This window comes from Miscanthus floridulus, chromosome 9, assembly GCF_019320115.1.
Source record: "Miscanthus floridulus cultivar M001 chromosome 9, ASM1932011v1, whole genome shotgun sequence".
In the NCBI taxonomy this organism is placed as follows: domain Eukaryota; kingdom Viridiplantae; phylum Streptophyta; class Magnoliopsida; order Poales; family Poaceae; genus Miscanthus; species Miscanthus floridulus.
This window is the reverse complement of record NC_089588.1, coordinates 22542070-22612445: the sequence shown is the minus strand read 5'-3', so window position 1 is coordinate 22612445 and position 70376 is coordinate 22542070. Positions and strand designations below refer to the sequence as shown.

The window sequence follows — 70376 nt, the reverse complement described above, 5'->3', positions numbered from 1 at the left end:
ACCAGAGATTTTACTAAATAGGCCAAAAGGTTTAGAAAATTTGGAAAGGATGACAAAAGCATCGAAGGAGACTGTGTATGGTGTTGAAAAGGGTTGTTCGACACATTGGACAGTGCTACGTTTCGTGCTTGAGCTGCTCATCCTGAAGACTAAGTACGGCTGGTCAGACTGTAGTTTCAATGATATATTGCATCTCCTATTATGGGTGCTGCCACAACCAAACTCAGTTCCCGCCAACACATACCAAGCGAATAAGGTCATAAGTCCATTGACAGTGGAGGTTGAAAAAATCCATGCATGCCCCAACCACTGTATACTTTTTCGTGGCGAAACGTTCAAGTCACTGGATAAATGTCCTCGGTGTGGGGCCAGCCGGTACAAGAACAATGACCTTTACGGTGGGGACGAACCCTCCACGGGGAAAAAAAGGAATAAGAAGGGTACAAAAAAGGTGGTACAAGAATCTCAGTCCCCAGAGGACACTCCATTAGGCAATGATGCAAAGCAGAGAAGAATTCCTACCCTGGTAATGTGGTACCTGCCAATGATCGACCGCTTGAGACGTATCTTCCTAAACCCTAAAGAAGCCGCACTCTACTATATGGCTACCATACAACTTCGAGTAAGCTCAACTCTATACTTAAAGCTTTGTTCGATATATTTTTTTCGATGCAAAAGAGCTTATCTAGTTCTATGATTAAATCCATGCAGCAACTGGATTTGTATAGCCGTTGATGTCAGGAGGAGCATGGCATAGGTCTTTGATTCATTAGATAAGGACACGGTGACATACAAAGACTTTATATCGATTCTCAAGACGTATACATATCGACAATCCTCATTAGCTTATATATTTGTATACATACTTGTAACGTTCACTTTTGGATACTAACAAGTTGTATTTGCTAAAATAATTCAAACAGGGCATTTAGGTTCTATGTCACTAATCATCATGGAAGGCATGATCCAGCAAGGAAGGAAAAGCTGGCTATAAAAACACTATGTGCGGTAAGTGTATCTTACTTCTTCAGTACTCCGTTACATGGTTGTCAAAAGCATTACTTAACATTTTTATATGCAAAACACATAGTGCCCCAAGCAGAAGCCTGTGAGTGTACATTGTGGATACTATATATGTTCTATGATGAGTAACACCGGTGCCTACAAGAGACACCCCTTAAGGGTAAGTTTGAACCTCTTCACCCGTAGTATAAAAACTTCGTAAATGGTATGAAATACTAAACCGAAACTTATTCTCTTGTAGTGGAGAGAAGAGAAAGGAATGAAAAGAGACCCATACAAGGATGATCAACTCTTAGAGCTCGTCGGCGACCTTTGCAACTTCATATTGGACCAGATTGTACACGTCAGAGGCGCCTACCATGACCGAGAGTCTGAGTTAGGTACAAATCCTCAGCACCAACACCTTCGTGAGACTGAAAGGCTAGCTCTAGGACGTTGATAACAATGTGTATGTAATTTGTATATTTAATGATGGATTGTATATATTCTTGTGAATTGGACTTATAATTGTAGTTTATATAATACTCTTGTGCTTGTAGTCGCGGTCGCGGGGCGTTTGGCAACGCGAACGCTGGTCACGGGGCGTTCGGCAACGCGAACGCGGTTCGGAACTTTGGTCGCGGGGCGTTCGGCGACGCGAACGCGGTTCGGAATGTTGGTCGCGGGGCGTTCGGCAACGCGAACGCGGTTCGGAACGTTGGTCGTGGGACGTTCGGCAACGCGATTTTGAATTATAAATTTGAATTTTTTTTGCGGAAAAACATACTGTAGGGGCGCTTCTAGATTGAACCGCCCCTACAAATACCTATTTGTAGGGGCGGTTGTACTACAGCCGCCCCTACAAATTGATTTGTAGGGGCGGCTGCCACCCCTACAAATCGATTTGTAAGGGTGGCCTGAGAACCGCCCCTACAAATGCATGATTTGTAGAGACCCTTGCGTAGGGGCGGCTGGGCAAACCGTCCCTACAAAGGGTTACCAGCCGCCCCTAGAAATGCTTTTTGTAGTAGTGGTTCACTCGAGAAAACCTCGGCGCTGTCATCTGTTGCCGCCCTCGCCGCCGCTCGTGGGTCGTGGCGGACCATGCCTTGTTCACCGCCGTGCTTCGCGCCGTTGGGTATCACGACTCCAGTGCAGAACCTTCTTGCTCTTGTTCATCGCTTAGACTCTGCCATCCGCAAACACGAAGGTTCCGTAAGTCATGGCCGCCGAGGAGCTTGACCATGGCTGCGGCTCCGCTACTCTACAGGTTCATCATGTGATTGGGGCTCTTATGTATTTGGTGTTGTAGATTAATCCAAGAATACCAAGACAAGGATTGAAGGAAGAACATCTAAGGATGGTTGTGCGGTCTGGCACCAGTTGGTGCTTCTTCAGGTTCAAAGGAGTGTCCTTCTTTAGGTTCAGAGATGAGATTAGGATTGTCAAGTGAGGTTATTATGAGTAAATATATGAGATCGTAAAATGATATCGTGACTAAATATTTGACGATGTACACTGAATTGTCAAAATAAATGACTGAATGTGACAAAATGACTCAATGCATGTGAGAATAAAAAATGATGTACAGATTGTTTTTATGAATCATCATAACTATTTTTTAGCTGGCAAAATACATTCAGATATAAGATTGCTCAACAGTGAGTGATGTCAATTTGGGTCATAAATTTGTGTGGCAAAAGATACTGAGCAAGTAAAATGCACTTAAAAGAGAATGAGGTAAGAAACTAGGCGGCAAACATTCCCAGAAACAAAAACATTTGATTTGGTGGTGGTAAACTGAGCAACTAAAATCTATGTGATCTCATGGAAAAAAAGGAATACTCATGGAGTTACACATTTTGTTTCATTTTATCTATGCAGAATCCGTTTTTGATGCAAGCTAGTTGATATTTCCTTCATTCAGTTCCAACACAGAAAGAGAGAGAGAGAGAGACAGAGTAAAGAGTAGCGCACTTGTTCATCAATAAGTGGCAACCGAGCGCGACTGCGCGAGCATCAGACGAACCTGTGGCTGCAAGCTGTGGAGCGTGAGCACAAGAAAATCTCGCGCCAAAAAATACGACAGCGACGCCAAAATGCGTCGAGCAAACCTGTGGCCGCGAGCTGTCGAGAGGGCTCATTTGTGGGGCCGTATGTGTGGGCCGGACAGTGTGACGGCAAGAGTGTTGGCCCGCCGGCTCACCGGCGCACTCTTGCATTCACCCTAGGCTAGAGGTTGAGGAGAAGTTGAGAACAGAGCACACATATGCAGCATAAGCACCAGCGCTGCCCGGTCGAACTCTGCTTCTAAATGTGGCGAACTGAACTACTCTATTCCATTGCCTTTGGTTAAAATATATACAACTCTACTGTACCTTGTGAGGTACACGGGTGGTTGGTAAGTACTCCAACCCCCAACTACTCCTATCTAATCCAACACAGACATAACCTATTGCCATACTGCTACAGTGACTAGATGGGACAACATGGCTGACTTCTTTTGTCCACACGTGAGTGAGAGAGAGGGCCAGTGGCAGGTTACAGTTTACAATTCTTTCCATAATCCTGCTGCCTGAGGTAGGAACCTTCACCATGCAAATCATCTCCTTCAGCTCCGAGAATCGAAGACTGCCGAGTGGCTTGGTGAGGACGTCTGCGAGTTGTCGACCAGTTTCGACGAACTCGATGACGATCTGTCCAACATCGACGTAGTCCCTGAGAAAATGAAACTTGATATCGATGTGTTTGCTCCGGTCGTGAAGGACCGGATTCTTCGCGAGGGTGATGGCGGACTGGTTGTCCACCATCGCGGACGAGCTTCCCCGTCGGTCAGCTCGCCCAGCAGCCGGTGCAGCCAAACAGCTTGGCACACCGCTGTGACCGCCGCTACGTACTCTGCCTCGCACGTAGACAGTGCCACCACCTTCTGCTTCAACAACAGCCATAAAATTGGGTTCGACCCGACGAATACGAGCAAGTCAGAGGTGTTCTGCTGTCCGTCGATGTCGCCCGCCATGTCTGCATCGCTGAAGACCGTGAGCCGTAGCCCACTTCCGCCGCCAGTCTTGGGGAAGAAGATCACCTGATCCACCATCCCCTTGACATAGTGCAGCAGCGCTTCACCGTGGCCCAATGATCCTCTTAGGGATCCTCCATGAAACGACTGACGTAGCAAACGGCGAACGCAATGTCCGGCCTCATGTGGACTAGGTAGCGCAGCCCGCCGACGATGCTCTGGTAGAGTGTCAGCTTCAACCGCTCCTCCATCGGAATCGCGCATGGCTTGCAGTTAGCCATGCCGCTCCGCTCCAACAGTTTTGTCGCGTATGCGCTTTGACCGAGCGTGAGCGCCTCCTTCCCCTGTTTCACCTCGATGCCGAGATAGTAGGAGAGCACGCCGAGATCGCTCATTCAAAAACGAGCCGTCACCTCACGCTTGAAGCTGTCGATGTCTTCCACACGCGCACCAGTGATGATTAGGTCGTCCACATACACGCCGACGACGAGTTCCTCCTTCCCCTATCGCCGCGTGTAGAGTACGTGCTCTGTTGCGCACCACGTTAACCCAAGCACGCCTAGCATGGCGTCAACCTTGGCGTTCCACGCTCGCGTGGCCTATCGCAGCTCATAGAGCGCCTTACGCAGTCGGAGCACCTTGTGCTCTGCTCCCTTGATGGCGAAGCCCAGAGCTTGCCTGACGAAGACCGTCTCTGCCAGCTCGCTATTTAGGAAGGCCGATTTTACGTTCAGATGATGGACACACCAGTCCTTCGCCGCTGCCAGAGCTAGCAGCAGTCGGATGGACTCCATGCACCCCACCGACACAAAGACTTCCTCGAAGTCGATGCCCTCGTGCTGGACAAAGCCACAGTCGACGAGGCAAGCCTTGTGCTTGACGATGACACTGCGCTCGTCCTGCTTCACCTTGTACACCCACTTTAGCCCGATCGGACGGCATCCTAGAGGTGGATCGACGAGCTCCCAAGTCTCGTTCTCCTCGATCGCCTTCATCACCTCCAACATCGCCCGTCGCCAATTGGCATCGCGCTCAGCAGCGCGAACATGGGTGGCTCCTCTACACTGACAAGAAGCAGCTATGGACCATTGTGCAGCTGACTCGCCAGGCCTGAGGACCCTATGTTGCTGATGGTGTTGTCCAGCCTATGGAACCGCACCTCCTCGCCGTCGTGGAAAGCATCCACGAACTCGTTGATGTGCTCGAAGGAGAGGAGAATTCAATCGGTGTCGTTGAAGGAGTCTGTTGTTCCGCCTGAGTAGTTGGCACTGCTGCTGGACCGCTCGGCACCACTTCTGGAGTGGTCGGATCTACAACTGGAGTGCTCGGCACCACTCCTGGAGTGCTCGGCACCCATCTTGGACTATTCGACACCCCTCCTGGAGTGTCCAGCACCACTCCTAGAGTGCTCAACTCCACTCCTAGACTAGTCGGAGCCCCTGCCATAGTGATCTGCTCTACTGCTGGAGTGGTTGGCACCTCCTCTCTAGCGTATCCACCACCGTGGATGACCAAGTGCTCGATGACAAAGGTGTTGCTGAAGCCACTAGCTTCCCCCATGCCCGGACCATCCTAGTCCTAGGCCACCTTCTCGTCGAACACGATGTCGCGCGAGACAACCACCTTGCCTCCACGTGGGTCGTAGAGCCAAAACGCCTTGGTGCCCTCCTCATAGCCCAGGAGCACCATCGGCGTGCTCCTGTCTTCCACCTTGGTGAGAATCGGCTTCGTCTTCTGGACGTGGCCGATGCAACCGAACGTCCTGAGGAAGGACACGTTCGGCTTGTGCCTGTACCAAGCTTCGAACAACATCATGCCCTTTAGGGCATTCGTGGGCGCGCAATTGAAGATGAACACCGCTGTGGTCACCGCCTCAGCCCAGAACTTTGCCGGCATGCTCTTAGCCTTCATCATGGATCGAGCCATGCCAACCACCGTCTGGTTCCACTACTCCACCACGCCATTCTGTTATGGCGAGTACGGCGCTGTGTGGTGTCACACCACACCCTGATCCGTGCAGTACGCAGCGAACTCCACCGAAGTGAATTCGGCGCCGCGATCTGTTCTCAGCACGCGCAACTTCTTTTCGGACTCTGCCTCCGCCCGTGCCTGGAACCTCTTGATCGCGTCCACTGCCTCATCCTTGCTCGTCAGGAGTTGCAGCCACATGTAGCGACTGCAATCATCCATGAGCAAAAGAAAGTACCGTCGACCGCCGTGCATGGCCGGCGTGATTGGCTCGTAGAGGTCGCCATGGATGAGCTTGAGGGCATTCGTTGCGCAATACTTGGCCACCTTTGGGAACGACAGCCTCCTCGGCTTCCCTGTTAGGCAGCTGTCACACAGATCACCTACGTGCTCAATGTGGGGCAGCCCTCGAACCACCTTCTCCAGCTGACAGAGCGTGTCGAAGCTAAGATGTCCGAACTAGGCATGCCACAACCACAGCTACATGGTGTGTCGCGCCGCCAGGCACACCAGCTGCTCCACCTTCAAATCGAGCAGGTACAATCAATTATGAGAGCGTTTTACCTTGACGAGAAGACGCTGCTCCCAATCGCGGATCTTCAAGTTCCCACTCTTGATCAGCACCTCGCACCTGCGCTCGTCTAGCTGCCCAATGCTGACGATGCTCGAGCACAGCTGCGGGATATAGTACACATCCGGCAGCGCGCGGTGCTCGTCGTTCTGACACCGGAAGAAGATGGTGCCACGGCCTCGAACCTCCACCTTTGAGCCATCCCCAAAACACACCGACCCCGTCACGCCGCCATCGAGTTTGGAGAAAGCCGCCTTGGAGCCGGTCATGTGGTTGCTAGCGCCGGAGTCCAGGTACCACCTCTGCTCCACCTCGCCGCCCACTCAACCGAGATGGATTTGGGCACGCGGCTCATCGAGGTCGATGGCCTGCGATGCACTCTCCTGCTCCGCAGCCACCACCTCCTCTGCTTTCTCCTCTGTCCCAGCGTCGTGCAGCGCACAGAATATCGCCATTAGGAGAGTTGGCTCGTCATCATCCACCTGAGCTAGGTGAGCTTCAGCCTTCTTCTCCTTCTTCTGGTTCGAGCACTTCTTGGCCTAGTGGTCAGTCTTCCCGCAGCAGCGGCAAGTGTCCCTACCTAGGGGCTTGTCGTCCTTCTTCTTCTATGGGGCCTTGCCGTGGCGCTTCCCATCACTGTCGCGACTGGAGGAGGCTTCCTTGGACCGCTTCTCCCGCATCTAAGCAGTCCACTCCTCCTCGGTCATCAGTAGCTTGCCGCCGATCGATGTCGCAGTCTCCCCTGTGCGGTCGTCTACCGCCCGCAAATGCCCTTACAGATCCTCAATCGTGAGGGTTGACAGATCCAGCATCGTCTCGATGGAGAGAGCGATCTAGGTGTATTTGGGCGGCACGACGCGTAGGTACTTGGAGACTGCCTCCTCCTTGTTGATGACGACGTCGTGCGCCGCCAGCTGGCTGATGAGGGACTGCAGTCTAAGGGTGAAGTCCTCCACCGCCTCCCCGTCGCGGAACGCTAGGTCATCGTACTCCCGCCGTAGCTGTTGCGCCTTCGCCTTCTTTGCGCGGTAGGACCCGACCCGCATGGCCTTGAGGGTGTTCCCAGCTTCCTTGGCAGAGTCCTTCGACCCCAATGGTCCCGGTACTCCGGAGGCACGGCGGCTAGGATTGCCTCCAGCGCCGAGCAGTCCTCCTCTTCATCCTCGGTGCCCTGGTCAACCGCTTTCCATAGCCATCGGGCTCTGAGCTTGACCTTTATAGTCACCGACCACACGCCATAGTTGGTGCAAGTGAGGACCGGCCAGTTGGCTCCGCCAACGTCCCGCACGGCCCTCTGGATGACCACCTCGCGACGCACCGGCGACCGGGACTGCTGTGATGACTTCTCGCCACCGCCCTGACTGCCGTCGCCCTCCATCGTCGCAGGCAAACACCCATCTCGGTTTTGATACCACCTGTTGGCCCGAGATCTCTCGCACGAGTGAGCAATCGGCTCACCGGCGCACTCTCGCACTCAAACTAGGCTAGAGGTTGAGGAGGAGTTGAGAACAGAGCACACACATAGCACAAGCACCAGCACTGGCCAGTCGAACTCCGCTTCTGAATGTGGCGAACTGAACTACCCTACTCTATTGCCTTTGGTTAGAATATATACTAACTATGTTGTACCTTGCCAGGTACACGGATGGTTGGCAAGTACTCCAACCCCAACTACTCCTATCTAATTCTAGTACACAGACATGATCTATTATCATGCTGCTACAGTATTTAGATGGGAAGGCTGACTTCTGCTGTCCACCCATGAGTGAGAGAGAGGGGTAGCGGCAGGTTACAGTTTACAAAGAGGCAGAGTACAAGCCGTGCGATCATCAGTGGACGGCGATCGGTGTCCGACTGCACTCTACCATCGTGCAGGCTGAAGTTAGAGCATCTCGCTCCCCCTACCCTTAATGGAATGATTCCTTCTGCCGAGAGATCGAGCGCATGCCGACGCCGCCTCTCGGCCTGTTCGCTGGTTGGTTTCTGGGCTGGTTTGGACTGACTGGTGCTGGTTTATTGTGAGATAAAAATACTGTTGGCTGACTGGTTTGGGCTGGCTGAAACCAACAAGCGAACAGGCTGTCTATATGGAGTACTAAGGGCAAGCGAGCTACTAGCAGTTGGTCCCTGTCTTGCATATCTCTGCTGCCAGCTACTAGCAGTTAGTCCCTGTCTTGCATATCTCTGCTGCCAGTGCCAGATGGAGAGCATCTGCATGCCCCTGCGACAAAGCAAAGCACCTTGCTTTTGCTGCATCCAGGCCGCCACGCCCCCATCTGGCGCCTACTTAATCGTCTCCATTGTCATTTTTCCGTGTCTCCTCCTCCTGGCCGGTGTGCCACCGCTTCAGCCTTCGATAGTTCGATTACTCTCTATAAGCAAGCTGGGAGTTTCATCGATCATCATCAGTTCGTCATCATGAGGCTGCCGTGGCCGTGGCGGCGGAAGCTGGCGCCGCAGCATGGTGAGGTGCCGGTGGCGGTGGGCACCCACCTCCACGTCGCGGCCGGTGACGACGACGACGACGGCGCCGAGTCCACGGCGTCGTCGGAGCACAGCCACCTCACGCTGCCGTTGGAGGAGGAGCTGGTCCACGTCGACGACGAGGCTGATTCAGGGGACGGGGTCCGCGCTCACTACGAGGTGGCCGGGTCCGGTTCGGAGGAGCAGCCGCCGAGCGGCAGCGAGAGCGATGGCGAGCCGGGGGACGCCGGGCACCGGTCGAGAGCGGCCCGGAGACACCACAGCCCGAGAGGGAGGAGGAGGAGGCGATCTGCCCGTGTGCCGCCGTTCACCGCCGCGGCGGTCGTGCTGCTCGTGCTCGCGGCGCTCGTCGCGTGGAAGAGGCGGCAGCGCGCCGGCAGCTAGGATGGCGCGCAGTTGCGGTAAGCCGGTAACGTTCGTGGCAGTATATGTGTTGTGTGGCAGCCGGCCGTACGGTCGAGCAGTGTGTACGTGGGCCCGGGTGTGTAAAGGTTAGCGGTGAACTCTTTTACTATACTTTTTTTACAGAGGTGTGCATCTGAAACCTAGAAATCAATTTGTAGCATCTAAAAATACGTGTTCTCGGGGGGGGGGGGGGGGGGGGGGGGGGGGGGGGGGGGGGGGGGGGGGGAGTTGCTGCTGAAAAAGAATACAATTTTGACTTTTTAGATTATACTTTTTTAACTAAACATACCTATATACGGACACAATTTAATCTTTCTATCTTCTACTTTTTTTTCTCGATCACGCAAAAGGTTTATACATCTTTATACTTGGTAGAGAAAAAGTTTAATACAACACGCCTTAGCGGTGTCCGTGTCAAAAGAGATTGTATATGGTTGCTCAGACCCTCACTAGTTAATATTCAAGATCCCTTTTTTCGCTTTCGTCGCCGCGAGAAATCTCTCTAAACACACGTGGAACGGAAGATGTCTATCTTCTATGTGTTTAACGGAGATGAACTATCTCCATCTAAATTTCATTATCACTGATTCAGGAGTTACAAAGCAAAAAAGGTGAAAGAGAGCACAAGCACACTAATACCAACCTTTGTGTATTTTTGTATATAGGGAATGTACAGCCTGTTCGGCTGGGGCCGAAACGATCGTATACGATCATGGATTATTACTGCTGGCTGGTTTGGTGTGAGAAAAAAAATATTGTTCTAGCTGAAAATTTACGATCGTTTACGACCAAGCGAACAGGCCGGTAATGTATCATGTATGGACATGTGGACAAAGGGTGGAGAAGAGAAAGTTGGCGGTGTGGATTCATATACGGCTATACTAGTTGAATTTTTCATGGAGAGCCAAAGATTCTCGGATTGTTATTCACACGAATACGGGTTGTAGCAAATAGTTCTGGCTGTGCTAATGATTGATTCATTGGACAAATCTCCAAATCTCTCGTGCGAGCAGGGCATGTTCAAACATGTTACAGAGTATGGTTTCAAGGCGAATTAAAACATTGTTCAATAAATCTCAGAGCAATAAACATCTATTCCATCCGTCGCAAAATATATGTCGTTTTCGTTTTCTGATAAATAACTTTGACAAAATATATATTAAAAAATATTAATATTTATGGTACATAATTAATATCATTGAAAAGATCTTTGAATCTAGTTTTTTAATAAATTTATTTAGAGATATAAATGTTATACACATTTTCTACAAATCAAGTCAAACATGCGGCACGGAAACCAAAAGTGACAGTTAATTTGGGACAGAGGGAGTAGTTGACTAACTACGCAACAAGCAGTATGTTCCATTACAACTAACAGACACATCTTTCTAGTAAATCAAAACATTGTGAAACTATTGTTTAAGGAAAGTTGTAGTTTATCAGCCTATTCGTTGGTTGGTTTCTGGACTTATAAGTCTGACTGGTGTTGGTTTGTTGTGAGAGAAAAATACTATACCATGGCTGATAAGCTCTGCCTGAAACCCACATGTGAACAGGGCCTATATCACATTTTGGGTTATGGGCGACAACAGCTCAGAATTGGAGGGGAAAATATTCAGCTAGCAACGGTGGATCTATTTTGGCCAAGTGAGTGGTGGAGACGCCTAATCCTCACCGGCAGCGGCATCATTTTCTCGTCCCCTGCTCGATCGGATCCTTCAAGCTTTGCGCTTGACCTTCCCTTCACGTGCAGCAACTGACAGTAACTTATGCGGAGAAAAAATACCAAATACTTCAGAAGGAGAATCTATTTTTCCGATGAATAGTAGAGGAGTCGTAGCGGCTTTTGAGCCCGAAGTCAGGACTGCGAAAAAATGCTCCTCCTTAAGTGGTCCCGCTCAGTTCCTGTGAAAATCAATGCGTTCGAAACAGGCCATAAGATTTGGTGCTCTCTGTTTTCATGTAACGAAAATTACTGGATAATTGACGGGCTCTATGTTGCTGCAGCACATGTATGCACACGTATGCGATTCAAGCTCCTAGAACGAATACTCTGCAGCAGCTGTAGGCTGCAGCACACGGCCCAAGTCATACTTTAGGGCGCGTTTAATTCTGACGGGATTCGGCATTTGCACAGTGTTTGATGTGACGGCAAACAATGTAGCAATTTTGTTTGTATTTATGAATTATTGTCCAAACATTGACTAATTAGGCTCAAAAGATTCGTCTCGCAAAGTTTAACCAAACTGTGCAATTAGTTTTTGATTTCATCTACATTTAGTAGTTCATACATGTATCACAAATTTGATGAACCTTCTTTTTACATAGCGACAAAGTTGAGAGTTTGGTGAAAACTAAACATGCGAGAATCTATCGTAGCGGCTTTTGAGCCAGAAGTCAGGACTGCAAAAAAAAATGCTCCTCCTTAAGTGCTCCTCGGGTGGTGGGCGATGACGGGTGCAAAACTGGCTCTTGTAGTTTCCTTCCCAACGCAGCCTGTCTCGTTCTCGTCTCGTCCCATCCATATAGGCCCACGGTGGCCAGGTTCATCGCAAATGTTACCATATCCATCCATCCAAGTGTTAGAAAAAAGCCGTTTGATCGCCAATTGTCTAGCATCCTTGCAGAAATGGAAGGAAATCTCGGTCCTCGGGAGCCTGACTGAGGGGCTGATTTTGTATATGTCAGGCTAAGTGCTGCCATAGCTCCCAGTTTGCGTGGATGCGGGAACCAATGCCCTGTTTGGAACGCTGTTTGTGCGTTTTTAACGTGAAAAATAAACTGACTCTTGTGAAATTCCCGCTCAGTTCCAGTGAAATTCAATTACTGGATAATTGGCGGGCTTGGCAGCGATGTGTTCCTGTCTATGCCACTCCAGGGCCCACTTATTTTGCACCTAGCAAGCCCAAACCCCGACCCGAGTCGACCGCCGGGCCGAAACCGAGCCACCAATGCTCCGCCGCCGACCGCGCCTCCCCGCAGCCCCCTCGCCGCCGTCGGCCGTGCTCCGGCGAGCCTTCTGCTCGGAAGCCGCCCTCGAGGCCATCCGCTCGCACTCCGACCTGGCGGGCCCCGCCAGCCTCGCGCTCTACAACTACCCCACCTTCGCTGGCGCCTATGCCGCGCTCGCCGCCCACCTCTTCCACCAACGCGTCCGCCGCCGCCTCCTCGTCCTCCCCTTCTCCTCCGTCGTACCCTTCAGGTTGGTCCCGGCTCGTAGCTCGCCATTTCGCATTTCACTGGCTCCTAGCAACTGTTGTAATCCGCGTGTGCGATTGTTTCTGTCATGACGGCTTTTGTTGATGAAATGGACTGATGGATTAGAGCCGAAGACTTCAATTATGCGGGGTTCCAGACGTGCTATCTCTTGGACTTCATTGGGCCCAAGAAGTTTGCTTTCGAGCTCGCCCGATTCGTCCCCAGGTGCGTTTCTGAAGAGAATGAGTTACAGTAAAAATGGATCACTGGATGATGCTTTTTGAATTGAGTAGTCGATGGAACACTGATAGCTAGTTAATTACTACTGCCGACAATGTTCAAAAGATGATTTGGAATATTGCTAATTAATTAGTTAAAGTTTACTGGTGCGAACAATGTTAAAAAAGAAGTTGCTTTTGTATGGAAGAATCAAAAGAAAGGAACATATCTACTGTTAGCTTACAAGCTTTGCATAGTGATGAATTGATGATAGCAATTTATGAAGTAAGCTGTCTACAATCTTACAACACTTGTAGTTGCTAATGACTCCATATGGCTCATACTCATGTACAAAGTATAATTGTCCAATGGTTACACATCCCTTACTTTTTGGCTGATGTATTTGTTTCATTACAACAAATACTATGTTGTCAGATCTTGTTTAAGCGCGACATGGTAGAGGGGTATAACCTCATGACATGCTGATTGATGCAGTGTGATAGCATTTGATCACCGGCAAAGTACGCTAGCAAGAATCCCCATGTTGGGTCAGTGCCCAAGCAATGTGGAGCTTCATATTGACATGTCAAAAGGCAGTGCCCGATCTGTATTTGATTATTTCTCTAAGGAGCTAGCAGGAACAAAATCTGATTCTGTGAGTAGAGAAAAAAGCTTCATTTATGTTCATTATCTTGTATGATTAGAAGAAAAATGAGGATGTTCTGTTTCCACACAGAGAACGTGTGAAAACTTGTTGGACCAAGAAGATGAGGAGCGAGTTTCAAATGTTCTTGAATACATAGAGGATGCAGACTTGCGACGGTATCAGCTGCCTAACACCAAGGAATTTCAAACAGCACTTAGGGATGAACGCGCAAAGTTGAACTGTGTCACAAATCCTCATGTTTTTGGACAGGTTTAGCACTAACTTCTGCCATCAAGCTTGTTGTTTGTCAGACCCTGATCTTTTGCCATGACATGGTCAATGATTGCATTGTTGTATTGGTACCCCACACAGCTACTACAACTTGATGTTGGCGATCTGCTTACTAGGGATAAGTCACATGCTCATGAACGCCTGCAGGCGGCAGGAGAGTTCATACAGAAGCCTTTCAGGATTCAGCTTGGAAGAGGGTCGTATGGTGAATGCTTGGTATGTGAACAACACGCTGTTGCATTTTATACTGATTTCATCACTTGTGTTTGCCTACCTTCGATAGCTTCATGCTGCATAACGTACGCAGCACAGCTCTTTTGATTACTGAAGGCAAAACTGCATTGCTTTAGCAAAGGCAGGTACTTCTTGCATCCATGAGTGCTCTTGCTTTAGTGATACTATATGCTACTAGCTAGTGGAGATAGGCATGTTTTGTGCAAATTTGAATGCTTGTGCTTAGCCTTATGGTATCGATACCTTCTTCCACGCTCCAAGAGCACAGTATAAGATTTTATGTTGTAGTAGCTCATGTGTGGGGCCAGTTTTTTGAACTGGACTTTTGATGCAAATTGACGGAATGGTTTTATGCTTATTTTTAACCACATGTGTTCTTGGATTGTTGTGTACCTGACCTTGAACTTGGCTGGATGCTTGAGTATGACCAGCTCTAGAGACTGGCTCTATATGGCCTATATAATGTTATTTTTGGGGAAAATATTATACAATTAGCTTTAAAAATGTCTCATTTGCTGTACTAAATGTTTTTTTCCTTTTTCATACTATAAGGCAATCAGAGCAGATGGACACAAAGAATTGAGCCATGAAATAGGTTTGGAGCTAAGTCAGAGGAGTGCTGCTGCTGGATTAAGGTTTGAGCTCTATTCAGGCTTAACAGAACACATCCATGCCTATTTTGTGTTGCTTTGGTAATTTATTGAAGAACATTTCCCTTTTCATCAAAGGCCGATTGGAGCAGTTGTCTTCATGCAACGGGGTGTCCTAAAGGTTTGCTTGAGGACTACTGACAGTACAGTTAATACATCAGAGGTTGCAAAGGTATGCCACCGTTGTAATTATATTCTTCAAATCTGCGTGGCCTTATAGTTGGATTTGATTGTACATCTCTTGCTGCATTGTATAAATGTAGGCATATGGTGGAGGTGGAAAACAAAGTTCGAGTTCATTCACTCTAAGAATGGATGAGTTCAACATCTGGACTTCGGTGAACTCATGAATTGAACTGAAAGTCGAATAGTGTTCATACTGCAGGAACAGGCACCCAGCTCAGCTGGACATGGATGTCCTCAGTGGTGAAGATGTGAAAATGAGGTTATATTTTGGTGCTCCAGTATGAGAGCAAGAAAAGCAAAAGCTAAGACTAACCTGGCATGTTGCTATGAGCTTACAGGAGAACAATCTCTTCAATAGGAATGACTGGAGAACAATTTGGAGGTATAATGCTTATGGTTGAAGCTTTTCAAGAGAAGACATGATGCGTTTGAATGAAATGTACTTGAGAAGTCATCTCAAGAGTGCATTTTTTGTTCCTTCCAATCTTTCTGCAGTAGACATATGTGCTTTAGTTTTACAGAGATGATAAGGGGACAGAAGATTTGTCATACACCAAGGGGCCAATTATAGCTTACACTTATGTAGCTCAGCTTGGATATAACTTGGTTTTTATCCAAATTAAGACGTTGCTCAGCAGGTGACGGAAATTGTTGCTTCAACGAGGACGAAATATCAAGCTCCAGCGGCAGAATGGATATGCTTCTATTAGAACAATTACAAGATACATACAGGGGGGGCTGACAAACTGTAATCCACAAATTGTAATCCTGCTCCTTAATAATACATAGATCTTGCTCTGGGGTTAAAAAAATTGCATCTCCAATTGTTCCTCATTAGAACATCTATGTAACACAACCACAAAATGTTTAGCTTTACGAGCTTTGCGGTGTTCAGACAAGAACATCTCACTGCGTTAACATCTATCCGTGCTCGGGAAGCACTAATGAATCAAATCCCACGATACGCCCGACCCTCTTCTCTGACCCTTTCCTGGCTCCTTCCAGTGTGTCAGACTGTCAGGATGGCGTCATGGCCTTAGGACTTGAGCTAGGCAGCATACGAAGGCATCACGACAATTAGTTTGCTGCATTTGAGGAGCACAGCAACAGAAACAGCGAAGCAAAACCATAGTGATTGCTGATGCAGCCATTTGAAGTTTGAACTGAGGAAGATGACAGTGTCCAGGGAGCTGACCTTGGAATCAAGCAACACATTCACCCTCTGGCTCTCTTGAGAAGATACCTGAGAGAGAAGAACCCTAGAACAAAGGTTTGCCAAAACCACCCTGTAGCATTCCTTGGATCAACCTTTTTGGCCAAGAACCAGGCATACACAGCTTCACCAAGATGAAATGCAACTGCTGTCACAAAGACCAACCGGATCACCAGCATTGATCCAAACACAAACAAATGGATGTCAAACACCCATTTCAACGGGCCAACTGGTGGAAGATAAGCAGAAGAAAATACAGCCAGCATCCCAATTATTACAGCCAACCAAGTAAATATGGTCGGGCCATCCAGTTCCATTCTCTTCCGCTCCTGCCAATATGAAATAGTTGCAGCCAAGCCTTCCCGGGGGCTCACCATAGGTACATAGCCAAGTTCTTGTCTAGCTTTCAAGAACGAAAAGTAGTGTGTAACACCAACCTGTCACAATCAGCAAGCAAAATCAGATGTATTATTTACATGGCATTATTGCACTTGCATCTTACCATTACATTCATATTTAAGGCCTCGTTTAGCTGGCGAAATTTTTGGCGAAATGGTACTGTAGCACTTTCGTTGTTATTTGACAATTAGTGTCCAATCATAGTCTAATTAGGCTTAAAAGATTCGTCTCGTGAATTTCGTCTAAACTGTGTAATTAGTTTTATTTTTTATTTATATTTAATGCTTCATGCATGCGTCCAAAGATTCGATGTGACGGAGAATCTTGAAAATTTTTGCAAAATGAAGTGCAACTAAACAGGCACTAACTATACTGGGTTAGGTAAACTGGCAACACAAAAAAGACCAAATTGAACATGACAAAGAGGCTGACCTTATACACTTCAGCAGGAAGAATTAGAGGCTGCGAAATCCATTTACTATCAAGCCATGGATAGAACATAGTAGATATGAATAAAAATATTCTTGAAATGGCAAGGGCGACAGAGGTATCCAGCGTCAGTTGAGGAGCAGCATAACCCAAACTTTGAAATAGGGGGCTGATGATAAATTCAAAAGTATTGCATGGTGATCCTGTGAAACAGTCATAGCTCAATAAGGAAATGTATAATTGCATATATAATCACTGTGCTCTATATCAGACATTTCAAGACAACAATTTTTCATGGGATACTTCCCTTAAGTAAGGAGAAAAAGTCCAAATGGTAGGCTTGTTCAAAGGTTCAGTATTCAGTTGTGAAAACATAAGTTGTAGAACATTGTGTACTTGTATTGCAAACAATTCTGTTATTCAAGTAATGGAATCCTGGGTTACCTCATTATGGAAAAAGTGAATTGTGTATAATCTTATGTTAAGTGTCAAAATTTAAACCTTTAGTGTTTAGAACGAGTGAAAAAAGGAAGTCACTATATAATTACATTTTTTGATCTATGTAGTACCACTAACAATCGCATTATTGCAGAAATTGAGAGAAGGATGTCTTCTCTACCAAGATTAGGCTTACATTTTTACAAATTCAAGTAACAAAAAGATTACAGTATGAAAAGACAGAAAAGTAAAGCACAAAGATGGCACCTCCATGAATGCCATTTAGTAACATCATAAAGGTTAACGACAATTACCATCGCAGATGAAATATGCCTGACCAGCAGCTACAGGGGTTCCCTTCCTGTCAGGAATGTCATCTAAAAGTCCCATGCTTGCCAATATCAGAGCAAGAACTAGATTATCGATATAGACCCAATCTGTCTTCACATCTGGGGCCCCAATCTTGAAGAATGCTAATCCCAACTTTGCAAGGGACAGGATTCTTGGAAGGTGACGCTCTTCACCTGGCCCATATATAGCAGCAGGGCGAATCGCACATGTATAAAGACGTGTACTTTTATCACTTCTGCAAGATTTCACCAAATCAGTAAGACAGGCTATTATCAAATGCCACTCTTGACTTACAAAATGAAATGATATGTATTTGTTGTTTAAGAAGGAGTGATTATGCATGACAACATTATGATTTTCAGAAATCTAAGGAATTGTGCAAAGAGTAACATTAGCTTAAACTATTTATTTCTAATTGTCCATTTGGATGTCAACACAATATTCAACAAAGTAAGCACAGTTGTCATATTTTTTCAATTGTGCATCAACAAAGAACATTAAAAATTACAATGATATGGAAGTACTTTGATGGTGAATCCATTAATACAAATTAACTATTTCCATGCTACAAATCTATATACATGTGTACACTTGGTATAGTTTTAAAACCTTGGCTCATGTATTCCAGGACATCTATTTTCAAAAGGAGGTAAAAGTTAGCTCACTATGTACATGGCACTGAAGCCTAGAAAAGGGTAAACTTACTTAGCTGGCCGTCCATTACTCTTCAGTACCAACTGTTCAGCAACTGATTTGCTGCGCCCATAAGCATCGACATGGTCTTCGATAGGAAAATAAGGCAGCGCCTCATTCCCATTGGCGATCGGCTTCCCTCCAAACACCACATTGTAAGTGCTTACATAAACAAGCCTTCTGACACCATGTTCATGGCAAGCGTCGAGCACGTTGCAGGTCCCGTTTATATTGACCTGATCGCATCTCCCTGCCTGCACCATCTCCTTCCCTGACATGCCGTATGAAGCAAGGTGGAAAACACAGTCCACTCCGCGGAAAGCCCTCCCCACTTCATCCTTGTTTCTAATGTCCCCTGTGAAACAAGGGACTTATTAAGTACTCCCTCCATACTGGTAATTCAAGTCGTTTTAGACAGCGACACGGTCTCCAAAGCATAACTTTGACTTCTTATTTTTATAAAACTATTTATTGGAAAGTGATATATGTATATTTTTATGAAGTACTTTTCAAGACAAGTCTATTCATATGGTTTTCACATTTCCAAACTCAACAACTTAAAAGATTATTTAAATTCCCCATGTTTGACCCAAGCCTTGTCCAAAAGGACTTGAATTACCAGTATGGAGAGAGTAACTGATGATTCATTCCACAAACCATATTGGCCACTCAACAGTCAACAATAGTTGCTCAAAACAGTGAGTAATCAGTTCCATCAAACACAGATAATGTGAAGCTAACTGGGTGATTGCCGGCAAGACATGGTGGTTGGTATTGGTAGTGCCACTGTAACTATGTCCAGAAACAACTGTGCAAGAGCCTACCAACTTAGATTGATACACAGAGATTAAGCAAGTTGTACGGTCACAGTAATCTGAATCTCCCAGGAGTGGACACGCTTATTCGCATTTTGATTCAGAAGCCGAACTACAACATCCAGGGAATAATAGCACTCTAAAGGGTCTTGTACGACCAATCCAATTCTGCGACTGGTGACTCAGTAATAAACTAATAATTAATAAACCACACGAAGTAAAGCCTTTCTTCCACAGCGACAGCAAAGTAAAACCGTGGTGACTGACTGGTGACGCCGCAGGCCCGCAGCGATCTGAACGGAAGACGGCGAGAACGGGGGAGGGGGCTGACCTTGGATGAGGCGGACGCCGGCGTCGAGGAGCTGCGGGGACCAGGCGGAGACGGCGCGGAGGTCGAGGGAGCGGACCTCGCGGGCGCCGCGGCGGAGCAGCTCGAGGCAGAGGGCGGCGCCGACGAAGCCCTGCCCGCCCGTCACCGCGAACGGCAGTCCCTCGATCCCCTCGTTCGCGCTCAGATGCATCCTCCCGGCTCCGGATCCCTCTCCCTCTCTGTCTCGGCTGGGGCGCGGGCGGAGAAAACAGAGCCCGGGAGTACAAGTACAGGTCGCCGCCACCGGCAACCGACGAGCGACGACGACTTGTTGCCGGTGGTACAGTCGAGTGACTGAGTGAGGCCAACAGTCCAACAAGTCTGTTGACGCTTTGACTCTGCAATAATGTACTCCATTGGCTCAATGTCTCAGTCCTTTTTTTTTTGGAACAGAAACATGCAGCATTGTTTAAACGCTCATTGACAGAAGAAAACAAAGTGACATAAAGTACTACTGATAATTCACTGAAACATGATTTAAGCTCACAGCCGAAACACCAAGTGCTCCTGCTCAAAACAAATCCTCCTCCTTGCTAATCCCTTCGCCCACGAAAGAATACAATTATGAAAACGTGCCGGTTAAACTAGCTCGACTTTGACCAAGTTTGTAGTAAATAGTATTAGTATTAATGTCTCTAAATACATTTATTATAAAAATATATTATATAACTAATCTAATGATACTAATTTTGTTTTATGAGTGTTAATACTTTTTTATATAATTTTAGTTAAAGTTTAAACTCTTTGACTCCTTAAAATATAAGAATTACACTCTTTTATGGATGGAAGGAGTACTTACAAGATCCTCTTAGCCAAAAAACCATCTGTCGTTTGTAGCTTCATCCATTTAATCTCTGCTATTGGCTATTGCAGATGTCTGCAGGCAAGGTCCTTACACCCTTGGCAATTGGCAGGCAAACGTGCTTCAACCTTGGCCCCATTTTCATTGTTCTTTCAGCAACACGGCAGAGGACAAAGGCATCCTTACATATCATTTCATCATCTAGTTCGCTTGAATTTGTTTGGTTATAAGCTGTACTTTTTCAGCCAACGAATAATATTTTTCTCTAACACTAAATCAACCAACAGCACTTTTAGTCATGGTTTATCAGCCAAACCAATCCAAACGAACACATGGAGGCCGGCCAAATCCGAAGTCTTCTTTGTTCCTGACTACAGTTCGCTTGTTCAACTCTATGGCTCGGTCGTTCACAGTTGGTTTCCAGTAACCAGCGAGTGCTGCCCTGTTTGAAATGCCACTTGTCCTTGATTGGAAGTTTCCTGTCAGTGTCAATCACAAAGAGAAAGGAGCTGACAGAATTCTACCATGATTCTGACTTCTCATGTACTGATTAACAGCGATATATGCTAAAACTTAGCTGAATTGACTAAAAAAACACTGTTATGGCTGGCTAAATTGTTGCGAGAGAAAAACACTGTTCCGGCTAAAAAACACAAGCTGAATAATACGGATTATAAGGTAAGCCGAACGGAGCTGTAGCCTAGCTTAGATATCATCGGACCAGTGATTTAGCTGGTTATAACTTCTTTTTTTCTCGAACTTACCATGAGGTACGTATTTTATTAAGAGGAGGCAGAGTTTGTTAAAAAACAAAGGCGGTAATCCAAGGGTTACCACGCACACACACAATAAACGCCCGAAGTAAAGGTTCTAGACTATGGAAATACAAGATCTGGCGACGCTGGTAGCAACAACCGCAAGTGCCTGAACCCAGCCATGTCCCAGACTCTGCACTCCTCCGCAATGCTCTGAATGAACTCTGCCGACTGTTGAAGGTCCTCTCATTTCTTTCTTTAGCTGGTTATAACTTGATTGCTATCCAAATTTAAACCTTTTCTCAATAAGTGAGGGCATTGTGCAATGAAAATGGTTACCAATTCTGCTTTTGGTGTAAAAAAATAGCTGCATCTCCAAATAGTTCCACATTACGGAACATCTATGTATATGTAATAGAAGAACCACAAAATATAGATGGATTTTCAGGCACCAACAAAATTTCTGATCAGATGAGAACATCTCGCTGCATTAGCATCTATCCTTGTGAAAACAAGGTTTAACGTACGCTGAGTAATGAATATAATCCTCTTTTCCTGGCGTACATTAAACCTTGCTTAACATACGTAAAAAATGAATACAATCCTCTTCCTCACCAAAAAAAAAAAAAGAGAAAAAAAACAATGCTCTTCACATACCAGTTCTTCCTTATACTAAGCATATTCAGATCAGATGAACACTCATCTTATTCCTATGCTGCGCTCATTACACCTCTGAACAGCTATTCTACATATCTATTCTACTTATTCATTAATGCTTTAGAAGAGATTCCGTCAGACCTAAGCCTTTTGGCCATTCCATAAAGATGATATGCGTTCAAAGAACCCCCTTTTGTTGCTGACATTACCTTGGCCCCCTGACGAGGAAGGAGCATCAACAGCATTCACCTTATCAGCTTCCATCGAGCTGACTTGTCGTTCTGTTTGCATAACAGGATCAACAGCCACATCATTCCTTTGGTCTACAACATCCCCAGCCCAAGTAACATCAGCTTCCACATGATTGGAAGGTGGCTCCAGCCGTTGAGTAAATCCAGGAGCCTTCCTGTGGTCTCTAGATGACTGATCTGATGGGGATGATGGGACTTCCGCTTCAAGAGTTCTCTTTTCTGTACATGATGATGGCTCCTCACTTTCACCTTCCTTGTGGCATTCTTCTTGAATGCTACTTCGATCAGAATCCCATCTCTTGAAAACCCCAACCACAGCAGAACCTCTATCACCTGGTAGAGGATCTAGAAATTTTACAACATCAGGCATGGCTAGGAGAAGGGCAGAGAAATTTTTGAAGCCAAATGCACTTGCATCAATAGAAACATTAATCCTTTTAAGCTCTTTTCTTAGTTCTGAAACACTGATCCCTTGAGGATAAAAGCGCAGCACTCTCCTAATTCCAACCACGGCAGATTTGGGAACCTTAGGTTCCTTGTCCTTGGTTTTCCTTGGTAAAGCCATGGGATTCTTTGGTTTCAGGAGAAAGTCACAACCAGGTTCACTGTATCGACCATACCAAGAAGAGGATAAACCATCAGGTGGATGATTTAAATATTTGGGTTTGAGATCCACCCCTTTAGCTAGATCCTCCCATGGCCACAGATATGTTGCTGCACTGCGTAACATCTTGGAGCCAGAATCAGGGCAAGAAAGCAATACGTTATAATTGCTCATCCGAAGACGATGCAGGATGTTTGCAAAGTCTTTATCCCCGGATAGAAGGAAGAAATGAGATGGGGGAGGGTTCTGAGCAATCCAAGAGATAAGATCAGACATGAATGATCGGTCGCAACCATCCTTTCCACCTAAAAAACAAAACTGTATTGTTAGTATGATCAGACAACATTGCAAAGTTGAAATCAAAATTCAAAAAACAAAGTAAAAGGGTGTTATTCCATGGCAAGTTGGCAACAAATTTAAAAATTTAAGTGTATCAACTATCTCCAGAAATGGTAAAGAATTTAACAGATGAATTGAATTGATGTTTATGGAGTCCTATTTAACTTGAAATGGCTACAGCAGGACCAAAGTAATAAGTCACTAATGATATTCACATCCTAATATTTGATAATCACGAATAAGGTTAGCTGAAGGCAAACTGCTTCCTTACACTAGTGACACTTATGTGCTAGTCTTTGCACTGCTCCCTTGAGCTACTATACAAACATTGGCTCAACACCCAAATGAACAAACCTTAGAGAGAAGTAGAATTGAATATCAATCCACATTCCAAGAAGGTCACATACTTCTTACAGCAAGTTTAAGAGTAGTCTGAACACTAATCTGAACCAAGCCCCCTCTTATTCAGATAAATTGTGCCAATATCTACTGAATATCGAAAATATTCCTCATGATTCCAAGATCGCATCCGATATTCGAGTACTGTTTGAACCATAGATGTTGTAAACTTGTTGCGGTCCTAAAACTACATATAATATAATCTAATCAACCAGAAGCAACAAACCGACCAATCGTTTCTCACTCCAGTGATATTCGGAGTCTACAGCGAAAATTGCTATGGGACAAAGCGAGGAAATGGGGGAGAGTAGTGGCGGGAGTAGACTGAGGACGCAACTGGAAGGGACGTGCGACAAGGCGACGCCGGTGTCGGCGAGCGCCTCCTGCTCGGCGGGCGGGATGCAGCCGACGTCGCCGAAGGCGGTGATCTCGACGGGCCCGCGGATGCCGGCGCGCCGCAGCGCCTCCGTGACGCGCGGGGCGAGGTGGCGCGGGCTGGCGCCGCGAGGGAGGCGGCACATCTGGAAGTCCCACCACACCGTCACCTTCACCGCCTTGGACTCCTCCCACTCGTCCTCCAGCTGCTGGTGGTTGTAGTGGCGCTGCGCGCCGACACCGCACCCGGGAGGGGATGCGTGGGAGGTCGGCCGCGGAGGAGGGTGCCGTGGTTGGCGGGTCGTACGCAGAGGAGAAGGTGGCGGGCGCGCGAGGCGAACATGGCGGCGGCGCGAGCTCGCCGTGGCGGGGGCTTTAGCAGGCCGAAGGATAAAACCCTCGTGGGCTGAGCCTGGGCCGGACACACCATAAGATAGTGGATGCAGGATGCTGGATCGCAAGGCAGGTACTGAAGCAAGCAAACAAGTCCATTCTATCCTTAAACTATTGTTGAAGTCTCTTTTTTTTCTTCCTGTTCAAACTCTAAAATTAGACTCGTCGCAAAAAAACAAAAAAATCTAAAATTAAACATCTTATATATCCTCTAAACTCTCAAAAACATTTGAGTTATAGAAAATTCTTTATTTGACACTAGTAAAAAATTATTCTTTCTTATTTAGACACTAAAAATTTCAAACTTTTTTAGTATTTGGGATGACCCATGGTTACCGCGCGACATTACCAGGCAACCGATCACTCCAAGGGGCAGGAACCTTATCACTACGGTGGATGAGCTAATAGACCCGGGTACTGAACATTGCGATGTTCCTCTGCTAGAGCAATATTTCTGGGAGGAGGATGTTCAGACCATTCGGTCCATACCAATACACCCGGATATGGATGGCGTCGTTGGGTCACTTTGATGATAAAGGCTTATTCTCAGTCAAGTGAGCGTACAGGGTGCAGCGAGCTTGTGAAATCAGAAAGCGCCGGAGCATTGGCGTGGCTGGTACAGGAGGGAGCAATGGGGAGATAACTTTTGGAAAAAAAGCTGTGGAAACTGGACTACCCACCGAAAGTCAAGTATTTCCTGTGGAGAATGAGCCATAACACCCTTGCTGTGAAGAAGGTGTTGCAACGTAGGCCTTGTTCAGTTGGCGAAATTTTTGGCGAAATGGTACTGTAGCACTTTCGTTGTTATTTGACAATTAGTGTCCAATCATAGTCTAATTAGGCTTAAAAGATTCGTCTCGTGAATTTCGTCTAAACTGTGTAATTATTTTTATTTTTTATTTATATTTAATGCTTAATACATGTGTCTAAAGATTCGATGTGACGGGGAATTTTGAAAAATTTTGCAAAATTTTGGGAACTAAACACTACCGTAGGGTGGTGAAGATCGAAACAGTGTGCAGCATTTGCAACAGGCTCTATGACGATGGTGGGCACCTGTTCTTCAAATGCAAGGAAGTTAAAGTTGCAGGGATCAGATGCAAACTGATGGAAGCTGCTTCAGCACGAGAAGTAGTGGAGATGATACTGAGTTTGCGAGGAAAGGAGCAACTCACTATCGTCTTGCTGTAATGGATGTGGTGGGGCGAGAGGAACAAGAGAAGGGCGTGCTGTTGTCAGAAAACCGTCAGAGATGCATATGGATGAAACCACCAGAGGGAAAATTGAAGCTTAACTCTGATGGTGCGTTCAGCAAGGATAGGAAGGATGGTGGTTGGGGCTTTTGCGATCAGAGACGACCAAGGCCGAGTGATCAAGGCTGGTGCTGGTGGAGAAGATTTTTTGCTGGATGCCTTCCACGCCGAACTCCTGGCTTGCTCTGCGGGTTTGCAGGAAGCTGCTCGGATGGGGATATCTCACTTGTGCCTCGAGATTGATGCTTCCCTTGTCAAAGCAGCACTAGAATCTGATGACTATCGGCTGTCAGCGGTAGGAGGTATTATTACCGAGATGAAGCTCCTTTTAGTTACGGACTTTCCTTCATGTATTAGTGTGTAAAATGCGCATGTAATGGAGTGGCTCATGCTTTGGCCGCTTATGGATGTAAGTTTCCCAGTGGGCGAGGGTGTTCCTCATGAGTGAGGATGTGATGACCAGCGATTTGGGTGTCTTGAATGAGTAATAAAAAGCACCTTGAATCAAAAAAAAAATCAAACTTTCTTATTTGACACCAGTTTTATCTTTTGTGCCTTATTCGTTGCCAATTCCGTTTTACTTTTGGCGTTAAAACAACATGCGGGCCATGGTAGAAAGACGATAATACCTTTGAGTTATATTCGCACATAAAAAATGAGGCTGGTCTTATCCTCATGTTCCACCTGATTCAACCCATCGGGCTCTTGCCAAAATCATAGATCATCGCGTGGGGCGGCCATGGAGAACGGCGGGGCATGATGGCTGGCTTGGGGTGCTGGCTAGGTCGGGTGCACAACGGCCGGCCATGGAGCATGACAGAATGGTGGTTTGTGGGGACAACACCCGACCATGGAAGGCGGGGGCATGACAATAGTCTCGCAGCCGCAGAAAATGGTAAGTACTATATAAGATTTTTAAACTACAGAAAATATGTAAGTACGAGCAGTGCCGGTCCTAAGATTTTGAGAACCAACTCATCGCGACGGCCCAACTAACTATATATAAATCTTATAATATATATAAGCGCTAATTTTTTTTTGCAAAGCGAAAACAAATCCAGTGATATATTTTTAATTTAACATGTTTGATAATTATTGAGGAACAATATAGACTAAAACTAATATGATTACCTTAAGGAAGAATAGAACTCCATAATATCCATTGCTTCTCGTAAAAAGATGGTTCTTCGGGCGTTTCTTGATGCAAAATCATCAAGGACGGTATTGAGATCAATAGTGTCCAAGATATCCCTCTCGATGGTGCACATAGCCAATCCATTTAACATTTCTTGTGACATAGTTGATCTCAGATAGTTCTTCAACAACTTCAAGTTTGAGAAACTTCTTTCAGCTGAAGCTACAGTCACATGTACAGTTAAGAGGATTTAATAGGCAACTGAAACATTTGGATAGCAATCTGCAGCTATAACAAACTCCAGAATCTCAAGCGCTGGCTTGTCTATTAAGAGCATCTGTAGGGAACTCAAGATTCAATTCTCTCATCGGCCCCTTTTTAATCAATATATCTCTATCCTTAATATCAAGATTTCCCCAAGTTCTAGGATCAAAGATATCATGAATAGAAGCTTCTTGCACATCATCAATTGAATTTTTAGTTTGAGAGGAAGGCTGTAAATTTTCATTCTCTGTAGCATCATCAATGTCATCAACTCGTTCACTTAAATTATCATTAGATTGTTGCTGTTGTTGCCCTTGTTCTTCAATATCAAATGCATCTATAGGATTATCATCAGGCATAACACTGCTTGAAGCTGAAAAAAACTTATGTATAGCACCTTTTTTAGATTCAATAAATTGATCTTCTACTCTTTTCTGTTTTCTTTTCTGAGACCCCGACAAATGTTTCTTAGGTAACATTCTAAGTTTCAAACACTTAAATTAGAAGAAAAACACGACTATATGAGTATCGAGTACTAGAAGTCCAAAGTATTTAATTTAGATTAAAAACGATCAAGGAAAAAATACCTAGATCGTCGCCTTGCCGTCATCTGCGTCCCGTACCCGCCTATGGCCTACCCGGCAGCGTTGTACCAGACAACCACGGGACAGCCAGACAGGAGCCGCAGTGCCTATGCCGCACGCGCGGTGTCGGCAAGATGGATCACAGACGATGATTCGCATTCACCCTTCGACGGCGCGGGCGTTCGGCCATTCGCGTAGGGTCCTAGGCGTCGGGTGAGCGTTCGCGTAGATGTGTTACGCGTAGTATACCTAAAGGCTAAGGGACTGCAGTACCGAGGGCCTGTATACGTGGGGTCCTGGGATACCCCCCCCCCTCCCGTGGGCCCTAGGCCATCGCAACCCGTGCACCCATGCAGGGCCGGCACTGAGTACAAGCTATAAAAAATTCCAAACAATATCTAGAGATGTATTAGGATACACCAAATCCAAATTAAATATTTAGAGCCCGTGAAACATCTTTAGAAACTTCTAAAAATTTGGTTTGGCCCTAGAGAACTAGGAAAAATTGAGAAAAATCTAGAAATTTCTCAAAACATTCAAATATATGTATAATCATGTTTTAAAAACATTTCACTACAAAAATATAAGATGCAACTAGCATGAATGCAACAAATATTAATGTTGAATGCATCCATGTTGGATGCGTAATATGTTTTTTTTTAAAAATGTTTTCAAAACACATTTACATATCAATTATAATGTTTTGGGACTTTTTAAGATTTTTCTAGATTTGGTTTTTCATTTTCCTATAGAGTGAAATCTATTTCTTAAGCATCTAGTGATGTTTTCATGAGCTCTAAATATTTTATTTGAATTTTTTATAACGAAATCTATCTTTAGATTTTTTAATGAATTTTTTAAAGTTTATATATACTAGCAAACCTGCCAGTGGGTTGCAACGGAACATATATCTTGTATAACCGTCTGAAACATGACTTATGGCTTGAAAATTTATATAATAATGTCTGCATCATTTGTTGCAATATATATCGGGTAATCACACTCTATAGCATTGCTTGTCACGTTTTGGAATCAGACTTCATATCGAGTAGCTGTCTTAACTCGTATAAACCTGGGTCAAGAGTCTAGGTCATATACAAAGAGTATGAGATAGTTTGGAAAGTAAAAAAGTGGGAGAAGATGCGAGGGCAGCTTTTCGCGAATGTGCCCTCATAATACGTGTATTAATAGGTAGCTTAAATAGCTATAGTATAGTACAATAAGCTCTGGTGATCCTAGGATTACCAGCAAAGCCCTCACTACTACAGAATCGATTTTTAGGGGCGGCTCGTAACCATTTGTAGGGGTGGTTTGGCCAGCCGCCCCTACCGAACCGTCCTACAAATCATGCATTTGTAGGGGCGGCTCGTATTACCAGCCGCCCCTATAAACAGGTATTTGTAGGGGCGGTTCAATCTAGAACCGCCCCTACAGTATGTTTTCTCGCCAAAAAAATTCAAATTTATAATTCTAAATCGCGTTGCCGAACGTCCCGCGACCAATGTTCCGAACCGCGTTCGCGTTGCCGAACGCCCCGCGACCAACGTTCCGAACCGCGTTCAACGTTCCGAACCACATTTGCGTTGCCGAACGCCCTGCGACCGCGACTACAAGCATAAGAGTATTCTATAAACTACAATTACAAGTCCAATTCATAAAAATATATACAACCCATCATTAAATATACAAATTTCATACATGTTCTTATCAACGTCCTAGAGCTAGCCTTTCAGTCTCATGAAGGTGTTGGTACTGAGGATTTATACCTAACTCAGACTCTCGGTCATGGTAGGCGCCTCTGACGTGTACAATCTGGTCCAATATGAAGTTGCAAAGGTCGCCGACGAGCTCTAAGAGTTGGTTATCTTTCTATGGGTCTCTTTTCATTCCTTTCTCTTCTCTCCACTACAAGAGAACAAGTTTCAGTTTAGTATTTGATACCATGTATAGAGTTTTTATACTACAGGTGAAGAGGTTCAAACTTACCCTTAAGGGGTGTCTCCTGTAGGCACCGGTGTTACTCATCATAGAACATATATAGTATCCACAATGTACACTCCCAGGCCTTTACTTGGGGCACTGTGTGTTTTGCATATGAAAATGTTAAGTAATGCTTTTGACAGCCATGTAACGGAGTACTGAAGAAGTAAGTTACACTTACCGCACATAGTGTTTTTATAGCCAGCAATCCTTCCTTGCTGGATCATGCCTTCCATGATGATTATTGACATAGAACCTAAATACCATGTTCGAATTATTTTAGCAAATACAACTTGTTAGTATCAAAAGTGAACGTTACAAGTATGTATATAAACATATAAGCTAATGAGGATTGTCGATATGTATACGTCTTGAGAATCTATATGAAGTCTTTGTATGTCACCGTGTCCCTATCTAATGAATCAAAGACCCATGCCATGCTCCTCCTGACATCGACGGCTATACAAATCCAGTGGTTGCTGCATGAATTTAATCATAGAACTAGATAAGCTCTTTTTGCATCGAATAAAATATATCGAACAAAGCTTTAAGTATAGAGTTGAACTTACTCGAAGTTGTATGGTAGCCATATAGTAGAGTGTTGTTGGAGATTTTTGAAAGCCATGGCAATGTATGCCGCAACCTTAAGGGACTCTTCCCTTAGTTTCGCTGTACGGATGCGCTCTTTCTCCCGAAGAGTCTTTGCAGCAGCTAGTTCTTTGGCATCCAGTGTCCACCGTTTAGGCTAATTAAAATTTGTTTGGGCTATAGCTTGAGGGTCTACATACCCGGCTTTCACACTTGGCATTTGTTTGACAATGTGCATTTGTATTCTACAAATCACGGCGTGGGTTAGTTACAACAAAATTCAAAGATTACATTCATATCATATCGGGAGGACAAGGACTTACATGCACCACGTGCGAATTAGATTCATCTCTATTTCTCCCAGGTGAAAGCATGTGTGCATGTCATTGAAGTCAAAGACAATTTTCCCGGCTGGGCTTCCAAATATGCCGGTGGGGAAGCATGCTTGTATGATATCTATGCTCGTTGGGAGAACACGCAAGTACCAATCATGGAACCTTCTCATTCCAAGTGGTAGGCGCTGGATGTCCCGGTTTGGTAGGAAGGGCTTGCCTCTTTTCATATGTTTTCGGGTAATCCTTTGACCATTCGATGGCATCAACATTTGGATACTGCTTTGCAATTTGGTGGAGTTTGCTAGTGACGGCCTCCTCAGAACCCCATGATGGAACTTTTTTAACTTGGGTTCTCAGGCTTGAATTGGTCATGAGAATACCACTTGGACACCGACGAGACGTCTTTGATCAGAACATAAACTGGCCTTATGTTGATTGGAATCTTCTTTCGAAGTTCCCATTCAGGCATGTCCTCATCTTCTTGTGCATCACCTTCTTCAGGAGGCACTCGTTGTTCATGTATCGGTTGTGCTTGTTGAGAAGACTATGGCATCTCATCATGCACTTGCTCGGTATGAGCTGGAGAAGGTTGTGGCATCTCATTAGGCATATGCTCGCTAGGAGGCGAGAAAGAATGTGGCATCTCAGGAATGTGGGGGTCATGAGACGGTGAAAATATCTCCCCGACCTCAACAACTCGCTCCAAATTTGGGAGAGGAGGAGGCTGCGAAGAAGCAGTCAATATAATGTCCCATTTGTGCCAGAGGATGAACTGCCTCATAACGTCTCTGAGTAACACCAGCCCCTCGGGAGTTGCATAGTCTATCCTCCACTGCATGAACTCGGGCTTCACTGTATGCACCTCGACCCTAGTGTAGTCTGACGGTATCTTATTATTGTGGTGTAAGCCACCGGGAGGATGTGCCACACCCGTTGCCACCTCCATCACAGTGTTCTGCCGGCCGCTGAGAAACACCAAGGTGCAACTAGTTGGTTCCCGTATGCGATCGACTGGGGTTGTGGCTATAGTGGAACCTTGGCTGCTAGGAACTTTCGGAGGGCTGCCAACTAATGCCAGTTCTCCCAATGGCATCACTAATATCAATGGCTCCGTAGACAGTCCTTGCTCCTCCAGCGCCTTCGCAACTAGAGCCTTCACTTGGAGCTTAAGACTAGTCTCCCGGTCTCGGCCATGTTTCTTGTACATGTGCCTGTCCTCTTCGAATCCTTGCTTCTAGGTCGTCCTTTTCCCTAGCCCCCTGGTGCGGCCTGTGTGCTCCTTGTTTCCCAAGCCAAGGCTAAGCTTGTCCCTCTCTCTGGAAGGATTGAATGAGCCCTTCTCCTTGTCTTCAGCATATTTCAGTATCCTTGATACCGCCTCTTGGGTCTCTGGCTTATCAAACTTAAGATTACTGTCGGATGATTCTGTACTCCTCGCATATATCCAGTTCCTTGAGCGTACCTTCAAATTCGTCACATCGATATTTTCAGCAGCTGCGGCCTCTTCGTCCATCTTCCTAAACTGTTCTTCCTTGGCATAGTAGCCATCGGGGCCTAGATGATGGTGGTGTTTGTTACTCTTCTCCAGCTCAGTGTTTCGGGCACTGAGCTCCAATGCCTCAGGTGAAGTCTTTTGAGCCATGAGCTCCTCCCATTGACTAGGAGTTATTTTGTCGAACTCGTTGAAGGGAGTTAACCCCTTTTGGATATACTTCGTGTTGAGCTCCGATCTCTAACGTTGGAATGACTCTCCCATCATCCTGATAGCACTTTTTTACCAATTAATGCTTACCCTCCGGAAATCTAAAATTGAGCTTCAGCTGCCTATCCCATAGTGCATTCTTTGTGTTCTCTGGTACCTCTTTCTAGTTAGGGATTGCTGGGTTCAATTTATCTCTTACTAGGGTCCGATCGCATTACGGAATCGTCCTCTTAATTCCTTTGGCTCAAGGATCTCCCCTGCTGGCCCGACCTCCGTTATCACATAGCATGCCTTATCTGGATATATATTTCCTTTTCTATCCCCTTGTTTCCTCTTAGGCTTGGTAGTCGTGGTTGTGTCTTGAGGTTATGGAGCAGAGGCATCATGATCCGTCTCTGTGGCTGTTGCCTCTGCTCTCCTTTCCTCTACTCCGTCTTGTCCAGCGAGATGTCGCGGGCGTCGATGTTGTCTTTTTCGAGTTTCAGGAAGGACCTGTATATACAACAGGTCAAAGTGTTAGCAGAGGTAACACAACCAAAGCTTTAGCAAAATTTACAAGCTAAGACTTTTTTCCTACCTCCTCATTCGGGTCAAAATCATTGTCCAAATCTTCCTCCGTTGGCCTCCTTCTGGCTTCACGTGGGAAAGGATCCTTAGGACTTTCATATCCCTCTTCTAAGTCATCATCATCATCATCCTCTTCTTCTTCGCCTTCAGCTGCCTCTCCTACTCTTTCTTCTGCTCCCCCTTCCTCCTCGTCACACTGCTCCTGAGTAAGCATCACTTCTAAATCCTTTTCTAACTCGTTATTGAACTGCTCCTGAGTTAGCTGGTCCTCTAGTGCTTGCTCCTCATCGGTTGGGTGCTCATCATGCTCGGGGCATCGGGCTGCACTGTCTGGTGTCCGCGACATTATTTCACGCTTTGTTCTAATAGATGCAAGAAAGTGTGCTTTAGGTACGCGAGAAGGTATAAGAAATCAAAAAGGACTATAAACCAAAGTAGTCCTATAAAACAACAATATATATAAAAAAAGAGTAGTAGCAGTGGTAGAGGCCTCAGAAACATGTCAATCATCATCTGATCTTGAACTTGGAGCATCAAGGCATCATAACAGAGAAGAGAGGAGAAGGTAATGTAGGGGCGGCTGCTAATGATGCCAAGTTCCTCACAAGTTCTTGATCATCAGCTCATATTCCATATAATGTATGGACTTGGACAATTTCATCATCAGCAAAACAAAGGAGAGGAGAGGAGAGGAGAGGGGAGATTTGGCAAAAAAACCAACAGCTGCTTAGCAAACATAGTGCAACAGCTGATGGCAAAAGACAGGACAATAAGTCTTGGGCGAGTCCTAGGAGATTTGGCAAAAAAAAAAGCAACAGCAGCCAACAGTTAGTAGCTAGAAGTAGCAAGTAGTAGTAGTAAGTAGTTAAGTAGAGTAAGTGTAGCAGTAGAGTGGTAGTAGTAGAGTAAGAGCAGCAGCCACTTAGGAGTAGCAATTAGTAAGAGGAGTAGTAGGAGTAGTAAGAGGAGTAGTAGTAGGAGTAGTAAGAGGAGTAGGAGGAGGAGGAGGAGTAGGAGTAGTGGTAGTAGTGGTAGTAGTAGTAGCAGCAGCAGTAGCAGCAGCCACTACACACCAGTAGTATATAAGCAAAAAAATAGAGAAGGAGTGGTAGTAGTACAGTAAGAGCAGCGGCCACTTAGGAGTAGCAAGTAGTAGTAGTAAGTAGAAAGTAGTTGAGTAGAGTAAGTGTAGCAGTAGAGTGGTAGTAGTAGAGTAAGAGCAACAACCACTTAGGAGTAGCAATTAGTAAGAAGAGTAGTAGGAGTAGTAAGAGGAGTAGTAGTAGGAGTAGTAAGAGGAGGAATAGTAGGAGTAGTAAGAGGAGGAGGAGTAGGAGTAGTGGTAGTAGTAGTAGTAGTAGTAGTAGTAGTAGTAGTAGTAGTAGTAGTAGTAGTAGTAGTAGTAGCAGCAGCAGCAGCAGCCACTACACACCAGCTTTATATAAGCAAAAAAAACAGAGAAGGAGTGGTAGTAGTAGAGTAAGAGCAGCAGCCACTTAGGAGTAGCAAGTAGTAGTAGTAAGTAGAAAGTAGTAGAGTAGAGTAAGTGTAGCAGTAGAGTGGTAGTAGTAGAGTAAGAGCAGCAGCCACTTAGGACTAGCGAGTAGTAAGAGGAGTGTAGGAGTAGTAAGAGTAGTAGTAAGAGGAGTAGTAGTAGGAGTAGTAGTAGTAGTAGTAGGAGTAGTAGTAGTGGTAAGAGTAGTAGGAGTAGTAAGAGGAGTAGTAGGAGTAGTAGTAGTAGTAGTAGTAGTGGTACGAGTAGTAGTAGTAGTAGTAGTAGTAGTAGGGAAGAAGGGACGATAGAAAATGGTTAGTACTTAGTACAGTTTCACGAGTAATGTTTCAAGAGACAGAAGTCATCACTCGCAGCACCATAGGATGTGTACGGATCCAGGAAACACAAATAATAGCCAAGAAAAATAATCATGTTATCATACATGTAACCGGTTTGTGCACCAAACAAAGTAGCTATTCTTTTAGCATATAAACAAGGCATAGCTTATGAATGAGCATCAAGCACATGTTATGACAAATTAATTGTGCAAAACAACAAAGAAGCAAGGAAGACGCTTTGAAAAAAACCAATAAAACATTTAGTGGGAACAATCAATAAGTAAACCTAGTCCAAATATATGTGAACAGGTATCTGGAGTTTGCATCTAGTAGTTTATTTAGTCTCAGGACTGAAAACATTCAACATGTGCCAATTGTAAAACATCACATGCTTCCAGTTAATCTTGTCCAATAAAGTCAGGAAGTGCACAACTAAAAAACAGCCAGCGTACGTGCAATCTTTAGTTTATACAGTTGAGATATCCAACTTATCACAAAAATCTGACCACAGTAAAGCTTCACGACCACTGATAGAGAAACACAGGTGCCAGCTCAAGTTCACTAGTAGAAGTACCAAGTTTCCTCCCAATTTCCATATATTATTTGATAACCAGCAATCCAAGTAAAAAATATGGTTTCTAATCATTGGCTAATAATTTGATTAAATGGAGATTCTTCGTTTTAGCATCCCCATTTCTCAGCTATCAGCACCAATAAATGCAGATAATGCAACACATGGACATGGTACATTATGTTCCAATACTATTGCCATCGCCTATGTTGCTTGTACCACTTTGCAAGGCAGGCAGTTGGGTTTCCAACCTAACAAAATGCAAGATAACCAATCCTAGTGCGAAGTTAACCTAACTACTCAACATACTAATTTGGAGATAATACAGTTACACAAATAGAACCAATTCCATCCTAGCTTGCATTCAAGTTGACCAAACACCAACATGTACAAATGACAAATGGAACCAACCATTAAGTTCACTAATCATTCAAGGTTACTGAAGTTTATTTATATTTGCTCTCAAATCAGCGGGTTGCTGCATGAGGCAGCCTTCCAATGCTTGTTGGTGATCTCAGATCCAAGATGAACGTGACAGTCCTCCTTAGCAAATTATAGGGTTTTTAGATCAAAGATTAAATGCCTAGAAAGACAGCAATATAATCGAGTACCAGGTTACTGAAGTTTTAGAATAGTACACAAATATTAAAAGTAACACAGGTTATATGCTCACAGGTTTAACTAACTGATCAGCAAGTAATCTGTTCAACAGTAGAGATAAAAATACTAGGCAGGTAATAAGACAATGTAGAAAATAATCAACACTACCCTTCACTGTCACGTTGTCTCACTACACCGCATTGTATCATCGAGCAATTTAATCCGTCCATGCAATTGCAATCACACCCAAGTAACACAGTACTAGCAGATTGCACAAATATAAATATCTGAACTGAAAATCGAGAGGGGCAACGGGTAACTCACAGCACGTAGATTGCACCGACCCGAGAAGCAGAGGTACACCGCGCAGCAGGGAGAACAGGAACTAGGCCACGGTTGACAGCACCAGAACAAAGCAGTACGGCACCACACAGGCGCACGTATAGCAATGGCACGCCGCCGGTCAGAACCAGCAGCACAACACCACAGCACCACCACTACCAGTACCAAGCAGTGTTTTCCTAAACACTAAATGGTAAACAGTCGGTCACCTACCGTTTAGCCATTATTCGGGCAAAACGTCCCATTAAATGGGCTAAACGGCCAATTAAACTGGATAAATGGGTGATTAAATGGAAACGGTGCACCACCATGTAGCGTTTACACGGTGTTTAAATTGGCTAAACAATCGTTTAGGCGAACAGTGGTACCAAGTCGCCGTGCCGGGCACCAGCCAGAAGAGCCGGCACCACCGCACGACCAGAGGTATGAGCCCCAAGAGAACACGTCGATCCCGGTTGGAATCGGTCAGAGCTTGGTCGGATCCCGGTTGAAGGGGGCGCGTGGGTGCGCCGCCGGCCACCGGTGGAGGTGCGCGGAGGCCGCCCGCTGGTCGAGGTGCGCGGAGGACACCCATCGGTGGAAACCCTAGGGAGGCACGCGGGTACGGGGAGGAGTAGGCGCGCGTGGAAACCCTAGGGCGGAGAGGAGCAGGCGGGAGGGGGTGCGGGTGTGGGGAGGGGGCACGGGTGCACGGAGGCCGCCCGTCGATGGAAACCCTAGGGAGGCGCGTAGGTGCAGGGAGGAGCAGGCGCGCGCGGAAACCCGAGGGCGGGGAGGAGCAGGCGGGAGGGGGCGCGGGTGCAGGGAGGGGGCGCGGGTGCAGGTGCGGGGAGGAGCAGGCGCACGGGTACGGGGAGCGGGTGTGGCTCCGGGAGGCGGCGTCGGTGGAAACCCTGACGGCATCGGAGGAGAAGAGGTTCCAAATCCTTTCTTTTATAGTCGGGATGATTTGTAGGGGCGGTTCCAGATCCAGCCGCCCCTACAAATGTATTTGTAGGGGCGGTTCCAGATCCAGCCGCCCCTACAAATTCATTTGTAGGGGCGGTTCCTGATCCAACCGCCCCTACAAATATGTTTTATTTTTTAAAATTATTAATTCTGTATTATAAAAACAATTGTGTATATACAAAACAATTGTGACCAAAATAAAAGTACTATAAAAATAATTGTGTATATGCACAACTATAATATTTTGTATTATTCTATATATGAAGAAATATATATATGAACAATTGTAGTCAAAACAATATAGAAAACAAAAAAACAAAAATTAAAAATTTGAATTTTAAAACTTCGACTACAATTTTATGACATTATATGAAATAAAATGAAAATGTTGTAAACATAAAAGTTGTATAACTCATCAACATGTACAACTTTTATTTTGGTCATCTTGTCATGTGACTTTGTTTGAACGATTCAAATTTTGAAATTCAAACAATTTCAACTTGAAATAATATTTTTAAAGAGTAAATGATTTCAGATGAAAAACTCATGAATACCAAAGTTGTAGAACTCATCAATATGTACAACTTTTATTTTGATCATATTTTCATTTGACCAAATTTGAACAGTTGAAATTTTGAATTTCACTAAATGGCAACTTCAAACAAGATTTTGAAACCTTAAATGATTTCAACAATAAAAGTCGTGAACATAAAAGTTGTTGAACTCCTCACTATCTACAACTTTTATTTTGGTCACTTCTTCATGTGACAAAGTATTAGTAAACATTGTTCATAAATTCACATATGACTCATAGTTTTATGAACTACACGAGAAACATGTTGATTTGTGAACAATGTTTACTATCACTTTGTCAGATGAAGAAATGATCAAAAATATGTAGTCTTACACACGTACATAAATATATAGTCTCACACACATGCATAAATGAGGTCTTACAAACACACACTTACACAAACACTCCACGTTCAACAACTAGCTAGCCCGCTGTAACGACTTTCCCTTTGACACCTTTTCGTTCCCATGGCATTATGTCTTTGGGGAGGTTCTTTTCCACAACACTGATCTTCTTAGGAAAGTCTATGAATAGCGGCACCTCATCGTAGTTATTGTAAGCTTCAACATCGTCCACGCCATCAACTCCAATAACGTGTTGTTTCCCGGAGGCAACCACGTGCTTTGTCTTCTTGTTCGGGGGGAGGTTACTTTGTGGGTCAGACATATGGAAAACTTGTGCGACACGTGAAGCGAGCACCCAAGGGTCATCTTGGTAGCCTAGATTCTCGAGGTCTAGGACTCTCAATCCGATCTCGTTCAGTTGGTGTTGTTTGATCCAGCGGCATCGAAACAGGGCCACCGTTATATCCCTTCCATAGTTAAGTTCCCATATCTCTTCAATGATGCCAAAGTATTGGATCTTTTGCCCTAATCCATCGAGAGCCTCTATTTGAACGCCGCTGTTTTGGTTCACATATTTACTATCCTTTGCGTGGGTATAGTACGTATACCCATTGATGTCATAAGCATTCCAAGATGTCACTTGTCTCGATGGCCCCTCCGCCAACCTATTGATGGTAATAGAGTCTATGGTTTCTCCAGGCGGTATGTTTTGGTCCTTCAACCATGTAGTTAGTCGTTGCTTGTGTTGTTTCATGACCCAATCATCCGAACGGCCATTTCTCTCCGCCATAATGATAGCCAAGTGTTCATCAATGTATGGTTGCATCAGTTGTGTACTCTACAAGGCACTTTAATGCGCCCAACTCACCTCTCTGTAATCATGGTCAATGAACACTTTTCTACCACTAGTGCCCTTCCCAGCCAGCCTACCCTTGTGACGAGAATAGGATTTACCAATTCCTTTATGCACTTTTAGGTACTCTTGACAGCACTCGACGACTTCTTCGGTACTATAACCCTCTATCATGGAGCCCTCTGGGTATGCTTGATTATGCACGTATCGACTTAGAACTAACATGAACCGCTCGTAGGACCACATTTCATGCAAGTAGCAAGGGCCTAGCGCCTGTATTTGATGAACCATGTGAATCATGAGATGTGGCATTATATCAAAAAAAGCAGGAGGTAAACACATCTCCAGCTGGTTTTGTGTCTCCACCACAAAATCATGTAGGTCACTCAGCTCTTGCTTGCCAATTATCTTCTGTGAGATCTTCAAAAAGAAGTAGCACATGTGGGTGATGGCCATTTTTAAGAACTCTGGCTTTATAGCCCTGATTGCAATAGGTAGAAACACTATCAGCATCACATGGCAATCGTGAGCCTTGCAGTGTGTTATTGACACTAGCTTCTTCACATTTGCTTCTAACCCAATCGGGACTTTGATCCCCCTCAGGAAAGTGCATAAAGCTCTCTTCTCGTCTGGTGTTAGGTTGAAGCACGCCGCGGGCAGAGTGTATTTTCCATTAGCCTCAGGTACCGGGTGAAGCTGTGGCATCATGTTTAGCTGCACCATGTCTTTCCATGCTTTCAGACCATCCTTTGACTTGCCTGTGTCCATCAAGGTAGCAATGAGACTCTCAAAGACATTCTTCTGCACGTGCATAGCATCAATGGTATGGGGGACCTCCAAGTCTGGCCAATAAGGCAGATACTGAAAGAAGATCGATTGTTTCTTAAAAGGTACACCTTCAACATGTGGTGTGCTTCTATCTCTGTTCGTCCCATTCGGATTCTTCTTTCCATAGGCGACGCGTATGTTTTTCACCATTCTATACACGTGTTCTCCATTATGACGTCTCTTCGGAGGGGGTTCAATCTCTAGGGCGTTGTCATAAAATCTAAAGAACAATTTGCTGTGGTACTTGTGACTTGTCTTTAAGAAGCGTCGGTTCCTTAGGTAAACTATCTTCTTGGATGCATCCAGGTACACCCATGTAGTACCATCCAAGCAAACCAAGCATCCTATCTTTTCTTTGATCTATCCAGACAAAGCAAACAGCGTGGGGTAATCATTGGTAGTAACAAATATTATTGCTCTATATATGAAGTCCTCCTTTCGGAACACATCATACATCTGCTCCCCTTGCCTCTATAGCCTCTCCATTTCTTGCATCAAAGGCTCGAGGAACACGTCTATATCAATGCCTGGTTGTTTAGGGCCAGAAATAAGAATAGTGAGGAGAAGGTACTTTCTCTTTCGACACAACCATGTTGGGATGTTGTACATGGTCAAGATCACTGGCCATGTGCTGTGGTCACTCATCCTCTCATTGAAGGGATTCATTCCATCGGTGCTCAAGCCAAACCGTACATTTCTTAGGTCATCGCTGAATTCTTTGTGCTTCTCATCAAACCTTTGCCACTGACTACAATCAGCCGGGTGTGCAATCTTATCATCATCCACCTTGCGCTCATCATCCCACCATGTCATGAGTGCGGCTTCTTTAGGGTTTAGGAAGATACGTCTCAAGCGGTCGGTCACTAGCAGGTACCACATTACCAAGGCAGGAATTCTTCTCTGCTTTGCATCATTGCCTAATGGAGTGTCCTCTAGGGGCTGAGATTCTTAAACAACCTTTTTTGTACCCTTCTTATTCCTTTTTTCCCCATGGAGGGTTCGTCCCCACCGTAAAGGTCATTATTCTTGTAACAGCTGGCCCCACACTGGGGACATTTATCCAGTGACTTGAACATTTCGCCATGAAAAAGTATACAGTGGTTGGGGCATGCATGGATTTTTTCAACCCCCATTGTCAATGGACTTATGACCTTCTTCGCTTGGTATGTGTTGGTGGGAACTGAGTTTGGTTGTGGCAGCACCCATGACAGGAGATGCAATAGATCATTAAAACTACAGTCTGACCAGCCGTACTTAGCCTTCAGGATGAGCAGCTCAAGCACAAAACGTAGCAATGTCCAATGTGTCGGACAACCCTTTTCAACACCATACACAGTCTCCTTCGATGCTTTTGTCACCCTTTCCAAATTTTCTAGACCTTTCGGGCTATTTAGTAAAATCTCTGGTCCAAGGGCTCGAATCATGTCCTCCAAATCATCTTCATCCCCGACACGTGCTCCACCATCATTATTGGCACCACCTTCGTTGTTACCATCCCAACCACCAGCATCACCACCTTGTTCATTGCCCAACTTGAAATCCATTCGTGCATCAAGCTCTGCTGAATGTTGGGACAGAGATTCTATGGTTTCGTCGTCGTATTCCTCATCATTCTCGTCGTTAACAATAACCGTTTCACCATGATGAATCCACACTATGTAGTCCTCAACAAATCCTCGCATAATCAAATGTGATCTGATGATAGTCACATCTATCCATGCCATATGGTTTTTGCAATCTTTATAGGAGCAAATAATTGTATATTTATTCTCTTTCAATGTTGTTGCATGCTTCTTTGCGGCTTCAATAAATTTATCCACCTCTTCACAGAAACCTGCCTTGAACCTTAACGAACCATACATCCAAGAGTTCCTGTACTCCATCTTTTACAACAACAACAAAACAAATATTAAAGGACTACTTATTCAGATATATATAAAAATAAATCAAATTAATAATTACTTGAGAATAATTGTATATACTTCAGATATATATGAATATAAATCTAATATAATTACATGAAGCATACAAACACACCATGATAGAGGAAAATTAATTAATGGCCCATTTATCCATAAATAATTAAAATACATATTTATTAATTACAATAAATAATTTCAAAGACAACAATTAGCAACAATTATACTTTATCCAATATCTTTCATACAAACCCTAGTCCAATTTCATCAAACATAAATTTACAAAAACAAAATTAATAAAAAAACCAAACCCTAGATCTAGATCCACATGCACATGAAACATCCATAAAACTAACTAATTGTTCACTAAAATCAAGAAACATGGGTATAATCTTGTTCACATCCCTAATTTACCCTAGTACATTTAAAACTTGGGTCTAATTTGCTTCATAAGTAGCTCAAGCACTATAGAAGAGAGAGAAAAATAAAACTCTAATTACTCACTAACCAACCATTAAAACTACAAAAAAGTGTGGAATAGCATTTTCTTACCTTCTACAACCTCTCCACCCCAAAGGATTTGAGACCAAAACCTTCCCCCCTTAGTAGAGCAATTTTTGAGAGGTGCCCAAGACCTCTCCCCCTTTGTTTCACGGGTTGGAGTGAGTGACCCGAGGAGAAAGAAGGTGCTGCAGCTGTTTTATATGTGAGTCATTTGTAGGGGCGGCTGGTGATTGAGCCACCCCTACAAATCGGAGCTATGTATACGGGGGATGTCATTTGTAGGGGCGGCTGGTGATTGAGCCGCCCCTACAAATCAGAGCTATATATACGGGGGCATTTGTAGGGGCGGCTCAATCACCAGCCGCCCCTACAAATAGCAACTCCAGGGGCGGCTGGTGATTGAGCCGCCCCTACAAATCAGACCTCATTTGTAGGGGCGGCTCGTATCACCAGCCGCCCCTGCTATTCCATTTATAAGGGCGGCTGGTATCTGGGCACCCAAGCACGCCACTGTAGGGGCGGCTCATCACCAGCCGCCTTAAAAAATGAACCGTTGCTAAAAATCGTTTTTACGTAGTGCCTGACAATTATGTAAGGGCAGTTTGAAAAGTGGAAATAGGATAACCAACAAACCCTTTACTTTTTAGTAATAATATTATTATAAACACATATTATATATATTGATAAAGAATAGAGACAGAGAGTTATTGTAGGAAAAACAAAACCAAAACCAAAAGAATAAGAACCAAAATCCCGGGTAAAAGAAATCAAGGAAACATTCGAACACACACACAAAAAAATTGCTTACGCTTGACGTTAAAAAAGAAAACGTAAAAAGGAAACAGAAAACGCTAGGGAAAAAAAGAACACTTTTTTAAAAAACTGAAAAAAAGAACACTCGACAAGGCTGGACGCTCAGCCAGGGGGGGGGGGGGGGGGGGGGGGGGGGTGTGCTGGATTCGAGGAGTGAGTCCCTGCTGGTAGAGCGAGCTGAGACTGAATCCCGGGGTGGGGACTTGGGCCGGCCATACAGGCGACGGTGAACTACGCCTTTTTTTTCCCGCAGGCGAGGCTCAGGTACATGACCGCCTTGGGTGACGATGACGACGCGTGCCTCAGCCCAAGGACGTGCCCAATCTCGTGCATGGCCACGGACTCCAAGTGAACAGCCGAGTGCACCGTTTCCGCATCCATGTCAACCGCCCGCCGTTCTACAGCGTCGAGGTGGAGGCGCCCGTGCTTTGGGGAGAAGGCATGGCCGAGTACGCCGAGCAGCCCGTCGAAGGGGATCCCGTCACCGTGGCTGCCCACCCTGATGTCGTCCGCCTCGTAGTCGTCGGTCTCGACGAAGCCCACGGGGATGAACCGCGCGCCCAGCCGCCCACCGCGCGAGCGCGCACCGGCCGAACACGGTGCGCACGGTCTCTGCAGGCAGGTAGTCCGATCGTGGCAGTCGGCGAGATGGCGTACCTGAGCACGAGCGGGTCTGGCTGCGTCTACCGTGGCTCACCCTTCAAGAACGTGAACCGGCTGACCGCGCCGTCGATCCCAGTACATCGTGTTTGTCGTCGCTGACGCCGCAGCGCGGGGCCATGATTCGATACAGTGTGGTGGAGTCGAGCTGCCCCGTGACCCGCAGGCTAAGCATGGATTGGTACCGCCGTACGGCGACCTCCATGTATTTATGCACGTCAAACGCGTTCGTCGGCTCGTGCTCCGCCCCGGGCATGTACCCGAGCATCGCCAGGTAGCCCTTGAGCTCGCCGCGAGGCCCGCGCGCGATTTATACTTGCATACAATATCGTTTTGTATATGGATTAGGACAGGATCGTAGATCTATTTAATTGCAATTTCTAAAAAACAGGAGAGTTGTAGAGAGATGAACAGAGATATTTTTCGCAAAGTGAAAGGAAACCAGCAGACACACGGAAACAACGGAAAAAATAAAACAAAAAAAAAATAAAAAACATAGAAACGGACACTAAGTGGACCAAAAAAAAAGACGCTTTTTCAATTTGGGAGGGGACAAAATAAAACGCGGGAGGGGATCGATAGGAAAAAAGGATAGAAATTTAGATTCTTTAATACTATTTATTTATACTCTTATATGTTTTTTTCCCCAATTTGGATTAGGTTTCCTATTTGAGTTATTAAGGACAAACTAAGAAACTTGTCGTGATTTAATATTATTAGAAATAGATCTCTGCTCTTGTCTTTTTCTATTTGGATTTGTATTAGAATTCCTATTCAACTTACTCGGGTTGTAGACAAACGAATAGAGACATATACATTCACGGAGTTAGTTAGGGATGTACGTGCATCTATAGAGAGAGCACGTCTTATATTACGGGACATGAATAAAAAATGGTTATGCCTTATATATTAGGACAGATGGAGTATTTGAGTGGAGAACTTACCAAGGTCAACTTCTCCACCATGATCAATCTAAAAATGCTAGATCTTCTGTATTACAACTACAGCGGCACAATTCCAGGAATCATCTACTCTTGCAGCAATATGGTTGCACTGCCACTGTCTTGCAACAACTTCCATCACTACGGGATACTGATTAATTACCGAGTGTGATAAACACTCGGCAAATATGGATAAACACTCGGTAATTTTTTTACCGAGTGCCACACTCGGTAAACATGACTCGGTAAACAACGACTCGGTAAAGTTAGTTTACCGAGTGTCAACTAACGGGGCACTCGGAGAATAAATCTTACCGAGTGCTACGCCGGCACTCGGTAAACAACTACGACGTGACGGTCGTCAGTCCCCAAGCTTGCCGTTAACGGCGTCGTTTACCGAGTGTTAGACATAGCACTCGGTAAACAGATAACCATTTTCATGATTAAAACAATTCCACAAATATTTTTTTCCTAATATAGTTTACCGAGTGTACCGGTAACACTCGGTAAACATGTAACTCATTTACCGAGTGTTCCACTCGGTAAAAAATGGCAAATATATCCGAGTGGGGTCGTGGCACTCGGTAAAAAATGGCACACTCGGCAAAATTAACAGAATCAGAACCAATTTGGTTCTGTTCTCTGTTTTACCGAGTGTAACACTCGGTAAACATCACCATTACCGAGTGTTACACTCGGTAAAACTTGTCCACAGTATTTTTTTTGTTTGTTTCAGTGCATATCCAGCCACAATTAACAACAATTATAACAGAATATCACAGTTACCAACAGATAGACAATATATATCACATATATGTCCACAAATGTCACATCCACTCATTATAACCAACATATAGCTACAACAAATGTCACAAGCACAATGCAAAGTCCACAAACACCATCAACATGTCCAAAGTCCACAAAGTTCAACCCACTTCTAAGTTCAACATACAAACAAGTGAAACATGGTCCTGTCACATGGTCGGAGCCCTACCGAGAAACGGAGACAAGTCCAAGTCTTGATCGTTGTTCGATCCAGCTGTAGAAGGTCCCTGGAATGAGGGAGCAAAAGAAAATAAACATATTTGTCAATTAATCATAAGGTAGTATGCCAAATTCAAATATTCCTTCGAAAGACCAGTTAACAGTGACATCAATATATAGGCATATAATAGATAACACATATCAAGTTAGTTGCTGTTTAGTTCTCCTCTATGTGCAAGATATCGTCACACATGGTCAAGTAGACTGAACATGAATTGGGCAAACACCTATGTACTCATGTAGAACCTAACATGATGCCTTTCAAGGTCTGAACAATATTACTAAATAATCTAACTTATACATGTATGTATCCTACTCTCTTCTAGGTTCTAACATGATAGTGTTGACTGTAGCACAATCTGAACTGAAAAAGCCTTTCAAGATGAAGAGTGACTCACAGGAGTGCCGTCGCGCGGAGGTGGAGGCACCAACGGTATCATCGGCGGCGGCGGAGGCGGTGGAGGCTGTCCCATGCTCTGAGAAAAGCTGGCCATGTACTCGTACCAGGCCTTCTGCGACTGCTGGAAGGCCTCAAGCTGGGCCTGCACTCGCGCCCTCTCCTGTGCCAACTCGGCCTGGTGCGATAGCTGGAGGGCCTGAAACTGGCTCTGTGAGGCCTGCTGTGACTCCTGCAGGGCTTCAATCTGGGCCTACAATTATTTATCACATAGTTAGAATGCAAATAAAGAACGGGTAGAAAATGAATGGACAACGAATGCAACAGAACTAACCTGGAGTGCTACCACCTGGGGCTGTGAGCGTGGGCGTATGGCCGGGCTCGAACTCGTGCTCCGGGCTCTAATCTGGGCGAGTGTCTGAGTGTTGGCCGTGTCTATGGTGCTGTTGCCCATATAGTACCTCCCGTGTGGCTTACCTGGTCCCAACCTCATGACGATGTCACCCTCGAGGTCAGCGGTGCTCGGATCAAATTCTGGCCCATGGATCTCTCTCGCCATCGCCGTGTACTCGCTGAGGCGACTGTGCACGCTCAGGTTACTCTATGCCTCGGGCGGGTCCTCCGGGTTGTAGACGAGGTCGGGGTCCTTTGCCTTGCCCTTGTGTGCCAAGGCATATGCCTTGAACGAGGCGCACTCTTGGCCGGCGTGGAACCGCGTCTGCAGGAAGAAGCACAACAATAAGATATTATGCATTCAGAAGTTAGCGTAGCAACAATGAAATGAAATCCGCGTACATATCTGGCTGCATATTCCTTGAGGGTAGTGGGCCCTTGTTTGTGCGAGGAACCCTGCATCATCGCACGGCAACGTGAGCGTACGGCATGATATTGCTCGTACTCCTCACTCAACCACGTGTCCACAATGGCCTCCCAGCAGTTGTCCATCCCCGCACACCAAGCAGGAGGCACCTGCACGTACACGAGCACATGACAAATCATAAATCAATTTCAGTGCAATTAATCACAGACGATGTAATCTCATGTTTACCGTCAAGTATTGCTCCTTAGTTAGGGGCAGGTGCACTGCCTGCGCTCTGGTGACTCTGTTTCCTCTGCGGGCATGGTAAATTCTTCTGCATAGGAGCTTTGTCTCGTAGAAGAGGTCCTGCACTCGGTAAACACAGACTCTGTTCACCACGTCATCCGCGTCCTCCCTACATACTCCCTCCGCCAAGGTGTAGTAATCCTACAAGCAAATACAGTCAGTAATATACAATTAATGTGATGTTATTATCAGCATAGTGTGATGAACACGTACCCACAGCTCTTTCATCACCCGGTCGGCCTTGCTGTTATAACACCTGCCAGCTCGATCAGTCTGATCGCTGGTGGCGTGCCAGTGGGACCACTTCATGGCGGGCTGCACAACACCATCGATCCTCACCATCCCGGGGTAGTTTGCCCTGCACAGAAGACCCAGGATCCCGTTTACTCGGCGAGAGTGACTCCCTGGGATCACCATTTCCCAATCCCTGCACAAAGTTATTGAGATTGAATATTAGTTTATGTTATAACTTAAAAACCTGTGAATTAGTGTTAACATGCAAAAATTACTTACTTAGTTCCGGATGGTCGAATCACTGGCCGTCTCTGTATGGGTAAGTCTGGGAGGCGCGACGACCCTCGCAGCCAAACCGTAGGCACCCCATTTTCCTCTGCCACCAAGTCGGCATCCTCCTCGCGCTCAACCCGCTCGGAAGCATCCTCCCTCCGTGCCTCCTCCACCGCCTCCGCTATCTCCTCCCTGGTCTCCTCCTCCTCCTCATCCTCCTCCGTGGCCGCTACGAACTCGTGGTCATCGTCCTGTGGAGGAGGTGTCGGCTCTCGACGCCCTCGTCGTCGCCGTCCTCCTCCTCCACCCTAGGCTCCTCCTCCATCCTGGGCTCCACCTCCCTGGGCACGCCCTCGTCGTCGTCCTCCTCCTCCTCCCTGGGCACGCCCTCCACCCTCAGTCTGTGCACGCCCTCCTCCTCCACCCTGGTTGGACCCCTCGCCACCAGCCAGTAAGGTCATAACCGACCTAAGCTTCCTGATTCCACCGCCCACCATCAATCACCTGCAACAAAAGGAATAAACTATCAGTACGCATATACAAAAGTAAATGTATCATACATGTATAAAAGAGATGCAAAATAAGTAAATGTATCATACATGTATAAAAGAGATGCAAAATAAGTAAATATATCATACATGTATAAAAGAGATGCAAAATAAGTAAATGTATCATACATGTATAAAATTGCCATAAGTACTACAGATCTTACATGTACTAGAAATAATCATCAAGATCATCGATAGGTGGGCCAAAAATCTCATCATCGCTATTGTCGACGTAATTATGATCGTCTCTCAAAGTCTCATCACTAGCGACACTGCCTGAATGGTGTTGCTCAAGTAATAACAAGTCCTTCGCGTTGTGAACCTCCTCTCTATCATCCCCGTCAACAATGATCGTATCATTGTCTACTTCCATTGCGAGATCTACATCTAAGACAATCTCAAAACTCCCTTCTAATCCTTCTTCTTGAAAGAACTCTCCGTCATATGTGTTTGCATCGATGTTATAATCATCATCGTTTGGGACGGGTACTTTACCATGCGGCGATACCTTGTACACAACATCATACGCCTTAAGACGGTCTTTGGTTTGGCACGGGTATGAGAGATAATAAACTTGCGTGGCCTGTTGGGCCACAATGTACACGTCGTCTCCTAACAAGACGGATGACTTTAGAACTTCGACTAACCCAAGCTCAGGGGTCTTTATCACTTCTTTGGGATCAAACCAATGGCATTTGAATATGACAGGATGAAGAGGTACACAACCAGGAAACTTGAGTTTGTATATTTCTTCAATTATTCCATAGTAGTCCAACCCATCTGTGCCTGGCGTGAAAACACCGGTATTTGTGGTTCTTCGATTCGGCCGACTCTGCTCATGCCGAGTTGTGTGAAAGCGATATCCATTGACATCGTACACAGATAATGACTTGACCCTAAATTCAAATCCATTGGCAACTTGCCTCAACTCGGCACTCATAGACATGTCAGTTTTGGCCTGCTAGTTCAAGTAGGATGATTCGTTATATATTTGTCAAGTTGAGAGTTAAGTACAAACAACAAATGAAATTGAACAGTACCTCCTCCTTGAACCAACAAATAAAAGTGGGATTTCGTTCTCCCGCGCCATGTCTTAGAAGGGTTTCAACTTCCGCTTCGGTGGGTTCCCTCCGTGATGGACGATGGTAGAGGAGAACAAATTTGCTGTAACGGACGTTAACAAGAGGGTTGGATGGGTGCATGCGAAATACTGACAAGAAAAGAAACAAGTTTGTGTAAAACTTACGCAATGTACGGGCCAACCTCTTCAAGGTTCTGCAACACATACAGCTGGATAGAGCGCCACTCTTCTAGGCTCAACATCTTCAAGGTAGGTTCACTTGCACTTCCGAGTTGCCCTCGGAAAAGGCTGAGGGTCGACTGATTGTCGGCAGCATTGTAACGAGGGGGTGGATTATGCACGTTAGGAAGGTTGTCGGCATAGTATCTTGTTGTGAAGTATGACACCTCCTCCACAATGGATGCCTCTGCACAGGAAGCTTCAATTTTGCATTTATTTTTGCATTTTGTTCTAAGAACCTTTAGGCATCGCTCAATTGGATAGCACCAACGGGCATGCACAGGGCCCCCCATTTTTGCCTCATATGGTAGGTGCAAGAGCAAATGTTGCATCGGATTGAAGAAGCCGGGGGGAAAGATCTTCTCCAACTTGCAGAGCAACACCGGGGCCATTCTTTCCATTTCTTCAATCTCGGTCCGAGATATCTCCTTAGCACATAGCTTGAGGAAGAACATGCTCAACTCTGCCATCACTCGCCAGATGTGATCAGGGAAATAGCCACGAACCATCACCGGAAGAAGGCGCTCAATCCATATGTGGTAATCATGACTCTTCAGCCCTGTGATTCGCATGGTACTTAAGTTCACACCCCTCCTCCAATTCGCTGCATACCCGTCAGGGAACATCAACGATTGGAACCATTGAAGAACTTCTTTCTTTTGGGCCCTCGTTAGGACGAAGTCGGCCTTAGGCTTCTTCCATGACTTCCCGCGTAAGGGAGGCAACATGTTTAGCTTTGGTCTATCGCACAGCGTTGCTTGATCCAATCTAGCCTTGACATTGTCCTTTGACTTTTCCCAGTCCATGATTGTGTGAAGGACCGCCTCGGCGAAATTCTTTTCAGTGTGCATTACATCAATGTTATGTGGAAGAAGGAGGTCCTTAAAGTAAGGAAGCTTCCACAAGCACGACTTGTGTGTCCAGGCATGCTCTTTTCCATATCCCACGAAGCCCCCCTTTTCATTGTCGACCACAAGACCATCTAACATCTCAAGAACCTGGGCACCTGTCATCATTTCCGGTGCAGAGTCTTCCACTGTGACACCTTTTCGAAAGTTCTTCTTGTCTCTCCTGAATGGGTGGTCAAGAGGGAGGAATTGTCGATGTTTGTCAAACGAAGAAAACTTGCCCCCCTTCTCCAACCGAAAGAACTCCACAGCTGACTTGCATATCGGGCATGGCATCTTCGTGTGAACACACCAGCCACAAAATAACCCATAAGCCAGGAAGTCATGCATGGAATAATGGTACCAAATATGCATTCTGAAGTTTGTCTTTGTGAATCGGTCGTATGTCACTACCCCTTCGTCCCATGCACGGACCAAATCGTCTATCAAAGGCTCCATGTACACACTCATATTAGCCCCCGGGTGTCCTGGAATTATAAGTGACAAGAAAATATTTTGCCGTTGAAAGGCGACGCCAGGTGGGAGGTTGAGAGGGATGACGAATACGGGCCAACATGTGTATGGTGAAGAACCCATTCCATAAGGATTGAACCCATCAGTTGCCAGTGCAATGCGTACATTACGAGCCTCATCAGCTTTGTCGGTATGCTTCCGATCGAAGCTTTTCCATGATTCACCATCGGACGGATGTATCATCTTGTCAGTGTATCGGCGTCCAGTTTTGGGCCACGTCATCTGTTTTGCGGATTCCTCGCTCATGAAAAGCCGTTGGATCCTCGGTATGAAAGGAAGGTACCTCAGGATCTTTGCGCCGACTTTTGTTTGCGTCTTCCGACCATCACCAGATTCTAACTCAATGTATCTAGATGCCTTACACTTCGGACAGTACTTATCGTCAGCATGTTCTCCCCTGAATAAGATGCATCCGTTCGGACAAGCATGTATCTGCTCGTACGACATCTTGAGTGCACGAAGGATTTTATTTGACTCATACGTGTTCTTTGGCAGAATGTGATCATCCGGAAGTAGGCTGCCAACTACTGTCAACAGTTGATCGAAGGATTCTCTACTCCAGCTAAACTGGGACTTCACAGCCATTAGACGTGCAATGGCATCCAGTTTAGAAACATTGGTGCGCCCGTGAAGGGGTTGTTGTGCCGCATCCAACATGGCGTAAAACGCCTTTGTAGTTTGCTCTGGCTCCTGCTCTGCACTTCCTTCATCGAAAGCCATGTCATGGTCATTTAACATTTCTGCCACCCCGGCTTCAGAATCAAACTCCTCGATCCGTTGTCTCACGACCTCTTCTCTCGCACGATGGCGTTCACCATGCATGGTCCACCGGGTATAGTTCTCTACAAATCCATTGTTGACAAGATCTTTAGTCATCTCCTCATATGTTTTCATTGCCTTGTTCTTACACTTCCTACAGGGACACCAGGCATGTCGCCGTCCGTTTGCAAATGCCTTCGTCATGAAATCATTGGCCTTCTCAATCCATTCATTTGTGTATTGACCCCTCTTCTGATAGCCCGTGTACATCCACTGACGGTCATCCATCCTAACATATAGACGATATTGCAGTTTAGAGCAATAGAGTAGTAGTGCTAGAGAAAAACCATATGAGATGATAAAGAGACATTCATGTTCTTGGTCGATTCACATAGAAGACTAACAGTGGTCAACCTTTTGGTTACTGCCAGTCGGAGGAGTACGTATGCATGTACTTACTGTGTATAGTGATGGATGTCAAAAAAAAAACGCAGGCTCTTTGCTGCTCCAATTCCTTTTGCTGATGCAAGAGCAAGGTGGCCAGCAGAGGAGTGTCGCTGCTCCTGCAGGCCCCGTTGTGCCGTTGCCTAATAACAACTTAGCCAAGGATAACAGGAATAGCCTTACTAAGGTATGCATGCATCTCTCTCTCTCTCTCTCTCTCTCTCTCTCTCTCTCTCCCCTGAACAAAAGAAGGTGCCAAATTAATTTGCAGAAGGAAGAAAATAGCGGTGGAAAGGGTGCAGCATCTGGTGGTGCTCAGGAGAGAGTGAAAGACCCTAAGGTGAGAGAGTCAGTGACTCCTAATTAAGATTCTTGCCACAGTTCAAAGTGATCTTGGAGGATGAAAAGTCACTTCATACATACTGCAGTGCATCAGTTATATATATATATTTATGTATATCCTGCAGACACTGAGGAGGCTTGCACAGAATAGAGAGGCAGCAAGGAAGAGCAGGCTTAGGAAGAAGGTGAGTCACTCAACTAAGACACTTACATGCACTACATTGAGAAACCATACTGTACAATTATGTAAAGTTCAAGGAACAACCAAAACATTTATATGGTATCCTCCCAGTCATATATATACAAATATATATCCCTTAAACATGTAAATGTATTTTTTGTTCTTGCAGTACACCAATTTTAAACTGATTGCTGTTTTCCTTATTGAAGTCTCAAGTGTCAGCATGCAGGTTGATTAAATGAATTTTGTGATGTAACAGTTTTTTGGTTCTGTCCTTTTGGCCTTACATGTGCTTTAGGATAAGTGTACTTGATTTTCCTTTCTCTTGAATTTGACAATGCACCTAAAGAATAATATCACTTTCCAATGCAAAAAAATGATGCACCTAAGGAACGTTCCTCGTGATTTCATTTTTATATATATGTAGACTTAAATTTCAGTGACCCATGTAAATACTATTTGATATACTATTCATTAATTGCTTCATTTCTTAATCTGGGATATTATATAAAAGACTGTTTTACATCTCAAGGTGTGGCATTTAGCAGAGGGCCTCTCTAACAGCTAATGGTGAAGTTAAATGAGGCCATACCGTGCTATCAACTATATAATCGTAGATTTAAAACCTTGATTCAGAAATTGGATTAACTTTACAAGTTAGTTCAAAAGCTTTTGTCCTTCTAAAATATCTCCTTAGCACTCAATAAGTACGCTAAAAATGCCTTTAATCTATCTAGCCAACCTTTTAAGGAATGTTTAGAGTACACCCACAAAGTTACCATATGGATTGATGCATCCACTCTTGTTTTACTCTTCAGGCTTATATCCAACAGTTGGAGACAAGTAGGATCAGGCTCAGCCAGCTTGAACAACAAGTTCAAGTGGCAAGAGTACAGGTATTAATTCTTCTACCAGCAGTATCTTGGAGGAGCTGCTTTTGCCACACAATAGTACTTATATTAATCATCATGTACATGGCTAATTAACAAGTCACTACTACTATGTTCAGGGTGTCTTCTTGGGCACTGGTGATCAGCCAGGTTTTCCTTCTGCCCCTTCACCAGGTAACAATAATGGGACACTCCATTTCATCTCTACATACTGTTAATTCCATTTCATCTCTTTGGCCTTTTAGAAGGTAAATATATGTGTATATGCCTATAAACGTACGTATTTGCAAATAAATTGCCCCAGAAAAAACAAATTGAAACTATAATGGACCTGTGACTTTATAATATATATAACCAGGCATTTGTCAATTACCCTTTATAATTAGCATTTGAAGGGTTTTTTTACATGTGTATAGAGATAGAATGTTTTCTTCTCATGATATATAGAGAAGCAATTACTTATTACACACGTGGGCAACAGCACTGAACAAGATAACAGCATCCATCAACCACTGAATATTTTCTCTTTCTCTACTGATTTATCTCTTCTCTAATTTGCAGTGCTTCGGATATAATCAAAGCAATGGGCCAAGTTTTATCAAAAGCAAGGGATCTATTGTACGATTGCAAGGAAATTACCGAGCGTTTGAGAGCAATGCTTCAGTCAGCAGATGAGCAGGTCCGGAGCTTGGAGGGGAGGAGGCGGCCGCGGCGGCGGCAGTCCCGCGGTGGCGGCGGGTGACCGCCCTCCCCCGGTGGCGGCGGCTGTGGGGGACCGCCCGGTGGCGGCGGTGGTGGAGGGGAGAGAGTGCTCGCCGCCGCCGTTGCTGCTGGGGCCCACCCCACCCCACCTTGCGGGAACGGGAGCGAAGGAGGGAGCACGGGGCGGCGTCGGCGGAGGGGATCGTCGTCCGGTGCGCCGGTGCCGCTGTCTCTCTCTCTCTCCGTCTCTCCGGTGGCGGCGGCTGTGGGGGACCGCCCGGTGGCGGCGGTGGTGGAGGGGAGGAGGCGGCCGCGGCGGTGGGGAGGCGTGTGCGGTGTGTGTGTGTGCATCTGTGCACGATTTGAGGGAAAAACGGCTGTGTTGAATGCTTCTGTTTACCGAGTGCCTAGATGTACGGTACTCGGTAAACTCATGTTTACCGAGTGCCCAGATCTATGGCACTCGGTAAATAGAAGCATGGCAGCCCACTGTGGCAGACAGGTGGGCCGTGGCTAACCTTTACCGAGTGTTTCAGGTCACACTCGGTAAAAGTATCCATTATTTCATGCAAAACAAAAAAGAAAAAATGCCAATTTAATCCTAAAATTCACCAAACTTTCACATGAACTATTTCATGTCATCTATTTACTATCTAAAAAATTCCAAGTTCAAATCATATTGTTGAATTTCACTCTTAATAGAAATCCTACTCGTCATTGTGAATGTTTAGCGTCTCTTTGGGAGATGTACCGGTTCGGCAGCGACGAATATAAAAATACTTCCAAAACGTTATGAAATTTTTTCTATAACATAGATGTATGCTTCAATGTTAATTCTTCCAATCTCGTGATTTATCGAGTTCGATTTTAATTATTACAATTAAATTTACACGATATGTACCTAATTTTCATAAAGAATGAAAATTTTGTGAAATATAGTAAATAAATCGAAATAAACACCATATTTTGGAATGGAGTACTAAATATCATATGTGGATAGAGGAAAAAGAATGAAGGGAAAAACAAGAAATTTGGTTGAATTTTACCGAGTGTTGCGCCAATACACTCGGTAAAAGATAGTGTTTACCGAGTGTTGTGCAGTGGCACTCGGTAAATATTTTCGGTCTTTTTTATTTGCTATGGGCGCTTTACGGGCGGAGCTGTTACCGTGATTTTTGCCGAGTGTACGCTCATAACACTCGGTAAACATGTCATGCCGTGACGCCGTTCGGCGCACGGTTGCTATCCTAGGTGACGTGGCACCTCAATACCGAGTGTCTAGTTTTACCGAGTGCGCCCCTTCGGTAAACTTGTAGTTTTACCGATTGTCTTAAGTTACCGAGTGTGTGGACTCGGTAAAGCGGTCTACTACCGGGTGTTTTTGTTTTCCGAGTGTTGACACTCGGTAAATATTGTTTTCCGAGTGCCCCGACTTCTGACACTCGGTAATTGTCGGGGCACTCGGTAACTACACCGTCTCCGGTAGTGCATGCGCAGCTTTCGCCGAGAATAGGCAACTTGAAGTCGCTTATTGTAGTATAAATTGGCTCCAACAATTTTACAAATATAACAAATACACTTCATGTCCTCAAAGATTGTAAGAACTTTACCTTCCTATCTATGGAGACCAACTTCAAAGGTGAAGCCATGCCACAAGATGAAACGGTTGATGGTTTTCAGAATCTTGAGGTTTTCACATTGCATATGTGCTCATTTTCTAGAAAATTTCCTCATTGGATATCAAGGCTCAAAAATTTGAAGGTACTGTCATTGCATAACAATCAGCTCAATGGACCAATACCTGCCTGGATCAAAAGCCTAGAGTCATTATTCTATCTAGACATATCAAATAACAGACTTGCACCGGAAATACCAAGTGCCCTAATGGAGTTGCCAATGCTAACGACAGGAAAGGCTCCAGCCCAATTGGATCCTAGGGTATTTGAGCCAGGGTTTACAATACCGGTAAGAAAAAAATTTCGGTCCCCAGCGATAAATATAAAATTTCGGAAATTTCAGAAATATCGGTTCAAATTTAAATAAATTTGAATTGAGTTTTAAACAAATTTGGCATCATTTCACTAGAAAAACTCTATAATCCATCATCCATCATAAATTTATATAACATCGACGAAATAACATAATATATCACAGAAGTAGAGTCGCGGTAATACAGTGTGCTGACAGTGGGCGAGTTGCATATACTAGTGACGTCCAATGTGTGAGTGAGAAAATTAAATAAATTTGAAGAAATTTAGGGCTTTGATAAGACTAGATGATATGGAGGGTCATTTTAGTGTGGTTTGGTGTAATTTTAGAGTGAAAGATGAATTTAACCGAAAAATTTTGACCGATACAAAAAAATTTCGGACCTCAGCGAAAAAGGCGATATTTCGGAAATTTCGGCGATATTTCGCCGAAATTGTGAACCCTGATTTGAGCTACCTGTTTCTTTAGGTCGATCGATTCAGTTCCAGGCAACAAGTGCGATCCCAAAAGTGTTGAATCTTAGTCACAATAACTTCACTGATGTGATTCCCCAAGAGATTGGTCAGCTGAAACCACTGACCACGCTCAACATTAGCTTCAACATGTTATCAGGGGAGATACCACAACAGCTCTGCAGCCTGTCAACAAGTGCTTGACTTGTCTAGCAACCATTTCACAGGCACAATCCCGTCAGATCTCAACACCCTGCACTTTCTGTTTGCATTCAATGTTTCTAACCACGACTTAAAAGGGCCAATTCCAACTGGAGTCCAGTTCAGCACATTCCCAAATTCAAGCTTTGAAGGGAACCCAGAGTTGTGTGGTGTCCTGGTCAATCAACTATGTGGCTGGGCAGAAGCACCTCACTTCTTCTCCACTCCCTCCAAAGAACAAGAGTCTTTTACTTGTATGCCATTAAAAAAGATGGTCTAATCGTCTATGTCCCTAAAAAGTTCGATCTATCGTCAGTGTCCAAGCTCGAAAAACTTTTCTCTCTCACGCTATTCTGTCTATTTACAGCACTAACGGCGTGAAATGTGGGTGACAAAGGACTTGAATGCTCCTGGAACTTTTATTTCTCATGTGCCACTGCGTGCTGGGCGGCAACCTGGTGGCTTTTGGTGTTCTTCTCTGTCCTCGCGGTGAAGCCGAATATGTCGCGGTGAAGCCGAATATGTCGTACAGCCTCGCGAGACCAAAGTCTCCTAGCCGTCCGTTCATCTCGCTGTCAAGCAAGACGTTGCTGGCCTTGATGTCTCGGTGGATGACGACCTGCTCCCAGTCCTCGTGGATGTACAACAGCCCTGACGCTACGCCTTTGATGATCCGGAACCTCTGCACCCAGTCCAGCGTGGCCATGGCCTCGTCGTCGTCCTTGCCGTATAGGTACTTGTCAAGGCTGCCGTTGGGCATGTAGTCGTACACCAGGAGAAGCTCGCCTTTCCGTCTGCAGTAACCGAGCAGCTGCACGAGGTTCCGGTGCCGGAGACGGCCGATGCTGACGACCTCGGCGACGAACTCCTTTATGCCCTGCCTCGATTCGTGAGACACCTTCTTGACGGCGACCTCCAGCTTCGATTTCGGGAGCACTCCCCTGTACACTCTCCCGAATCCTCCGACGCCGAGCAGCATCTTGCTCTTGAACCCTTCCGTCGAGCGGAACAGGTCCTTGTACGTGAACCGGTGCGGCCCGAACTCGACCTCCCAGTCCTCTCGCAGTTCGGCGTACTTGAGGCGCCGCCGGACGAGGGCGACCACGACCGCCACCACGGCGAGGACGAACGCCGCGGTGGCTATCGGCAGCACGATCTCCAAGACCTTGGACCGCGGCTTGGGGCCGAACCGTGGTAGCTTGGGCAGGCTGGCGATGTTGATGTCCGGAGCAGGGCCGTCCATGGCGAAGCTCCAGCCGAGCACGTAGTGCTCCGACCTCACCGTGCCCGTGGCGGACGAGAAGCCCACGTACGCTGGCTCCACGAGCACGTCCGAGAGGTTCTGCGTGGCCGACACCAGAGGCGTGGAAGGCTTGGGCGTCCCGAGGGGAGCCAGGAACACGTTGATCCGCGCGGTCTCGCCGTCGTAGTCCACCCAGACTTGCATGGGCTTGACGCTGATCAGGGTCAGGTTGTGGAACGCGCCGGTGCCGTCGTCGTAGTAGCCGGCGGTGGTGGCGTTGACGGAAGTGAGGCTGTTGACGTCGATGCCGACGTGGTTGTCGTCGGGGTCCTTGAACTCGGTGCTCCGGATGGTGTCGAGCTCGACGCCGAAGACGTGGTTGCTGGCGTTGCCGTCGTTGGAGGTGTTGAGGAAGCCCAGGTACCGGCTGGGCAGCGCGTTCGCGAAGCTGTCCTTGCCCACGAAGAAGACGATGCCGTGGCCGTGGCCATTGAGGAGTCACCTGTGCTTTAACCAAGCGGTCAATACCGGTCAACACGGCCTCCACCTCTAATTCCAACGGCAAGGGGCAACTGAGGTCATTTGCCACAGCGGACCCCACTCGTCAAGACAGCCAAACGGCGCAAATCAAACAGAAGGCGGACAGAATGGCGTGAGAGAGAAAAGTTTTTCGAGCTTGGACACTGACGATAGATCGAACTTTTTAGGAACATAGACGATTAGACCATCTTTTTTAATGGCATACAAGTAAAAGACTCCAAGAACAAACAGGCGGAAGGGTCGCCTTCGTGATTGCTTTTGGGGCTTTCTTTGTTGTAGGGGTACTTTATGACCGATTAGTCTTGTCAAAGTACTTTGGCTAGTCTCACTTCATATGTGGATTTGACAATAGTCTTAGTAATGCTTGCCTGCTGTTAGGTTTAGCAACACCTGTAACAACCGAGCTTTGCAGCCTTTGCTCATTTCTGTGAACCCTATTTAGTTCCTTCTCACAAACTATAGAAGGTATGCAGGACTTCTCACTTATGGGCTGAAGCATGTCCCATTTGGGGCAAATGAAAAAGTTGCATGAAACAGTCGAAATCTAAAAAAAAATGACTAACTTAGATGGAAATTTAGATAGATTCCCATGTAGCCGTACTTGCAGCAGTCATGTTTTCCGCTGCAGAATTGCAATGTGAAGGTGTACATGGTAGGAAGAGCAATATAGGCGGTGCACCGGCGAGCTTCGGGCTTGCAGCCGCTGGGCCTCGACCTCGATTCGACGTCCCTGAACACAGATCGAGGGTCGCCGGTCAAAGAAGTCTCCCCTGAGCAGCAGAACGAGCACCACCGACGTCCCTGAACGAGCGCCCTCACGCAGCGGCTCCAGACTTGCTCCCCGATGGCATGCGGGGGAGGCGGCCCGACACTACTAGACTCTGCCGAGTGCAAAATTCTTTGCTGAGTGTTAAAAATTGGACACTCGATAAAGACCTTATTTGCTGAGTGCTGCACTCGGCAAAGAATTGCACTTGACAAAGAGTTCTTTGCTGAGTGTCGGGCACTCGATAAAAAAATGCACTCGGCGACTCTCGGCAAAAGCGCGGAACTCGGCAAAGGATGACCCGCGTAACGGTGTTCCGCCACGCCCTTCTTTGCCTAGTGCCTGCTGTTAGGCACTCGGCAAAGATTTTAGTTTATTTTTTAAAATTTCTTTGCCGAGTGTTCCAGATCTGGCACTCAGCAAAAATTTATTTTATTTTTTTAAATTTCTTTGCCGAGTGTCCCAGATCTGGCACTCGGCAAAGAATTTTTTTTTTGAAAAATACTTTGCCGAGTGTCCCTGGCACGGCACTCGGCAAAGATTTTTAAATTTTTTTTTTTTAAAAAAATACTTTGCCGAGTGCCCCGGGCACGGCACTCGGCAAAGATTTAATTTTTTTAAAAATGTTTAAAAAAAATCAGAGCCCTCTTTGCCGAGTGCCTTATTCGTGGCACTCGGCAAAGACCCCCTTTGCCGAGTGCCAAGCCCCGGCACTCGGCAAGTTTTTTTTTTTGTTTTTGGCCTCTAAATTTTTTGTGCAGCCCTTTTATAGCACCAGGAACTCCTAGTTAGAATTTGAGGATTTTTATGGCTTTTTGATATATTTAGTTACTTTATTTCATTTACTTGAATTTTTTCGAAAAATATAATTTTGAACTGCACGTGGTACGAATAATGGAATTTAATGATTCAAAAAATGATAGTCATGTTACTGAGTGTAGTGTGAGGCCGTATCCAGGAACGGACCCGAAATTTCGGACATCTTGTTCACGAAACATGACCGCGAACTTGCGTGCGAAGTGTTTTTAAATTCTATAAAAAGCAAACGAAGTCTGGAAATCATGAAACTTGTTGACATGTCGTGATATCATATGTGGAGGCTATGAAAAAAATTCCAGAAGATTTCATGCACGTTGTCACGTACGATGCTTACAAACCAGGACATCTCTACATATGATATCTGATATCACATGTAGAGATGTCCTGGTTTGTAAGCATCGTACGTGACAACGTGCACGAAATCTTCTGGAATTTTTTTCATGGAGCCCATGTTTGATGAATTGGTCCATGCTTGGGACGAAGGGGTATGGACATACGATCGAGCTACAAAGACAACCTTCAAAATACACGTTTGGTACCACTACTCCCTGCATGACTTCCTGGCATATGGGATATTCTGCGCCTAGTGTGTTCACGGGAAGTTCCCATGCCCAATATGCAAGGAAGGTGTAAGGATCATTTGGTTGCAGAAGGGTGGCAAGTATTCGTCGTTCGATAGACATCGTCAATTCCTACCTCTTGACTATCCATTCAGACAAGACATCAAGAACTTTACGAAAGGTGTTAAAGTGACAAACCCTGCACCGCGGATGATGACTGGTGCCGAGGTTCATGCTCAGATAGATGCTCTCGTGCCTAATGAAGGTGGTTTTGTGGGATATGGTGAGCAACATATGTGGACTCATATCTCGGGCATGACGAGGCTCCCCTATTTCGATGACCTTCTTCTGCCACATAACATTAATGTAATGCACACTGAAAAGAATGTCGCCGAGGCACTTTGGGCAACACTTATGGACACTGAAAAGTCTAAGGACAACCCTAAGGCTAGAGTGGACCTAGCAACATTGTGCGATAGACCAAATCAAGAGATGCAGCCTCCTAGTCGTGGTAAGACCTAGAGAAGGCCTAAGGCCGATTTTGTCTTGAAAAAGGATCAAAGGAGGGAAGTAGTTGAATGGATCAAGATGCTAATATTCCCTGATGGGTATGTAGCGAATCTAAAGATGGGAGTGAACTTAGGCACTCTGCGAGTAAATGGGATGAAGAGTCATGACTACCACATATGGATTGAGCGGCTTCTTCCGGTGATGGTTCGAGGCTATGTCCCGGAGCATGTCTGGCAAGTGTTGGCAGAGTTGAGCTACTTATTCCACCAGCTTTGTGCCAAGGAGCTATCTCGGACCATCATTGATGACTTGGAAAAAGCGGCACCCGTGTTGCTTTGTAAGTTGGAGAAGATCTTTCCACCCGGCTTCTTCTTGCCGATGCAGCATTTGATTGTGCACCTCCCGTATGAGGCATGGATGGGGGGCCCGTGCAGAATCGTTGGTGCTATCCAATCGAGAGATGCCTGAAGACTCTTCGCAAAAAATGTAGAAATAAAACCAAAATTGAGGCTTCTATTGCAGAGGCATACATTCTAGAGGAGGTGTCGAACTTCACAGAGAAATACTACACTGAGAAACTTCCTAGCGTTTATAATCCATCCCCTCGTTACAATGCTGGCAAAAATGAATCGAACCTCAGCCTTTTCCAAGGGTAACTCGGAAGCGCAAGTGCATTGACCACTAAGCAATTGAAAAATGAAGAGTGGTGTAGTATCATGCTATATGTGCTGACCAACCTTGTCGAGGTGCAACCGTTCATTGGGTAAGTTCTGAATGAACTTGTTTCATTTCGCCATATGTCCTTGTTTCTTCGTCCAACCCCCTTGTTTCTCATTGGTACAGGGAATTTCTTCGTCAATCCTGGCATGGATCAAGGCAACCTACTCCGCAAGAAAATGATACCCTTCTTTCACGGGGTGTGGGACCAGGGAGCCCCGATTTCATTTGTTGGTTCAAACAGAAAGCCTAAACTGATGCGTCTATAAGTGATGAGCTGAGACAGGTTGCAAACGACAGTGCCGTTAGGGTCAAGTCATTTACCGGTTATGACATGAATGGATATCGTTTTCACACAGCAAGCTACGAGCAGAGTCGGTCCAATCGAAAAACCACAAACAGCGGAGTTGTTACGTCCGGCACTGATGGACTCGACTATTATGGAAGAATTGAAGAAATCTACGAACTATCATTCTATGGTTCCAAACCTCTTACTCCTGTCATATTCAAATGCCACTGGTTTCATCCTAGAGTAACCAGACGGACCCCTAAGCTTGGGCTAGTCGAGATTCGACAGGATTCCGTCTATCTAGGAAAAGATGTCTACATTGTGGCTCAACAGGCTGTCCAGGATTATTATACGTCATACGCGTGCAAATACGCCGAGCATCTTAAGGGTTGGTCTATTGTGCACAAGGTATCGCCACACGGTAAACTACCTGTCCCAAACGATGAAGATTACAACTTCAACCCAAACACATATGATGGAGAGTTCTATCAAGAAGAGGGACTACAAGGAAGGTTTGACATAGACTTAACCGAACAGATAGAAATGGAAGTAGACAATGAAAGGGATGATGACGAGGACGCTGGAGATGAGGTGCAAAATCTGAGGGACATACAAATGCTTGAGCGATTACATTTAGGCAATGACAATGAAGACAACATTCCTCCTTCAGATAGTGTTGATGAGTTGGACAATGTTGATAGTGATGACGAGACCTATGATCTAGCTAATCTCAATCATGAAGATTATTTCTAATACATGTAATACTATGTTTTTTGTAATTATGTTTTGTTCATTTTTGCAAATATTTCTAATACATGTATTACTATGTTTTTTGTAATTATGTTTTGTTCATTTTTTCACCTATTTCTAATTACGTCTTGTTTTTCTTTTTTGTTGCAGGTGATTGAACAAAGATGGCGGGCGACCGTCATAGGTCCGTGAACTCGATATAACAAAGACAACGCCGGCTGCAAGAGGAGGTGGAGGGGGCGGCAGAGGGATCGGACAGGAGGAGGAGGAGGACTGCTAGACGTAGGAGGGGGTCATCTCCTCCCACGCCGCGTGAGGAGGAGCCGGAGGATGTGGCGCCCGTGGACGAGTCGGACGATGAGCTGGTTCGGCAGACGGACGAGGAGAAGGGGCCGCACGAGGACGACGAGTTGGAGGCGGCAGGCACAGGTTCCGCTTCCTCCGACTCCTCTTCGAGTGTTTACTTGCGAGGTCCCACGAGCCTTCCACATGTTCCGCTTCCTCACCAACGCCCAGTGATTCGCCCCGAAGGGCAAAAGTAAGTAACTTTATATGTTATCACCACTACTTCATATGATATGATGAAAAAAACTAAAATTTTTTCTTAATCACTTGTGCAGGAACTGGGTGGTTGTGTTGGGTGGTAACGCACGGCTAGTCAACGGCATCCTGGGTCTTCTGTGCAGGCAACACTTCCCCGGCATTGTCACATATGCATCAAAGACGGAGCCGGCCTACTCATTTGACCACTACGCCGTCGCCACCGATGCGGAGTACCCCAACAAGGCGGCGCGGGTGAAGGCAGAGCTTTGGGTAAGTCTCCCTCGCACAACATTGCAGACTTTTCTTGAAATAATGAATGGATACATCGCTTTTATATGCAGACTTATTACAGATGCGAGGAGGGATTTGAGGCCAGGGCGGAGCAAGTGACTACCAAAGCCTGTAAAAAAACTTGTCTCCGACATGCATCACGAGGTGCGCATCCAGGCCATCGTAACCTACTACGGGTCGAAGCTTGGAGAGAGGAAAACCAAGAAAGACGCAAGAGAGATGCAGCTGACCCGGGAACAGTACCTTGAGGTAAATGAAGAACATCAATATTGATTCATTTTGAGATTAAGTTGGTTTAATTTGATCTTCTTATATGTCCAATACTTGATGACGTGTAGATGATTCCCTGGTGGTGCCAAGCGTATCCCGAGTGCTGGGCGATGATGGTGGACGGTGGTTCATGGAGGATTACCTCAAGATGCATAGGGATGCCCGGGACCGTCGTTTACAGATGCAAGGTCCAGCACACCATCAAGGCAGCCGCAACCTCGCCGGATATTGAAAGGATCTAACAATGCCTAGAGGGGGGGTGAATAGGCGTATCTAAAAATTTACTGCAAATGCTAAGTTCAAATCTGTCAGCCACTGTCGGAAGTCCCGACGTTTGGGTCGGAACTCCCGACGTTGTCAGAAGTTCCGGCGCAAACGTCAGCAGTTCCGACGCCTACGTGAACTACAAAAGCAGTGCCAAATTTAACTTTGCGGATAAATAAACTTACAACCTCACTTCCTAGTGGTTTGGTGAAGATGTTGGGTCACTCCCTTGACGCCGTAAAGCCTCCAAACCGTAGATCGAGTCCAAACCCTAAAATGGAGATTTTGGAGACAAGGAGGCAAACACATACAAGTAATCTCAAGCAATCACAACAACAACAAGCACGCGGGACACAAGAATTTATCCCGAGGTTCGGCAACCCCACAAAGGAGCTCCTACGTCCTCGTTGTTGAGGTGACCACTAAGGTCGGAGTCTTTTCCACCTCCTTGCCTCTCTCAAAGCGACCACAAAGGACACTTGAGCTTTCCACTAAGAAATCGAAGGGTGACACAAACTTCCCAAGGCTCTTCCACAAGATGGAAGCTCTAGGGCAACGCCTAGCCGGCTAGGGGCAAGGCCCCAAGAGTAATAGACGCAAAATCAACCGGCTTGACGAAGAAATCAAGTGCTCAAGCTTTCCAAAGTGATGCTCTCACTTAATCCACTCTCCTTTTACTCAAAAACTAAGGGAATCGAAGATTGGAGCAAAGGGGGGAGGAGAGGGGTGCTTTGGTTGCTTGGGAGCTGTTCAGCACGAAGTGAGTCAACTGTGAAATGAGTCCGTAACGGTTAGAAGTGAAGAGAGGAGTATTTATACTCCAAGTGAAAATCCAACCGTTCAGATCTACGTCGGGAGTCCCGACGCAGATCCCGGGACTTCCGACGTAAGCAAAAAATACTGTTCCAAAAGGGTCAGAAGTCCACGGGTGAAAGTCAGTGTCGGAACTCCCGGCAAACGTCGGGACTTCCGACGGTCGGAACTCCCGACGAACGTCGGGACTTCCGACGTGCACAGTTAATCAAAACAGCCAGCACTGCTGAGGCCGGGACTCCCGGCTTGGGTCAGGTCAGTGTCGGAACTCCCGGCGAACGTCGGGACTTCCGACGGTCGGAACTCCCGACGAGCGTCGGGACTTCCGACGAGCACAGACAGCGAGCAGTCAGAAGCACAGGTGCCGGGACTCCTGGCTTAGGTCGGGACTTCCAACTGTCGGGAGTTCCGACTTACGTCGGGACTTCCGACACCGAAAGTCACAGAAAATTATTCTATGTGCTCGTGAAGTGCTAAAGTGACTCTCTTTTGATTTTATTTAAATGCTTGAGCACCCTATCTTCCTCAGACCAACTAAACTTGCATCCCTCTTTATAGTGCGGCGGATCCTAAACTCAAAAACAAAATTAAAACCTTTGGAGATCGTTTTGAATTCGTCCGCCTTTACAACTTCAAGAATTGAGGGATACCATTTCATCTTTATCAACTCTTTGAATCTTTCATGGGACTAATAGCTGCAACATATCTCATTAAGATCACATTAGTCCCTAATTTGGATGTCATCAATACACCAAAACCCACATAGGGGGCAAATGCACTTTCAATCTCCCCCTTTTTGGTAATTGATGACAACCAACTTAGGCTTTTATAGGAATGAAAGAATTTAAAGCTTTTTGAACCCCAAAATTTATGGAGAGCTCCCCCTTGATGTATGCATGAATTTGAATTTCGATTGGAATCATGTATACATGCTTTGCATACACCAAGACAAAAGCTCCCCCTAAATTTTGTAATCCGTGGGGTGCAACAAGTGTGTGTGAACAAGTATATAGACGTGAAAAGAGATGCAATATGACATGTTATTTCACACAACAAGTAAATATGATGGCCAAGATTTCAAAGTAGAAACTTGAAGCAATACATGGCCATACAAAAACATCCATCATGACAAGTAGAGATAAGCACAAGCAAATAAGATAGATTAAAACATTACTTATCCTACAATCATCCATCACACACATATAAATAGATAGTTGTCCATCACACGGTTGCCACCACACGACAAAGTTCATACACGCTAAAGGTTTTAAAGTTCCAAAACATAAAGACCAACTAACTTATTACAATAAATCAAAGCCTAACACTCCCCCTTTGTCAACAAGTGCCAAAAGGGGTAGGCCGCATGAGAAACCAACTAGTCATCATCGGAGACATCATCATCGCCTTGGTCACTTTCCTCACCATCGTCGTCTTCTTCATCATCTTCTTCCTCTTGATATTCCTCATCGTCTTCAGTTGCTTTCCCTTTGCCATGTGGGCGAGAAGAAGCATCATCGGCGTACGCCGCACAAGCCTCATCATATAAAGCCAACGGATCACGAGGAGGCACAAATGGCGGCGGAGGAGAAGATACAATTCCTGCATGCTGTTCCAATCGATATAGCCTCTCTTGCATGTCGTGCTCACGCTGAGCACTAGCACAACACTGTCCAAACATGTAGGTCATTAGAAACTTGAACTTGCTGGGCTTCTTGCCGGAGGAGGACGAAGAGAGGGGCTCGTCACTGGATGACCGAGCAGCAGCAGCAGCAGCAGCAGCAGCAGTGGCAGCACCACGGCGAGAGCGAGAACCCGAAGGACCTTTCCCTTTACCTTTGACTGCCTCAGCTTTTTCTTTTAGTTCTCTAGCAGCAACGATGGAGGTCTTGTTGGATATCTTGAGTAGCTTATGCTCAGAGTCAGAGGGAAACCGGATGCCGGATACATGCTCAATGATATGCATGATGTACGGAGCATAGGGAAGATGCTTTACCGGATCCTCGGTAGCATCATGAATCTTGTTCCAAATGTATCTGCTGATGGAAAATTTCTCAAACTCATCTCCAAATCTCTGAAGCACCTTCTGTGAATCATCACGAAGGAAGGTGGAGTCACCTACCTTCGGATACAATATCTGTCTCAGGATGTTGTTCAGAACATAATAATATGGCTTCAGAAATGTGGTCTGTCCATCAGCTCTGTGGCCCTCAAGATACATGTGTTGATATTCCTCTAAAGCAAGATCCTCATACTCAGTCAACTCAGTGGCAGTCCGGTCGCTGTGACCCAAACCTAGAAGACGAGAGAAATTGACGAAGTCTACCTTATAGTGCTTGCCTTCAGTGGTCCAATGAATAATGTCCACAGCACCGGTCTGGTCTCGCTCATGATGATAAGAAGCATAAAACTGACAAATCAGCTCGTTGTTCCAATTCTTCCGAAACTCTAGCAGGTAGGACAGCCCCATTGATTGTATATCCCTAATCATCTGCTGCAGCTCGGGTTCTTTGTACTTGCCAAGAGAATATGCATCAATGCATTTCACCTGAAGGACCGGTGGCTCCTTTTTCTTCAAAAACTTCCGATACAGAATGGAATCATAGAAATCATAATGGAAGGGGTGCCAGAAACGATACTCAAGGCGGAGATCCTTCTCATCCTCAGCATACAAGTTCCTTCCCCTGTGGTACCGGATGTCCTTGACCCGGTGACGATAATCCACAGGAAGGGGAGGAGTCCATCCATCAGCCGGATTTGGAGCCATGGCGGGCTCCCTCATGATTGGCGACACACCGGTGAATGGAACAAGCTGAATTGTCCCTAGCGGACCTCGAGTCGGGGTGCGATGCGGTGGAACAGCAAGGGTGCGTCCGGCACGGTCCAGCGCTTCCTCTTCTTCATCAACCACGGGCTCAGCCCCAACAGGGGCAGGAGCAGGAGGAGGGGCAGCAGCAGAAGACCCCTGGTCGCCACGGCCACGGCCACGGGAACCACCAGCACCACCACGCGAGTAAGACGCCTTGGTGCGGCCAGGCGGCCTGGGAACAGCAGCACGATCTTGATTCTTCTTGGAACGCTTTTCCCGATGGCGCGAGGGACTGCCACCACCCTCCATGGCTGCGAAGAATACGAAGGGGAACTAAGAAATAATACACGGAGACGCGAACGAGCATTGAGAAGTGAAGAAACATGAATGGAGAGGTCATGCTAGGGTCGGGAGTTCCGGCTAAGGTCGGGACTTCCGACAGTCGGAAGTCCCGGCCTGACGTCGGGAGTACCGACGGTCAGAACCGCCGACGGCCACCGGGACCTCCGACGCCCAAAATGACCATCCCATTCATGAGGCTTCAAAGCACAACACACATCCAAACAAGGGAGATAGAGGAGTAGAGAGGAAGAAAGAATAGAGGCAAAACAAGAGGTACATTGGAGTTAGGGTTCGACGCCACGGTAGTACCTTTGATCGAGAACGGAGGAGACGCAAAAGAACGAAATCGCAGGCGAGGAACCAATCCACAAGCGCAAACACCTCCACCAAGGGAATCTTCTCCACACCAACTTCAAGTCCACAGCCGATCCGAGGAAACACAAGGGCACAGGGCGGTGGAGAGGGGTAGGGGCGGGTGGAGAGCGGGTCGGACGGGGCGGGTGGAGAGCGGAGCGGGACAGGGGGCGGACGGGACTACCGGCAGGAGGACCGGCAGGGCAGAGCGAGGAGAAGCGAGGGCGATGGTGCGATGGCGGCGGAGCGAGGAGTGATGGCGGCGGTGAAAGAGGGCGACGGGGTGAATGAGAGGATAAGTGACCGGGCCGAGTAAAAAGGAAACGGGCAACCAACAGGCGTGGTCAAAAACGCAGATCTGCTCGGCGTCGGAACTCCCGGCTTACGTCGGGACTTCCGGAGGTCGGGACTTCCGGCGTTAGCCGGGACTTCCGGCCGTCGGGACTTCCGGCGTATGTCGGGACTTCCGACGCAGGAGAAACAGAAAAACCCTCAGCCTGCACTCATACTGCTATGTGTGCAAGGAATCAAGCCACGTTACGAGAATCAATGATATTTAGTTCACTCCTCAAAGCACAAAATCTTGACTCATCTAGAGGCTTGGTGAAGATATCGGCTAATTGTTTTTCGGTGCTCACATGATGAATGGCGATATCTCCTTTGGCTTCGTGGTCTCTCAAAAAATGATGACGGATGTCTATGTGCTTTGTTCGAGAGTGGTTTACAGGGTTGTTTGCCAACTTAATGGCACTCTCATTGTCACACAAAAGTGGAATCTTGGTTAACTCACATCCAAAGTCCTTTAGTGTTTGCTTCATCCAAAGTAGTTGGGCACAGCAAGCGCCGGCCGCCACATACTCGGCTTCGGCGGTGGACAAAGCAACGGAATTTTGCTTCTTAGAGCTCCAAGACACCAAGGAACGACCAATAAATTGGCAAGTTCCGGTAGTACTCTTTCGGGTTACTTTGCAACCGGCATAATCCGAATCGGAATAGCCAAGTAACTCAAAAGTGGAGCCCTTAGGATACCACAAGCCAAGATTAGGAGTGTGCACTAAATACCGAAAAATTCTCTTAACGGCCATCAAATGACATTCTTTCGGATTAGCTTGAAATCTTGCACACATGCACACGCTAAGCATAATATCGGGCCTAGATGCACAAAGGTAAAGGAGTGATCCAATCATGGAGCGATATACCTTTTGATCGACGTCCTTTCCTCCTTGATCAAGATCAAGATGTCCATTGGTTGGCATGGGTGTCTTGATGGGCTTGGCCTTGTCCAAGTTAAACTTGTTCAACATGTCATTTGTGTACTTGGTTTGACTTATGAACGTGCCATCTTTGAGTTGCTTGATTTGAAATCCAAGAAAGAACTTCAACTCTCCCATCATGGACATCTCGAACCTATTTGTCATAATCCTACTAAATTCCTCACAAAAAGCCACATTAGTACTACCAAATATTATGTCATCGACATATATTTGGCAAACAAAGATATCATTATTGACTTTGCGAGTAAACAAAGTAGCATCGGCCTTTCCTATCTCAAAACCTTGTTTGAGTAGGAAATCCTTTAAACAATCATACCAAGCTCTAGGGGCTTGTTTGAGCCCATAGAGCGCCTTGTCGAGCTTGTAGACGTGGTTTGGATACTTGGGGTCTTCAAAGCCCGGTGGTTGCTCTACATACACCAACTCGGATAGGGGGCCATTGAGAAATGCACTCTTCACGTCCATTTGATATAGCTTGAAATCGTGATGGGCGGCATAGGCAAGTAGAATACGAATTGATTCTAGCCTAGCCACCGGTGCATAGGTCTCCCCAAAATCCAAGCCTTCAATTTGAGTGAATCCTTGAGCCACCAACCTTGCCTTGTTCCTTGTTACCACGCCATGCTCATCTTGTTTGTTGCGGAAAACC

General features: G+C 45.8%; 7 protein-coding genes, 1 long non-coding RNA gene and 1 pseudogene across 10 annotated transcripts; 4 read left to right on the top strand and 5 right to left on the bottom strand.

Moving 5' to 3' along the window:
- The first annotated feature begins 974 nt into the window (after positions 1 to 974).
- LOC136484370 (uncharacterized) lies at positions 975 to 1386 on the top strand. The gene is made up of 3 exons (XR_010765925.1): positions 975 to 1008; positions 1091 to 1183; positions 1265 to 1386. It is a non-coding gene; the product is annotated as an uncharacterized lncRNA (long non-coding RNA).
- A 7592-nt stretch (positions 1387 to 8978) lies between these two features.
- On the top strand, positions 8979 to 9428 carry LOC136483242 (uncharacterized). Its single transcript, XM_066480271.1, has one exon. It carries the CDS (start codon positions 8979 to 8981, stop codon positions 9426 to 9428), a length of 450 nt encoding a protein of 149 aa, XP_066336368.1.
- Positions 9429 to 12335: 2907 nt separating this feature from the next.
- On the top strand, positions 12336 to 15775 carry LOC136483541 (uncharacterized). Of its 3 annotated transcripts, XR_010765477.1 has the most exons (9): positions 12336 to 12651; positions 12774 to 12872; positions 13362 to 13521; positions 13603 to 13782; positions 13885 to 14019; positions 14590 to 14672; positions 14766 to 14859; positions 14951 to 15132; positions 15212 to 15775. XR_010765477.1 is itself a non-coding variant. In XM_066480636.1 (8 exons), the coding sequence occupies exons 1-8, from the start codon at positions 12401 to 12403 to the stop codon at positions 15035 to 15037; spliced, it is 1023 nt and encodes a 340-aa protein (XP_066336733.1). In that variant the 5' UTR covers positions 12336 to 12400; the 3' UTR covers positions 15038 to 15775. The 3 variants fall into 3 exon arrangements, 2 of the variants coding, with proteins under 2 accessions (XP_066336733.1, XP_066336732.1); XM_066480636.1 differs by having other exon boundaries at positions 13951 to 14019; positions 14951 to 15775; XM_066480635.1 differs by having other exon boundaries at positions 14951 to 15775.
- On the bottom strand, positions 15545 to 19887 carry LOC136483540 (uncharacterized). The gene is made up of 6 exons (XM_066480634.1): positions 19543 to 19887; positions 18409 to 18751; positions 17667 to 17938; positions 16918 to 17117; positions 16069 to 16523; positions 15545 to 15921 (listed from the first exon to the last, which is right to left on the bottom strand). Exons 1-5 carry the CDS (start codon positions 19730 to 19732, stop codon positions 16089 to 16091), a joined length of 1440 nt encoding a protein of 479 aa, XP_066336731.1. The 5' UTR covers positions 19733 to 19887; the 3' UTR covers positions 15545 to 15921; positions 16069 to 16088.
- A 1706-nt stretch (positions 19888 to 21593) lies between these two features.
- On the bottom strand, positions 21594 to 24106 carry LOC136481544 (uncharacterized). The gene is given in 3 exon segments (XM_066478878.1): positions 21594 to 22955; positions 23726 to 24037; positions 24040 to 24106. Coding segments are annotated over 3 exon segments (1398 nt in total). The 3' UTR covers positions 21594 to 21936.
- Positions 24107 to 26852: 2746 nt separating this feature from the next.
- On the bottom strand, positions 26853 to 27167 carry LOC136479456 (uncharacterized). The gene has a single exon (XM_066477323.1). It carries the CDS (start codon positions 27165 to 27167, stop codon positions 26853 to 26855), a length of 315 nt encoding a protein of 104 aa, XP_066333420.1.
- Positions 27168 to 42924: 15757 nt separating this feature from the next.
- On the bottom strand, positions 42925 to 44433 carry LOC136479455 (metalloendoproteinase 4-MMP-like; annotated as a pseudogene).
- A 7465-nt stretch (positions 44434 to 51898) lies between these two features.
- On the top strand, positions 51899 to 56579 carry LOC136479454 (transcription factor TGAL7-like). The gene is made up of 7 exons (XM_066477322.1): positions 51899 to 52006; positions 52091 to 52159; positions 52287 to 52346; positions 53161 to 53238; positions 53352 to 53406; positions 53478 to 53480; positions 56392 to 56579. Exons 1-7 carry the CDS (start codon positions 51899 to 51901, stop codon positions 56577 to 56579), a joined length of 561 nt encoding a protein of 186 aa, XP_066333419.1.
- Positions 56580 to 56937: 358 nt separating this feature from the next.
- Positions 56938 to 58311, bottom strand: LOC136479452 (L-type lectin-domain containing receptor kinase SIT2-like; the record flags this gene model as incomplete). Its single annotated transcript, XM_066477321.1, has 1 exon — positions 56938 to 58311. A coding segment is annotated over one exon (1374 nt), but the record flags the coding sequence as incomplete, so codon positions are not given.
- Between the last annotated feature and the right edge of the window lie 12065 nt (positions 58312 to 70376).

Excerpts from the sequence above, each read along its gene's own strand:
- LOC136483540 (XM_066480634.1), bottom strand. The coding sequence starts at position 19,732 with ATGCATCTGAGCGCGAACGAGGGGATCGAGGGACTGCCGTTCGCGGTG. Across the intron at positions 17,118-17,666 it reads GGCATATTTCATCTGCGATG|GATCACCATGCAATACTTTT; the intron begins GTAATTGTCGTT and ends ACTGTTTCACAG. Across the intron at positions 16,524-16,917 it reads TTCCTGCTGAAGTGTATAAG|GTTGGTGTTACACACTACTT; the intron begins GTCAGCCTCTTT and ends TGATTGTGACAG.
- LOC136483242 (XM_066480271.1), top strand. The coding sequence starts at position 8,979 with ATGAGGCTGCCGTGGCCGTGGCGGCGGAAGCTGGCGCCGCAGCATGGT.
- LOC136479456 (XM_066477323.1), bottom strand. The coding sequence starts at position 27,167 with ATGCCTGATGATAATCCTATAGATGCATTTGATATTGAAGAACAAGGG.
- LOC136479454 (XM_066477322.1), top strand. The coding sequence starts at position 51,899 with ATGCAAGAGCAAGGTGGCCAGCAGAGGAGTGTCGCTGCTCCTGCAGGC. Across the intron at positions 52,160-52,286 it reads AGAGAGTGAAAGACCCTAAG|ACACTGAGGAGGCTTGCACA; the intron begins GTGAGAGAGTCA and ends TATATCCTGCAG. Across the intron at positions 52,347-53,160 it reads AGAGCAGGCTTAGGAAGAAG|GCTTATATCCAACAGTTGGA; the intron begins GTGAGTCACTCA and ends TTTACTCTTCAG.
- LOC136483541 (XM_066480635.1), top strand. The coding sequence starts at position 12,401 with ATGCTCCGCCGCCGACCGCGCCTCCCCGCAGCCCCCTCGCCGCCGTCG. Across the intron at positions 12,873-13,361 it reads CTCGCCCGATTCGTCCCCAG|TGTGATAGCATTTGATCACC; the intron begins GTGCGTTTCTGA and ends TGATTGATGCAG. Across the intron at positions 14,673-14,765 it reads AGTGCTGCTGCTGGATTAAG|GCCGATTGGAGCAGTTGTCT; the intron begins GTTTGAGCTCTA and ends TTTTCATCAAAG.